Raw genomic sequence first — 72,089 nt, 5'->3', positions numbered from 1 at the left:
CCCAGCTCAGCAGCGATCTGTGTCTACTGTAGTAAGATTAAATAGTTCAGCAGCTTGAGCGCTCGCTGCTGTGATCTGAGCATGATCTGCAGGTCGTAGGTTCGAATCCTGGCCAGGCCATCTCAGCCTTTCATCCTTCCGAGGTCAATAAATGAGTACCAATTTCGGTTGGGTGATATTGTTTGTAAATATGTGCTCTGTTCAGCACTTAGGATTAAGGCGCTATATAAATAACACATCATTATCATCAATCAGGGATTGCTGCAGGCGCAGTGTATGTACAGATAATGGGTAGGGGTAGGGGACGTGTGCCTATAGCCCTAGGAGTGTCCCTTAAGAGGTTGGACTGGTGGGTGTTTGGAAGGGGGGGGGCTGCTTAAATCTGCATGCTGAGGGGGACAATGACCGACTAATGGTGGTCATTTAAATGCATTTTCTTTCCTTGTGTTTTTGTAGGTCTTGGTACTACTGTTGTAAACACAGCACTGTGTGGTGGAGAAAAGGAAGGCATAGTGTTTCAATTGTGGGTGGTTGAAAATGGGGTCCTTGGGGAGCCCAGGGGGAGGGTTGGGGGTGGAGAGCGCGTAGAAGGGGTGGGAAAGGGGGGTCATAGTTGCACTCATTTCTTTTTTACACTTCGACCACTGGTTCTGTGTCTGTTGCACCCCATGTGCCATGGCTCACACACTCCAGAAAACAGCATGTCTGAATGTGCTCTTCTTCCCTCCTGTTTTACGTTGCACTGTGAGTGCTAATGGAAGTAAGGGCCATGAGCCTGGGCCATACCTGCATGGTAATGGGCCACCATCGTCAGTAATAGCACTCACTTCACTTGCCCAAGGGTGCCAGTCGCTAATAGCAGGTATGACTGATTCCAGAAGCTATTGTTGCCATTATCTCTCAAAGCAGCTTTCATGCAAAGTAAGACGGTGTCCTATATGAGACATTTGTGCTGCAGTTACCAATAAGTACTTCAAAAAACCTCACTTGATTGAAATCCCTGCAGCTTCTCCTTTTCCACAAGGCGCCACTGGGGATAAATTGCTGCTTCTGCTTCCTCTCCCAACGCTGCACAGCCATCCAGGAAGTGGCGTGATTACAGCCTCCATGACATAGAGGGGATTATTTGCACACTCAATTGACACTCATGACGGCTCTCTCAAAATAGCAGCAAGCAACGTCTGAGCTGCCAGTCAGCCTTGTGAGGTTTCTTAACTACAGGCGACAAAATAGACATTTCCTGCACTTTATTGCATTGTTGAGGTCAAGTTTGTCATAGAAGAAACAGCACTGCAGGGCAGGACAGTCCCAGGTTCCTGGAGGGTTGCATGCTATTTTCCTGGGAAGGTAGCCCAGCAAGCCAAATTACGGTACTGCAATTAATGGGGGATCACAGCCTAGGGGAGTATGAAAACATGGGCAAATGTATTCAACATCCTAAACATGCATGAAAATACAAGCTGCAAAAGTCACTATGAAAGGACACAAGGCAACAAAGCGAGCAGACCAACTTAGCAAAGGGTTCTTGCATAGACCCAATGGGACACCAGTAGCAATGCTTTAACTAGGCCCTAATACTCCACTTGTAGACAAACACAATCATGTAACGCTAATCAGACACAGCTGCATCTAACATCAATTAGAGAACAATAGGAGTGTTTTTAATGATGAGCACATGATCCCCATTGTTTTATATTAGCTGAACACAATATATGTAGCCTCAAGATTTAGCCAGCCTTTCCTGAAGCCTGAAAAACTCTGCATCACCCCTCAGCAGAGAACAGTAGCCAGACCTTTGCTGAAAGGCACACATATTCCAAATTGCAACACTCACACAGCCAAAGGCTGAATGCTGTGCAGTGATGGGACAAAGCAAGGGGGAAAATGCTTTCCCAAGGATTAGTCTGCAGTAGTGAAGCCATGAAAAGATCAACAGAAAAGATACCAGACCACAAATGTATAGGACACAACACTGTACACTGATTGGCCAATGGACACTGTACACGTTTTTTTGGAGTTGAACTTGTAGTGCACTGGGGCTGCGTCCTGGCACCTCTCCTTTTCTGCTTGTATATGAATGGTCTCTATAAACACCTCCCAAACTCTTCTCCTAATGTACCTAGGATAAGTGGTCAGTCTCTCCCGGTTCTTGTATACGCAGATGACTCTGTGTTGATGGCACATATCTCAAGAGACCTTCAGTCCCTCATCTCTGACTATGCTGTTTTTATGAATGGATTATATTTAGTGGCAAATGCAGCAAAGTCGGCAGTGATGGTCTGTTGGAATGGATGGTGAATGCTCAAATTCAGGGCCATGCATTGTAAAAGTAGTAAGATCCACAGGGTCGATCATTTCGACTACTTTGGGGTCAGATTTCCCTCCAGCTTCTGTGCCTCTGCGCACATAACAAAGCAGGCTGTATGGTTCAAGCAGACTCTAGTTGGGGTGACCAGGGCTATGATCATGTTTAGAGCCAGACCAATTGATTTAGTGCTCAAACTGTATAAAGGCAAAGTGGCTTGGTGGCCAGATTTGGAATGGTGTTGTGGGTGACTCCCTTTCTATCAGGAAGGTTGACAAAGACATGAACAACAACAGTGACTACCTCCAATGGAAACTCTACCTCTCGCATCACTGCACTATTGCACTACATCTCGTCTACCACCCACCAGGACCTATAGGTGACTTCCAGGCAGCCCTCTCCCACCTCGTTTCAGATAACTTAAAGAAACTTTCCAAAGTCATTTTACTTGGTGGCCTCAATCTAGGCTGTCATGACGCCAAGGACCCAGCAGCCAAGGGACCGTAGGGTTCAGCAACACTATCATCGACTCCTCTCATACACCACTAGGCCGAAAACTGGATTGTATAGCCCAACACAACTGTCCTCTCCTCATCACTGGTAACGCTCCCACCCCTTGGTCACACCACCATATTATCACGTTCAGCATTCCCACTGCAAGGGTAAACACTCACTCTTCTCCCCCCTGCCCCCAGCACTCTCCAGAACCTCAAGCCAGCTCACAAACGAAAGGATTCTACCTTACCTAGAGGTACCTGCTTTCAGACCTCCATTCTCCACTGACCCTGAGGCCAAAGCTCTGTCCTATGACATCGCCATCATATCATCAGTCAACTCTATTGCCCCGCTTAAGCCCTGCAAAGCCAAACCCACCAGCCACACTAATGTATGGTACACCTCAGACCTCCCCGAACTCCGTACTAAGAAAAGAACAGCATTATCATGCTGGTAAACCACCCACTCTGACGCATACAAACAGGACTTCCACATTCGCTCAAAAGAGTACAAAAAAGTGATTGTTCACGCCATAGCCAACTCCTTTGAAACCAGAATCTCTGATGCTAAGTCCAACACTAAAGAGATCTTCTCCATCTTCAGAGAACTAGAGACCCCCACCGCCTCTTCCAGAATCTCACTAAAGACAAGGCGTTGTGCGAAAAACACCGTTCCATCCCCAGACACCTCCCCCCTATTCTCATTCAAGGTAATTCAGGAACAAGACATGATCAACCTCATGAAAACCATAAAGCCATCCAATTGTAAAGGTGACACATGCCTGGCCGCAATCATCAAGGACTGTGCCAATACCCTCGTCCCATTCCTGACAGCCTTCGTCAATGCCTCCTTCACCACAGGGAAGGTTCCCTCCTGCCTCAAGGAAGCTTGGGTCCCTCTATTAAAAAAAACACTCTCGACCCTACATCTCCAAACAACTACAGGCCCATCACCAGCATCCCTTTTTTACTGAATATATTGGACAAAGCAGCTTACCTGCAGGTGCAACAATTAATCGAGGAGAACAAACTCCTAGGGCTGCGCCAAACGGGTTTCCGTCCTGGGCATGGGACAGAAGCCGCCCTATTGGACCTTAAAAACCAGATGGATGATGCCAGAGATGTAGGTAAACCTGCCTTACTCCTACTACTTGACCTCTCGTCTACAGTTGACCTTGTTGACCATAATGTCCTATGCCACCACCTCACTTCTACGGCCAAATTCTCGCCCAATTCGACTTCCTGGATCACTTCCTTCTTACAGGGAAGGAGCATGCAAGTATTCTCTGACCTAGCCTCTGCCTCACCAACCATCATGCTATGTGGGGTGTCTCAAGGCTCCTGCCTCTCGCCCACACTCTACAACATTTTCACATGCCCCCTCTTTCTCATCCTTGATGCCCTGGGTATCTCCTACAGCAACTATACAGACGATACCAAGATCCTCTTCACACTAACAGGCAACTATGACACTAGCTCCAAAACCCTTAACAACATCTACAGCACCATCCAGACCTGGATGGCAGCCAACGGACTGTGCCTGAACTCAGACAAGACTGAACTTCTCTTGGTAGGATTCACTGACACACTCAAGAATCTTGACACTCAGTTTAGCTACTGGATAGGTTGGACTCCAACCTATCCATGACTAGACAAGTTAATGCAACCGCCTCCTCTGCAGCATACCATGTTAAGCTCATGAATGCAGCTAGACCATTCCTCTCCAAGGAGAACTGCACCAACATAGCAAGAGCTATCACCGACTCAAAGCTAGACTATTGCAATGTGCTCTTCTTAGGGACATCTGCTAAATACCTTGAAAAATTGCAAGTCATCCAGAACAACGCACTACGTGCAGCTCTAGGCATCCCCAAAAGGGAGCATATCACTTCTGCCAGGGAATAAGCCAACTTGTTCCCACAAAAGCGAACAAGTAATATTCAAAACCTTGGCACTGACCCACAAGAGCATACACCTCACCTGTCCACCGATCACAAAGGATTCACCCCTCTACCTCCTTAAAACCGACTAGAGCGCCATACTCAAACATGCTCACTGTGCCTTTGGTAAAAAGAATTAGAGCAGGTGGCGCTAGCCTCCCTTATCTAGCATCCCTACAATGGAATGCCCTACCACCACTACGAGCGACATGGCATTCCGAAAGGCTATGAAAACCATGATCTTCGCCTGACCAACCCCCGTACTAACAACCCATGTTTGCATATGTTTGTATATATCAAAATGTATATATAACCTGTGCTTAAATTGTATAAATGTATAACATGTACATGTATATCCTACCTGTACTTCCCTGTAACTAAGTTCCCTTCAAGTAACAGTGCCACAATGTCCAAGGGCTGTTTGTGCGCTATACAAATGCAAAAAAGAAAATAAATAAACAGACATAAGAAGCAAGCAGGTACCCAATTAGTATATGCGGTTGCCCTGAAAATGCCCTACGTTCACAACCCTCAGACCCCACTAACTACCTTGAGTGCTACATTGATACCACTTTAGAATGGCCAGAAAGGTATCTGCAATGTACCCCATGGGATCCTATTATATATGGAGGAGACCTGAGAGATGTAGGGAAACTATGGATACCTAGAAGTGTCTATGAGTGGCTAGAAGAGCAGATTATGAAAGAGAGTTTAGAAAAACATTCATCCCTGAAGGGATGAAAGGGGGGAATGTAGGGGAGTATGAACACATGGGCAAATGTATTCAACGTCCTAAATGTGAACAAAAATACAAGCTGCGAAAGTCACTATGAAAAAGCACACTGCAATGAAGCGAGCAGACCCATTTAGCAAAGGCTTCCTGCATAGACCCAAAGGGGCACGAGTAACCATGCTTCAACTAGGCCATAATGCACCTCCTGTAGACAACCATAACCATGTACTCCTAATCAGCCCTAGCTGCATCTAACATCAATCAGAGAAATATAGGAGTGTTAATAATGGTGAGTAAATGAACACCATTGTTTTATATTAGCTGAACACAATACATGTAAGCCTCAAGATTTAGTTAGCATTTCCTGAAGCATGAAAGACTCCCCATCATCACACAGCAGAGAACAGAAGCCAGACCCTGCAAGAAAGGCACACATATTCCAAATTGCAACACTCACACAGCCAAAGGCTGAATGCCTCGCAGTTATTGGACAAAGCAAGGGGGCTCGGGGAGCAAATGCTTTCCTAGAGATTAGTGTGCAGTAGTGAGGTTTTGGAAGAGTAACAGAAAATATACCAGACCCCAGAGTTTAAGGACAAGGCACTGTACACTGATTGGCCAAAACACATCAGGTCTGCCGAGTCCTCACAGCCATGTTTCACTGAGTTAAAACAATTTGTGTCCATAGCCAGAACAACCAAACACAACTTAATGAAGGTCACATGTTGGCAGGAGTTGCGCAGCAAGATATGGAGAGCATGGTTGTAGAGCTAAACTAGCCATAGCACAGCACTGCCCCCTCTAGGGAAAATAGCACTTGCAGATCTCTCCTTGTCAAAGAAACAGTTATGCAAAACACCATAATCCACAGGGTAGCCCCAAATAGGAATTAATGAACAATACAACAGTTCTCACATGACTGACACTGCATGAATGCAACAGTGATAGGCACAATCCATGAAGCCACACCTAATGCGAGCACCATTGCCCATACAATAAAATTAATTAGGAATCAATGCTCAGTACAAAAACCCACACATAATTCACATTGTATGAATGAAATAGTAAATAAAGAAAATGTTATGGTATCAGGTAAAAATATCCCCACACATAATGTCGCTGGGAAAAGTCATTGGCAACATTTTATATATGGTGGCATTATGTATGGGGACGGGTTGCTGGGATGTCCCCTGCTCCCATTAAAAAAATTAAAAAAATTAAAAACTGATGTTACGGGGTTGTCCCCTGCATGTTCAATGCAATAATGTCTATGCAAAAAGCAGCTACTTTTTTGCGGGGACATTATTACATGGAACCAATTTTATGCCAATGTGCACTGCACAAACACATACACATTTGAGCTATTATGAAATAACAAAGTTTACAAGCAATTAAGCACCCAACACATAAGGTCAGAGACTGGACAGATGAAATCATGAGAAGTAAAGAAGGGAATGCAATTTTTCTTTCCAACAATGGAGTTACAAAATGAACTGATGGTAAGCAGCTCATATTGATGAGAACAGTACGATGGTGCCAACTGCTGAGGTAAATAGGAAGAGATTTAAAATGTTATATTTTATGTGTCACACTCTCATATCTCACTTAATGATAGGTCAAGATTTATGTAATTACTCACTCCACATCTACTCCTCCTGGAGCAGCCAATTGTAAACCAGTTTTGACTGATACATGTTTCAATAATCACTGTCTAAAATGAAACGCGTGATAACGGAAATTATTTCACTGCACTTGCTCTTTCTTCACACTCATTCCTTCTAACTCACCACCTAAACCTTACCCTCTTGCTTTACAGATCCACCAGAGTATCACGGGACCACGCAGAGGGTAATAGTGTACGGTATAAAAATATTTTAACATAACATAACATGAGCTAACTAACAAGCATGTCACCTTTATCATGTGGTTAAAATAGGCCGATGAAGTTGTGAAATGTATGCAAGCACCTATATTGTAGATCACACCAGACAATGAATAATGAAGAAGTTTGAAACATTCCAGCCATTTTCTCTGCTTGAATGTGAATGTCTGTTAGATATTTCTCTGCCACGGCAGTTTAATACATTTGTCTTTTTCTCATATCTCGTGCATTGCCTCTTTGACTCTTCAGAATTTTATTGATAAAAAAGGGACTCGCCTTACAATAAGGTCACAGGTTTGATTACAGGCATGACTGACCCAGCCACCCATTTTCCTTTGCAGTAATAACACCAATGTTGGTTGTTTATAATGATTGTATAGAGAGATGTTTTATATTGCTTTGGCAAAAGGGGTATATAAATAATATAATTAAATAATACACTGTGTGGATCAGGAGGGAGGACAACTTAGAGCAGACAGGTTAGAAAGCCTAAAGGTCAATTAAGGAATGGCTCAGAGTGGTAGGACTGCATACGGTTCCTTGAGTATTGCATGATAACTTTCTGGGTAAGGTAGCTCAGCCTGTTGTATTAAATCAGCTCAAATCCAGGGTGGTTTACACAGTCACAGGTTCGAATATGGTCACAGCTGACCTCACCGCCCATTTCCCCAGGTAGATAATAAATGCCAATTTACGTTGTATTAAGTGAGGTGACGTCAGGTGCTTCATGGTGGTTGCCACATCAACGTATACTGTAATACCTGGTTGCATTAGGATATCCACATGGTCCAGGGAAATGTGGAATAATGCGTAGATGGGTGGATTAGCAGCTCTAGGTAAGACATGCATATTCCAAAGAGAAGCTCCGGAAGGACTATCAGTAGGCACATTAGAAAAGGGTTCAGTTCAAGAAGGTATGGTGGCAGCTGGTGACGTGGATCAGATGCTCTGAGACCTCCGGGAGCGTACACTCGTGCAAGAAGCTAGGTCCAGGTACCAGCGTAGCTGTGAAAGAGGGGGCGCTCAGGGGCAGGCTCCCCCATAGCCAGGGGGCAGGAGTACAGGAGTGCGACAAAAAATAAGGAGCGGGTGGTGAGGAATTGATTCACTGGGCGCAGGGACCAGACCATAGTGGTTCAGATACTGGTTTCCACTTGAAAATTTTCTGAAGCTGGGGAGCACCCCCCTTTTGAAAGGTAATTAGCAACAGGACCTTTGCATTGGGATGGAGATTGTGACTGTAATGAATGGCTAAGGGGGGAAGTTTGTCAATGTAATGGCTAAATGGAGAATGTTGTCATTGAGATTGATGTTGTGAATGTAATGTCTAAATTACTAATTTTGTAGGTTATGTTGTCGAAAAAAGGACCGGGGAGAGGTTTGCTTGACAAAGATTAAGTAAGGATACGGCCGAGAAGGAATTGGTGAGAACAAGTGCTGAGTGGCACGGGTATACAGGGCTCGTTCAGACAAAGGGAAAGGAGCCCAGTTGAAAAAAAAGTTTGACACTTAAGGAGGTAATGGGCCAGTCAGTTAAGAAGTGGAAAATGCCACAACAATGTAATGTGGAATGGAGGTTGAAGCAGAATAGCACCATGGCCCAAGTAAATAATGAAGTTTCCAGGTAAAACACACGTATTGCGAGGGTAAGTTCCAGAAGGACAATGCGCCGGGTCAGGGATAAAGGGGAGCAGTTTCAGAGGTATGGTGGTGGCTGGTGATGAGGACCTGATGCTCTGGGACCGCTGCAAGCATATGCTCGTGACAGGGGTAGGCCCAGGTACCCGCATAGATGCATTATGTTCTTGTAGGAAGTGTCTAAAGGTAAATGGCTGGTGGTGACTGGGAAAGGGTCACTCGCTTGGATGAACGCTAATGGCATGGGACCCCAGGGATCCTCAGGATCCCTAGTGTCCCAGGGAGCCACCCGGAAGTAAATATGAGCTAATGAAAGGGCATTTTTTAAAATAAGGGCAGTTGGACTGCTCAACATATGCTAAGTGGCCATGGGCTATGCTCCATACAGGGCATGGGGGTACTTCCAGAGGATGATAAATGGCCACCCAGAAGGAGGTAAGAGCGGAAGAGACAGGTGTCCCCGCCGATTGCATTTAGAGGTTTATGCCCTTCGAGAACTCGGCTTCATTAGAAACAGAATATTGTGCAATAAGAACCCAGTACATTTCGGTAGGGATGGGGTGCACCTGTCCGAATAGGGCACAGATCTTTTTCTGATGGCTTTTTTCAGAGTTATGACAAAGGGAGGATGCACATAAATGGAGATACTGAGTTTTGGTGTCAGCAGAAGGATATGTAAGGGCGCATGAACTAGTGGGGGCGTTGTGGATGGCAGGGGGCCCACCCCCAAAGCATGGCGTAGTGACAAGGCCAGTCCTAAAGAAGAAGCTATGCTGTGGTCCTTCCACAAGCTATACCGGCTGACTGCATGAGCCAGGATGGGGGGCTACGGGCACTGACACCACTAAGGACAGTTGGGACTCCTCAACTGAATGAAGGGGCCTATGTTTCACTCCACATAAAGGATGTGGGAGTGACTGAACTGGCAGTCGGATACGAGGGCGGCCCCTTCTCAGTGCATCCAGCTCGCTTCCCGTCTCATGAGGGGTGCAGAAGGAGCGTGCCTCCAGGGTTCGGCTGAAACCAACTGGCACTGGGAAGGCAGAGAAAATGGCCTGGGCGGCAGGAGTTCACCCTCTTTGCAGTCCGGGTACTAGCAGCCACCCACCCTACCAGCTCAGGTGCAGGAATTTGGTTTGAACGGGAATGTGTTGCATGCGTTAACTACAGTTCCTCTTGACAATTAGATTATTTCTGGCATTGTTTCTAATATGTTTTTCTGTTACAGGTGGCGTTACAAGGGCGGTAGTATTGGTTAGCCACGCTAAGTGTCTGTTGCACCCATGTGACATGGCTCATAGACTCCATAAAACAGCATGTCTGAATGTTTTATTCTTCCCTCCTGTTTTTTGCTGTACTGTGAGTGCTAAAGGAAGTAAGGGCCATGACACTGGGCCACACATGTATGGTAATGGGCCACCATTGTCAAAAATAGCACTCGCTTCGCTTGGCCGGGGATGCCAGCCACCATTAGCAGTACACCTGTGTCCAGAAGTTATTATTGCTATTTTCTCTCCAAACAGCTTTCATGCAAAGTAAGACGGTGTCCTACATGAGACATGTGTGCTGCAGTTGCCAATAAGTGCTTCAAAAAACATCACCTCATTGAAATCCTTGCAGGATTCGAGTACAGCCCTGCAGCCTCCTCTTTTCCAAAACATGTCACTGGATAGATTGCTGCTTCTGCTTCCTCTCAAAAGCTTCACAGCTATCCAGGAAGTGGTGTGATTACAGCCTCCATGACAGAGAGGGTATTATTTGCTCAATCATTGTGCCACTTTTAACATGGCGGCTCTCTCAAAATAGCAGCAAGCAACCTCTGAGCTGCCAGTCACCCTTGTGAAGTTTCTTAACTACAGGCGACCAAATAGACATTTCCTGGACTTTAAAACACGACAGAAGTCTGTTTTCCCCGCTGACTTTGTTAGAACTTTTACCGGAAATGTTGCTATTCTGTTATGGCTACGGAAGAACCAGAAGCGGTGCAGAACAGTTTCTTTTTTCTAAAAAAGCTGCTATTCTGGGTAAAGAGGTCATTAGAAAGCACCATGAAAAACGATGCAGTGCTTTGAAATGAGGTCACCGTAACTAATATCTCAGTAAACTAAGCACTCGCTAGAGATCAACCAGCAGGCCACAGGTGAGAATTACGGCAGAACTGATCCACCCTTTCAGTCTTCCGAGATCTTTAATTTAAGTACCATTAAAATGGGTCAGAAAGCGTGTCCGTTCTCAATAAATAACACGCTTTCAGGTCTGGCTAGTGGGTCGAAAACTGAGGAAATACTTACTCAAAATCTCCAATACTTCTAGGCCTGTTCTTCCTCGTCACAGTACTTTGCTAAGGTAGCCGCTTCTGCTCCCGGGACCCTTCTTTTCTTTTTATCTTTGCTCCTCTCCCTTCCTTTACGTAATGTATATCACTGTGACTCACACAGCACCCTTCAGTTCTGTACCAACTTCTAATATGGCCCCATAAATCCTTCAAAGGGTGTTCGGGGAGGGTCGTCAGTACTGTGATGAAGAAGAAGACTTAATTAATTACCTCCCCATCCTCCTTCCTAGTCCCAGCATCTACTTAATTGCGGTATATCCACACATATTGATAGCTGGGGCAATAACCACATGAACCATAATGTCTTGCAGATACTTCCACTTCCCCTTTCATCAATGTTCAGTGACTGCCCCCAAAACTCCTGCACCAAAAGCTGTGGACTCATGTGCATGAATGTTGAGTTTGTAATATTGTGCCCAAGTGTTCTGCCCCGCCGACGTGGCTGCCTGACAGATGTCCATCACGGAAACACTGCCCGCTTCTGCCCAAGATGCTCCTATACCGCTTGTTGGTTTGCCTTATATTGTACGAGGCACCAGATTTCCAGACACCCTAAATGGTCCCATAATTGCGTTCCTAATCCATCTGCTGATATTTTCCACTGAGGTTCTCTTGCCCACTGAAGCCCCACCAAAGGTAATGAAGAGGCCCTCAGACCTTCTCATACGCTTCGTCCTCTCGAGATAAAGCAGCACTGCCCTTTTCACGTCCAATAGATGCCAGGACTCCTCCTCCGGAGAGCCGAGATGTGGGAACAACTCTGGCAGCACCACCTCCTGAGACTGGTGAAACCTACCTTCACCTTCATAAGGAATTTTGGGTGACACCTCATCACCAGGAAGTATAGTCAAGAACGGGGGGATGCTAACAATGCTCCAAGTCCCCTAGCCTTCTGTCTGATGTTATCTCCAGTAAGAAGACTGCCTTCAGAGGCAGACACTTCAAATCCACTGATTCTAGAGGCTCAGAAGGTGCTCTCTCCAAAGCTTGTAGCATCTACAGTAAATCCCAGGACGGCATTGCTTTAGCTTCATTAGGCCTGCACTGAGTGAAGCTTTTAAAAATTTGGAAACCAACTGTTCACCTTCTGAACCATGACCGCAGGGCTCCCGAACTGCCCTGATGACCACCCATTGAGTCCTGAGGGAAGATACTGGTAGCCCCAAATCAAAACAATGTTTCAAAAATTGAACAGGGTAGAATTTGGACAAAGCAAAGAATCAACATTTTCCTTTTCACACCATGATTAAAAGGATTGCCAATGCCTGTCATGAGCCATCCTAGTCGCCATCCTTTTGGAACACTGCACTAAAATTGACTATTGTTAAAGTTCATCCCTGTCCACACCACCCTTCCATTTCAAAAGCCATGCCCTCCAGCATATGCATGTCGCTGATTCAGGTCTCTTTCCCTTCACCACTGTCTCCAGATTGCTCTCCCAGGGAAGTATGTGTACCACTGCTAACTACTCTAGGAGGGGAACCAGCATCTCATGGTCTATACTAGAGCTATTACAATTACTTGAGAATCCGAATCCCTGATTCTCGTTAACACTTTGAGCAGCAGGGCCAATGGAGGGAAGGCATAAAGGAGGCCATCCGGCCAGTAAGCTGTCATTGCATCTATCCCTGCCATGTCCTGCATGGGAAACCTCGAGAACAAATTGGGGAGTTTGGCATTCTTTGGGAATGAAAACAGGTATTATTGGGACCCCAAACGTCTTGACTATCCATTCTAAAACCCTCTGATACAGATCCCACAAGCTGGATGGGCGGACCCTGCTCAGCTGATCCGCTCTGCTATTATCCACTGCCTTATGTGTGTGGATCTCAAATGTACCAGATTGAGTTTTGTCCAGGTCCCTATCTCCTGTGCCACCTGATTAAGCAATCTTGATCAGGACCACACTGGCAATTGACATATGCCATTGCTGTGCTGCTGTCTGTTCTGACCGAGACTGACCTTCACATGATCAGTGAAAAGAAAATCACATGATGCCATGTATGTTGCCTTTAGCTCCGTCCAATCTGAAGATCTGTCCCTGTCCTTCTCCCCTCACCTGCTCTGAGCCTGAATTCTCCCAACAGTCGCACCCAACCCACTCCACTGACATCTGTGATAAGAGTGACCTCTGGGGGCCAGCTCAGGGGAAACCCCTTTTAACAGGTTTTGCATGCCCAACCACCATCTGAGTTTACCTCGTAAGGTGACAGGAATCCAAATCGTCATGTTGAATTCTTCTGGCTGGATCCCAATGGTTCATCAAGAGCAACACTAGGGACCCCAGTGGTGATGTGACCGGGGACCACAAATATACTGAATGCCATATGTTCCTCTAGCTTCTTCAAGATGTGACGGACTGATACCCACTCTTCTGCCAAGATTGATGCCAGGAAAGTCTGTAACCCGATCGCCGTGTCTTCCGACAGTAGAACTCTGTTCGCTGCTGTCTAGAACCTGGCTCCAATGAACTGGAGCTCCAGTGATGATACCAGGACATATTGTTTCCAGTTCATTGTAAAGCCCAGTGCCTGCAATGTACTGCACAAGTTCCATTATATGCTTCCAGAGAAGCTTTTCCGATGGGGCCCTCACAAAGCCAGTCATCCAGGTAAGGGAAAGCATACATCCCTTTTCTGAGTATATATGCCACCACTGGCCTCATCACATTTGCATGTCCAAGATGTAGGACGGCGAAGGCCTCCAATGCTGCCTTCTATGCTATTGCACCGAAGGCCTGGAATTACCTTCCTCTAGAAATATGCTGCATTGATTCCCTCGACATATTCAAAAGGAAGCTCAAGACTTACTTGTTTGCATAGTTTCTTGCATCAGCAATCTCTCTTTCTTCGCATGTCATTCATGCCTTTCTGTTTCATGTTGTCTCTGTTTTTGTTGCACCCTTAAGCCCAAGGGTCAATGGCTGTGCAATATAAATTTAATAAAGTACAGAAAGTAATGTTGAGTCCGAAATGTAAGACTAGGAACCAATGTTCCCTCAATTATTTTTGTGCTTTGTGCAGCAATACAATGCTTGTGTGCGGGCTGTATTTCAGTCATGTGCGTAACTGAGTAATGCAGTGACCAGTGGACCACGATCCGAGAAAGCACAGCAACGTGAGCTCTACTTCATTGGGGGTTGGATTTAAAACTATCATACCAAGTCTGAAATGATGCCCTTTTAAATCTCAGATCGCCAGAGCGATATCTATATTTGACTTGTTAAAAAAATATTTCAGCGGGAGGATGAGAAGATTGCTCCTTTAAACTGATTTGAACAGGGAGATGAGTCCTTGTGGTGCGCAAAGATTCTGCCTCACAAATGAATATCACAATCTATTTCCTTCTCCCCTTATGTTAAAAGTATGGACATTAAAGCATATGCTGCCCTCTGATGCAATGAGGCAAACAATGCATGATTGACTATGATGACTGAAGAGGGAATTACTTAAATTAGTATACAACTACGTAACATATCAAACTGTGCCACCTGGGAGGTGAAACCAAAAGTCTTAAAACATTTCTAAGGTTGGCTGTATCGTGCAACAACCAACTTGCAAAGACTCTAATGCAGGTACATGTGCCGATCATATATGTATTCTTCAATGGGTTACAGCCAGTGACATTTTTCATGGTAATGTTTATATAAAATACTAGTTTAGAAGCCTGAGTACACGGGCCAAAGAGCAGGTTTACATTAACCCAGCAGGACTAATATATATCCCAAGGCAACAGCTCCCTCTAGCGGTGACAACAGGCAAAGCTATGTGTATTGGCATTGTTATGTTATTTGATATATTTGGCATTTAATATAGCACTCTATATATCATTGCTATGACCTCAAAGCGCTTGTGGGTTGAACGCTCTCGTAGTCCAGGTTAGTCAATTGAGTAGGGTATCATAGGGTGCTTGGGTTCACTCAATATGTGTGCAGCTGATGCGATTGCCTGATGGTAGCTGCATCCTAACATTAGGTGTGGTGGTATTGAGATCAGTAGAATGTGTGCAGTCTGGAGGTTGGTCTCCAAGACTGGATTCTGGCTGTGTTAGGCCGGTGTAGCACACAAATGTGTGAAGCTAGGCTGATTTTTCGTGGGGTATAGCTGTGGTCTAGCAGGATGTTGAGGTGTTCATGGAATATTGTTCGTATGTGAGCAGCTAGGCCGAAATTGATCGAGGGATGTAGCTGTGCTCTATTGTGTGCTGGTGTAGAGTAGAGCGTGAGCATAGTGATAGCAGAGGTGAGTGTCTGGATTGGAGGTTTTATCCTTACAAGCCACTGTTCCGGATTTCATTTACACTTTGCGATTGCTGCGTTCAGAGTGACATTAGTGACTTATTAGTCACTTTTAGTGGTGTCATTGCTTGGTATCTTCTTGAACATTTGTCCGCAGGTTGCAGAGTGTCAGCAGCCTTAGATGGTCTTAATCGGCTTTATGGAAAGATCCAGGTTTTTAGAACTTCGCGGAAGGCCATGTAGTCTTGGGTGTGTCGAATGTGTGGGGGGAGTGAGTTCCACAGAGTTGGAGCCAAGGTTGAGAAGGCGGATCCTCCAATCATGGCTGAATTAGAGGTTGGAATCATTAGTAAGAGGGCAGTGCTTGATCTTAGGGTGTGTGATAGGAGGTAGGGTTTCATCTTCTCTTGTAGGTACGTTGGACCGGTTTTGTGCACTGCTTGGTGGGTAATGCATAGGGTGTTGAAGGTGGCCCTTCATTCGACAGGAAGCCAGTGGAGGGTGTGGAGAGCGGGGGAGATGTGATCTTTGTGTCCCAAGGCGAGGAGGAGATTGGTGGCAGTGTTTTGGGCTCTTTGGAGTTTGTTAAATTGGTGTGCCGTTGCTCCCAGGTACAAGGAGTTGGCATAGTCCAGTCTTGACATAACAATAAACATAATAGCAGCCGGTTTGTTGGGATAGGTGAGCTAAGGGAAATGCGTCTAAAGAGTTTGAGGTGGTAGTGACAGGATTATGATACATTATTGATCTGACGGGAGAGGGTTAGGCCTGAGTCCATAGTGCAGCCAAGGTTTTTGACTATTTTGGAAATGGGGGGGGCAAAGGATGAGGGACATGGGATTGGTTGCAGGAGAAGGGCAGTATTGTCGCACACCATGATACGGTTTTATCAGGGTTCAAAAGGAGGTGGTTTCTTGCCATCCATCAGTCAATATCACTGAGAATTGCTTCAAGGTCGAGACGTGGGTTGGTGCTAGTTTTGGGAATTCTTAGAATAATTTGGGTATCGTCGGCGTAGTTGTGACAGGAGGAGTAGCGCGCGGATGATTCCTGGTACAGTGGTCAGATAGAGGTTGAAAAGGAGAGCAGAGAGGCAGGTGCCTTGGGGTGCTCTGCAGTACAGACAAAGGGGGTGAGGAAGGCGATTTGTTTCATGATGCTGAGGAAGGAGGCAATCCATTTGAGTGCCGAGCCACAGATTCCTAGAGAGTGGAGGCAGTCAAGGAGGATTGAATGGTTATCAGTGTCCAAGGCTGCTGTTAGATCAAGGAGAATCAGCGCAGCACAACCCTCAGAGTCTTCCACGACCTTGAGATCATCCCAGATCGCGATCAGAGTGGTTTCTGTTCCATGGTGTGGTCTGAAGCCTGATTGCGCAGGGTTAAGTAGTTTATTTAATTCTACGAAGCAGTTGAGCTGGGAGTATGCAGCCTGGACAATGAGTGTTGCGAGAAATCTGGTGTTGGAGATCGGCCTGTAATTCTTAGGGTCAAAGGGGTCGAGGGATGCCTTTTTTAGAAGCGGTTTGACATGCGCTATTTTGAAGGCTTATGGAAAGGTGCCAGAGGTGAGGGAGTCGTTTAGTGTGGATCTTGCATTTTCTGCTGAGCAAGTAGAGGAGAATATTTATTTAAGAAGAGAGGCGGGGCAGGGGTTGAGGGGGGAGCCAGAGGGTCTGCTGCCGGATAGTAGATATAGGAACTCGTCTCTCGAGATGGGATGGAAAGAGTCGAAGTTTGGCATAGTGGTCGTCGGGGCAACAGGATCGGGAGCGGTAGATGTAGGGCAGGGGGTGAGGGTGGAAAGTTTGGTGTTAAGGGTTGCCATCCTGTCAAGTGCTGAGTTGTAGAAATGTAGCGAGAGGGAGCCGCAGAGTGTTTGCATGGGACTGGTTTGGACAGAGGTGCAAGTGGGTTTCACAAATACGGAGATGATCTTGTGGAGTTCTTTGCTGCTGCTGCCACAGTTCAGAATTTGTTCATTATAATAGGCCTTTTTGGCTCAATTTGTCTCTATATGTCCTGAGGCAACAGCTCCCTCTAGGGGTGACAACAGGTAAACCTACTGCACTGGACAAAAATACAGGGACAAACATACATCTGTCCTTTTATTATATTGTTAGATACCATTTACAAACAGGACGGAGGCAAGACCACAAGATTCGCTGAATCCATAGATGGAACATCAGACGTTCCTAAACGTGCACATGATGTAGAAACAAAGGCTAGTTACGACTGCACCGTTTAAAACACCTCTACAGACATACATGTTGCGAAGGAAATCACTGGGAAAGCAAGGGTGTGGTAAAGATAGCAGAATTCCCGAAGGGCGCAAATTCAATTCGCCCAAATGGAAACAAGGTCAAGTATTAACCCTTGGGCTCATTATCATGATGAGAGTAGGGTAGCTGAATGACTAAATGTTGTATTCATTTCTCCCCACTCATGTGTATATGTCTTGTAAATACATACATTTGTCATGTTGGATTGAAACCTGTATAATCTTCAAGCATTGTCCCAAGCAGCTTCCACTAGGTCACCTTTAATTGGATGATGGCTTCATGCCCAGAAGCCTTTGCATCATTTTCCGATCAGCATTCACATGGCACACATCTTTATTGATATTATGTTCAAAAAGTGTGTTTACTAAATTACAATTGCCATGCCGAGCACCTTGTTGCTGGGGCAATAGCCTCAGTGGCAAACTGCGGTTAGATTTTCTCCACTGGCCTAAGCACAGTCAGAGAAGGGTACAAAAAAAGTAGTGAAACTGTTACTCCAGCGGGGGACAGAGTAGGAAGGAAGGGAGCAACCACATTGTTCAAGGTTTGCAGCCATGATGCTTGACAGCCAATTGAGTTGAAACGGATTTCAGTTTAGCCGTAACTGATATCCTGTGGTAAAATGGATAAGTGTGCTTTACCTTCACAAAGAACAGTTCCCGAATCGTGAAAATGGTTGCAAAAAAGCAGTGGAGCTGTTAACAGTAAAAAATAAAAGTAGCGGCACACTGCTCCCGGCCGTTCCCGCTCACTTCGACCACTGCCTAAGTCGGTCAAGGAACACAGCTTAAACACTGTCTAGACGTAGTTTAACGATGGAATGGTCTTTTTCCCCTGCAAGTGTTAGAGTGCTCCAATCCCAGTTGATCGATACGCTTTGACAAAGAATTGGCGGAACAACGTTGCGACATTGCCTTGAAAACTGCTCTTAACGCTATGGTCAGGTCTTGTTCAATATGATGTTTATTGCAGAACACGTATGTATCCAAAAATCGCTGATGTGTCCTCTGTCTGCCCACTTAGTGCACACTGGATAATTCTCTCACACTTGTGTCAGGGGGTCCACGCACCCGTGTGCTACACAAGCAGTGGCCTGACTATAATAAGGTGTGGGCGCAGAGTGCATTTTAAGGCGGGTTTTTCCTTGCTGTAACAGGGGTGTCCGTGCCCCCGCCCCCCACCCTGCCATTCGTTTTATCGTGTTTCCAGTGTGACTGGGCAGAAGCGGGAGGCCGGCGGGGGGTGGGGGGGGTCGGGATGAGGGGTGGGGGGCGCACTGGTTCACCAGGCGGTCCAGTCAATGCTCTAGTAAAAAAGGTGCTCGCTATCACGCTGTGGCAGTTGTCACTTAGTAAACACACTCTTTAAATATAATAGCACTAAGGATGTGTGCTAGGGGCACGCTATTCTGCAAGTAATGCCAACGCTTTTGGACAGAAAGCCACCATCCCACAAGGGTGACATATTGCAAGCTGCTTAGGACAATGCTGTTATGACTATACAGTTTCCAATTCAACTGACGAATATATGTTTTAAATGGCGTCACATTTTTTAACTTTCCGACTCTCAGGATGATAATAAGCCCAAGTATTAAATCGTTCAACCTATTGCCGGTTGAATAGCTAGCAGTCGTTGGTGGACGAAGCATTTTTTGAATGATTTCAGGGAAGTCCTTCCAGTGATTCCCTTGCTTGAAGAACCTTCACCCAGCAGCAAACTCACCCCTTCGCTAGATCTCTTAAAATTCCGATCAACCAAACCTTTGCGTGACATCCAAGGCATCAGACATGGGAACGTGATTTGCTTTAATGCCTTTCACTGTTGGGGAATAGTACATTTACACAGCATTTCTGCTTTCCAAGACACACTCGTTTTGTTCTCAGTAAACCGAACTGAAAAGGCTTGCACTTGCTAATTGTTCTAGTACTTTTGAGGCAGGATCGGTTATTCAGCCCCAGAAACACTTCTTAGCATTATTTATTTATTTACTTATAGCGCGCCGGTAGCCCGCAGGCATCGGGGCGCACATTAACGCAGTGGACATGACAGAGAAGAACAGCACAGCTGTAATCTGAGAGAAGTGGAGAAAGGAAGGAAACTCTGCAGAAATAAGAATGTTTTAGGGACTGCCGAAAGGCAGAAGGGTTTTTGCTCTTGTCTAATACTCAATGGCAACAAGCTCTCGGATTTTGCCGCACAGAGAGGGAAGGAACGGCCAAGTCCATTCTTGCATTTGAACCCTCCACATTTCACCAGAGCTAGGTCGGAGGGGCGGAGGGTTCTGGCCGGGGTATAGCTGAATACTAGAGATTTAAGCTAGGCACGGGGCCTGGCTGTGAAGGCACCTGTGGACTAGCATAGCCACCTTGAAAAGAATGTGTGCGCGGAGCGGGAGCCAGTGCAGATTCTTCCTGTGTTTGGAAATGTGCTCTGTCCTCCTGCCCTCAATATTCCCTTAATAATTTGCACTGTGTCATTCTGGATGACCTGACATTTATGAAGGCTTGACTTATTGGCTCCGATCAACAGGGCATTACAATAGTCAAGGAGGGATATAATATTACCTCCCGCTATAGTAGTACAGTTTTTCTCAGAGAGAAAGGGGCAGATGTTGCATAGAAGCCTGAGATGATAAGCTCAAGTCTTGGCCATTTTTCTTACTTGAGTCTCAGCACTTAGTGCGGGTTCTAAATAGACTCCAAGTGTTTTGACTTTGTTGAGGACAGGGATCTCATTGTTCTGAATTTGTAAACTTTGATAATCTGGATCTTGCTTAGATTTTGTTTGTCTGAATCTGAAATCAAGACCTCTGTTTTATTCCCATTCAGGCAGAGGCAGTTATCTGTCATCTATCGCTCGACCAGGTGATATATATCTTCAACATTGGACCTGTCAGACTAAAGGTTACCACTGAGCCTGACAACGATTTGTGTGTTGTCGACGTAGTGAGTAAAGAAAATCAATTTTTCCTCTAAAAGTGTACAGAAAGGTTTGATGCAGATATTGGAGATGGTCGGAGACAAGCAAGCTCCCTGGCGGACACCGCAACTGATGGTTTCTGCTAGAGACAAAGTGTCCCCCCAGTGAATGCTCGATTGGCGATGGGACAGAAAGGATTCTAACCTGAGCATTGTGTCATCACTGCAGTTGCCCAGACCTCCCAAGGTGTTAATCAGGCGTTTGTGATCTAAGAGCTCAAACGCTGCTGAAAGGTCGAGCAGAATGAGGAGGCCAGTCTTCCCTTTGTCGAGGATGCTTAGCATGTGAGTTTGTAAGTCAATAAGAGCAGTTTCAGTACTATGTACTGGTCTAAACCCTGACTGACAGCTATGAAGGAGCATGTTTAACTCTATAAAGAGTTGGAACTGAGAGGTGGCCACTTTACCTAGAACATTCAGAAGAAAGTTGGAGATAGTGATAGGTCATAGATTAGAGGCCGTCTCCGGGTCTAGGCCTGGTTTTTTAATCAGGGGGATGACTGAAGGTTTTTTGATGGCTACAGGTACATGGTTATCTCGAAAAGATGAATTAACTAGGCAGGTGACGAACAGGGCAACAACTTTTTTATTCTCCAGAATAGGTTTAGGAAAAAGAATGTTTCCGGGACAGGAAGCTGGGTGCAAACACCCAAGAGTTCTTTCCATGTCAGCCAAAGACTGAGCTTTGATGATCATTTCAGCAGTGTCTGGGCCTGTAAAAGACAGGCTCAGCTACCAGCCAAGAGAGAATCATACTAAGCAATCACAGATCCCTTCATTCACACCAAAGTGGACAGCCCTAGTACCACACCTTACGGACAAGGACCGGATGATGAACCTGTGTTTCATTGGCAGAAGCAACAAAGGATGTGCAGTGGAGCATTGTTGCAACAAATTATATTAAAAGTATTCTGTGCACAGCTCCTGATTTGCTCAACGCATACAGATAACGGGAGGGCAAGGCAGGCAAAACCATGCACAGTGATACATGAACATTGCTAGGAACTGAAAAGGGCACTTTTCCACCACAAACCTGAGGTATTGTTGTTGGCACTACCGAATCGGGGTATGGTAAAACACGTCTTGCAGGTCTAGAGATGCTAAAAAATTTGATCCATTGCGGACAGAATATTCTTCTGGAGGATCTCCATCTTGAAGCGCAGCGGGGGCAAGAAACGACCAGATTTGCAGCCCAACAAAGTTGCTTTGTGTTGGACAGGAGGAGAAGCCACACGAGCTAACAGCGTTCATCAGATTTAATCCCCTGTTCCCTGAAGCACAGCGGAGGCAAGCAGCGGGTGTTATGTGTTGCATTAGCATACACCGTGACGTAGCATGTCACAGCACGATAAAATAAATACAGCCCTACGCCCAACACGTTCGCGGGCATTGTTGGGTGCAGCTCTCCCTGGAAAGTGCTTGTGCCCATGCGCTCTACTTGCCACATCTGAACATCTCCCACAACCTACCTAACGTGGAAGGCTTGTGGCTCCCCAGAGAGCTCATGCGCCCTACCAATACAGTGTGGGGACGAAGACAGTCTGTGACCTGGTGCAGGCTCACACACAGCTATCATGTCAGTGGAGGATGATGGTGCACCAGTGCTGCCCAGGGGTCGAACATGATGCCAGTAGGGCTCCTTCATCCCAATCAGTGAATTCGATGTCGACGGATCCCCAGCCATGCTAGGCCCTCGGTAGGAGCTCTGGTGTGAATACCTGGAAATGTATTTGGAGGAAACTGGAGAGCAGGGCACCAAGCAAAAAGGTCCACACTCTTTTACTCGGCTGGCCCAACTGTCCACACAATATTCCATAGGCTGCGCCCCTCAGATGGGCCACATGGTGCTGCCTTTGCTGCTATAACAGAATATTTTGCTCCTATGGTCAACAATGACTGTGAAAAATGCGTAATGAGGTCTGAACTACAGAAAAGTGAGGAAAGTCTTGATGCATTCCACGGGCGTTTAAGGCAGCTTGCGGCCAAATGTACATGGACAAACGAGGAGAAGGAAGTGAGGCTACAAATAATCTTTGGGTGTTTCTCATTCAAGCTACAGCGACAAATCCTCCATGAACCAGGGATCACGTTAACAAGGGCCCTAGAAATGGGGCGCTCCCATGGGTTAGCTAACTTCCGAGCGTCCAGGATGGAGTCCGCATTAAAGTCTGTAAAGCTAGAATAAGTCTGCACAGTAGAAAAACGCCCGCAAAGGAGATCTGGTGGCAGAACTAACTGGCAAAAGAAAGAACCGTGGAGCAACCTGGGACTGGTTCCCAGCCAGCAATGTGGCTACAACCTCCCTCACATGAAGGAGTGCCCAGCAAAGGGACATACGTATAGCAGGTGCAATGCACAAAACCATTTTTCACGTGTCTGCAGGGCCCCAGTGGTGACCATAGTGCCTCAAGGGTAAGATCACCACAGGGCGCCAACCCAACCCAAGCCACCACAAGTCGCAACCACAGCACCAGCAGAAGATGCATAAGCAACACAGATCACTGGCGAAGAAGATGAAGATGTGAAGATGTCATTTCTGCAATACTGAGCACCTACGGGGAAGAAGAAATATCAACCAAGATGCTCTGTGACCATATTGAACAACGTCATCCCTCTGCTCATAGACACAGGGCCATCTGTCAATGTAATGGTAGAATCACATTACCAGAAACTGAGAGACCCCCCCACTACTTCAAAACACAAGTGTCCAGGTCTTCATATTTGGGAGTAACTCTCGGTTACCTCTATAAGGGGTGTTCAGAACAGAAGTGCAACAGGAGACCATGACCTTCAAAACACTATTTTTCATGTCAGTGGGTGAACAGATCCTGTTAGGGTGCCCTTAAGTTGGCAAGTTGGTCCAGTTCGTACGCAGAGTATTCATGGAGGACTTAAGTGCCCTAGTGGAACGTTTCCAGGATGCCTTTGTGGGCATCACTGTCATGTCCCCTACTTACCGTCGGTGTCGTGGGCTTAACTGTGGTGGGCTCACTGGTGCTTGCAGGATCACTGCCCTCGGTGACCGCTGCAGCAGACTTCACTTCCTCCGGGACTTCAGCAGCATTCCCCGTTGTTGAGACCCCAGCCTATGGGTGACCCCATGTTGACGGGATTGTGCATGCATGCTGGGCCAACTTCTGCCTTCTGCGCAGTGTGCATTGCTTAGTCTGTTACCCACACCGACACATCTTCTGATGCTGGGCACTGGATATGTAAACAGTGGTCTGACTGCAACTTCTCGCATCGCAACCTTACCTGAAGGTTAGTATCTTTCTGAGGAACCTTTTTTGAGTGGGTTTCCCTGCAATAGGACCTCAGCGACCTTCCTTGTAGCTAATGATTAACTTTTCACGGTCGCATGAGATAATAACAACAGAGTTTGTCTGGCTCCTCTACTCCGTTTTGACTTTGAACACAAATGTTTGCAGTTACTTTGAATTATTCTCATGCACCCACATTTTCTGAGAAAAAGAAGACAATGACCCTTCTTCTCTGTATTTTTGTGAGAATTTTACTTTTAATTGCACATATTTTGTACTTTTAACAGTGCCCTTTGTGATAACACGCGTTTCGACAATTTCATCGCCTTTTTCAAATCAGGGCTCATGATGCTAGTTCAGATTTCCTACTCCTTAAGTTTTTCAAGGTCTCGGGTTGGGGTTCAACCCCAGTGCTGCTATTGTAGACTTTGCAACTTCTCGCATCGCACCCTTTAACAACAGAGGCACGGCGCAAAGCGAACAAGGACAATTTGGTATGAGACACGCTGATAAAGGGATTTAACCCATGACTTAAAAGATAATATTGCTAATGTGCCTCGTCTATCACCAAACTCCTTTTAAGATCAAGAAGCTATGAGTAACAAAGTCACACATTGGATCCGACATATCGGATGGTGTCTTTCATTAATTAGAGAAGATTTAGTTAGGTGCATTAGGGTAACCAATCCGAACAATATTTTGAACTACATACAGCTGTTCGAAAGATATTGGGAGTTGGTTGATGGGTATTGGGCATTGAAATTCGGTCCTACCCCCGAAAAAAATGTTAATATAACACACAATCCATTTGCCCCTTTCTTAACATGGCATAGAAACTGAGAGAAGGGAACCACTGAACATAACACCAGGGTAGCAATAAGAAAGTGCACAGTCAAAGGACCTAGAGGGGTGATGGAAGCACAAAAGCAGCGCAGCATCCGTAATGGCCTAGATGAAGTGGACCACTGAGTTGAATAGTGGAGCACAGGCTAATGATCTTAGACTTGTATCTTGGAATATTGCCGGGCTAACAAGGTGCCTTGAAGACCCAGATAGGTTTACATTTATAAGAGGTTTTCAAACAATACTTCTGCAAGAAACCTGGTCATTAGCAACAACTGATATACAAGGGTATCAATCTACTGTGTACTGTTTAACAAAGGCCTCAAAGGTAGGCCAAGTGGCAGACTACTAATATGGATTGACTCAACATTAAAATGGGGGATTACAGTCCACGAGAGTGGTGTACCTGACCTCCAACATCTGATTATTCTAACTAATAATGGGGTGGAATTGTCACTGTTTAATGTTTACAACAGGCCAGCAGGACCCAGGGGGATGGAAATATTAGCGAGACTCTCTGCCCGGCAAAAAGAGAGGAATAACACAAAGGTGCATAATGTGGTCACTCTGGTAGCGGTATACATAAATCTACAGATTGAACCAAATGGGGAATTAGAGGGAATCTGGGAAAACCAGGATATGGCGTGGGCTATACCTCTATTGGAGGCTACATTTGCTAGGAGATCCCACCGCCAGGCATTAGAAATCGCCTGATTATTCTATGACCTGAACCTAAGGGCCTGTAATGGCCATTGTGACAAGGATCAGCCTGCAAAAAATACTTTAGAAGGTTGTAACGGCCAATCAATCATTGACTATATTTTAATTACAGGCAAAGAATGGGACAAGGTGCAAGACTTTGGGGTATTGGAAAGATCTGAAAGCGACCACAGGTAACTTTTTTTTAAGGGTACTCATGGAAAAAATAAAGAGGGTAGAGATCATATGGCACTTAACTCACAGGAAATAGTCATTACTGGGCACGCATGTAAAGTTACAAAATGGCCAAGGATAATGGAAACAGTGTCAAAATTAAGTTTGTGTGGGGTCATTTAGGACAATCTTGGGATCATCTGTAGCACTGACAGTCATGCCAGTGAAGTTTTGTCCAAATTCGTTGCACTCTCTTTAGGTGCCAAATTAAGAAGAAAACCCTAGATAAAGGTGGTTGGTGTGATGACGATTGCCGAAGGGCAAATAAGAAGATTATAGAAAGTGTTAAAGAGGGTGCTATATTGGTTAAAAGTCAAATAAAACTATATAGAAGAGAATATAAAAATATAGTCACCCAGAAAAAGAAAGATTATGTTATGAATCAATGGAATGACCTACTCATTGCAAGTGAAGAGAGGGACAATGTCCTGTTTTGGAATTTGGTAACTGGGAAGGACCTGGAACTCAATTGCTGTATTACTACAGAGGTATTGTGGTCTCATTTCAGTGGTTTATATAGCAAGCAGGAACAGCGGTGTCTCACAGTCACCCAATACGAGGATCTAGGACTATATGGGGTGAAGAATTTTACCGTTATTGTGAGGGACATTGAGATGGCACTAAAATCTCAAGAAATGGCAAGGCAACAGGACCAGATTTTGTCCCAGTTATTTTTATTTGGACAAAATCATGATCTGGGCCCTGGTCCTGTGTACAATTTTTAATGCCATTACCAGATTAAGAAAGGCGATCATCCCCATGTACAAGAAAGGAGGAAGAGACTTGCCGGCTAATTACCGTCCAAATTCCTTGTTGTATAGTTCAGGAAATATATTCGGGAATATACTATTAAGTCACCTCTAAGAGTTTGCAGAATCAAACCATAAAATTACCAACCTACAAACGGGGTTCCAGGCGAACAAAAGGACTGCAGATGAGTGTTTTAGTCTGTTGCTTTTAATACAAAAGTACACAATGTCATTGAAAGTCAAACTATATGCAGTATTCTTAGATTTAAGGACTGCTTTTGACGGTGTCTCAAGAAAGATGATGTGGCAGATTATGCACTCAAGGAAATCCCCGACACATCTGATGACTCTAATACAGCAGCTCTATTCTGAGAACGCACTCAGAGGTGAACTAACCGCCCCCTTTAATGTAGAGAAAGGTGTAAGGCAGGTATGTATCATTGCCCCGCTTATGTTCTCTGTGTACATACAAGAGGTAATTGGTGCATTATTAGAGGGCTGTTTGGACTGTCCCAAGATGGGTATAGAAAAATATCCAATTCTTTTTTACGCTGACAACGCTGTTATTTTGGCGATTTCAACGCAAGGTCTGAGGATCACCCTGAACATCTTCAAGAGAAAATACAAAGAACTCCAGATGGAGATAAATATAGGAAAGACGAAGGTAATGGTTTTCAGACTGGAACATACAGAACACTGCCCCCCTAACATTGGAAATCAATGGTATTAAACTGGAGCAAGTAGGATACTTTGATTATTTAGGAGTCCGGTTCCAGGAAAACGGGGTGTGGACAGTGCAGATAGAAAAGTCTAGTACAAAACTTCATACACACAGGAGGGCTACCAAATCCTTTTTTAATAAACATGGAAGCGGTGCAGCTACTCCCACGCTGAATCCAGGCTGCATTGTGGTATCCTTTGTTGGTGTCCTGTGTTGCTTTGTCCTGCGTTGCCTGCCCGCCTCTGTCAGGTAAATGCTTACCAGCCTCCCCTGCGCCCCTCTCCCTCTGTGCCCCCACATTAGAGGGCATGGGGGAGAGGAGGCGAGCGGGGGACCGAAACTGCTTAGTTTGCCAGTTTTCTATTCCTAACGTGGCTCCCCCGCGGCAGATTGCTGGGCTATCATTGGCTTATGCCCCATCAACTTGGGCAATAAGGAAGCCGGCGGGCAAGCGCCGGCCCCCGTCACCAAGGCCCCACTCTAGGCTATGTGAACAGTGCGAGCGCGCTGCTGCTTTATTCTTTTTTGCATCATTGGGCTATACTACATTGTTAAATTTCGACCCTCAAAAACAACTGCCGGAAAAATTGGCAGTTCAGGCCTACCTGAAACAGTCCGATGCTGCTTTGATGGGCTTGTGCCCCATCAAATTTGCCAATCAGGAAGCCAGCAGGTGAACGCCATCCCCCCTCACCAAGGCGCTACTCCTAGGCTCCTGTCTGTGCGTGTCTGGGCCGAGGAGGGCTAAGAGGGCCCCCACCTTCTCACCCCTCTCATGAACTATGAAGCAGCCTCCAGATGTAGCCGGCACTGCATGAACTTGAGCCCCTGCACCTACTTTCTCTTTGCAGAGCGACAAGTGAGTGATAGCTGATCTTACCACTGCCTCCTCCACTAACAAACTCTGATCCAGAACTAAAACTGTGTCTATCTCACACTACCTTCCTGGACTCACCTTTTCTAGCTATTCTGCATTGCATTCTGTGGCCCTTGTTTGAATTGGAATCTAGGTGTGTGTGTCTTTAACATCTTACACCGCATTCTGCACTGCATTTTGTGCCCCTTCATTTTCGATTCTTGGTGTGTGTGTTTTTAACATCTTGCACCCCATTTTTGCATTGCATTTTGTGTGATTGGTGTCCCTCTTGTAACTACTTGGCCGCCTGGTGAGTTTGGGCTAGGACTGTGGTGTCCAGCCACTCCTCTATCCTCAAATATCCTCTGCCACCCTGATGGCACTCACCATCTCTCCTATCTTCTCCAACTGCAATACTATCTTCTAGCCTCCCTCTCTCACGAAGTTCGGAAGAAAAAAGCTCAAATTAGACATCCTTACAGCCAACCCTGGCCTACCCATTGCATACACCTATGTCAGTGCAAACTCCAGACAGGTCTTCATCGATATCCACTTCTCTGTACCCTCACCATATCTATAAGTCTCTCTCCTTTCACATCCTCTCCCATTAATGGTGGCACCAAGTGGGAAGTCCTCTTGGTGCGCTTCTCATCATCTCGGTGTATCATTAATGTCTACCACAATGGCACTATCTTGGTTCAGAATCCCCAACCCAACCACCTTCTCTTTGACCGGCACCTACTGGCCCTCATTAACTTCCTTCCCACAGCTGCTTCTCCCACACCCAATCACTCTGTCCCTCCCCCTCCGACTGGTGTACCACGCCCCTGTATCCCTCGTCAGAAAACATTAAAAGGTGCAGTACTCCTTCATCTATCCAGACTTAATGCTCGCTCAGCAAACAAACGCTCTGCCGACATCTGCCTCCTTCTTGAAGACATTGACCTCGACATCCTCGCTCTTACCGAAACGTGGTTCAATGCCAGCTCAGTCAATGCTTTTAACTCCTTTCTCCCCGATGGCTACAAGATCATGTCCAAGCCCTGCCCTAACCGTGCTGGCTGTGGGGTTGACTTGATTTTCCATAAGTGGGTCCCTTCCTCCCTCATACCCACCCAGCCTTACACTTCCTATGGGAGGTTGGTATGCATGTTGGTCATCTCTCCCTCCTCCACTCCAACCATTGCCACTATCTACAGGCCTCCTGGCTCTACCACCCTGTTCCTCTCTGAATGGGCCGATTTCTGCACCTCTCTCCTCGCAACCTCCTGTAAACACCTTTTCTTGGGTGATTTCAACATCCATCTGGACTTCTCTATCATGGTATCCACTCTCTTCCACGACCTATGTACTTCGCTATCCCTCTCCATTCTCCCTTCTGGTCCAACCCACTCGGCTGGACACACTATGGATGCCCTCATCCACTCTGTTCTTTCACTCTCCTCACCACTGATCACCCCTCTCTCCTGGTCAGACCACACTTTCCTCTCCTCACACATGGGTCCCCTCGGCCCTCTGACTGCACCTCCTTCAACCCTGCCAACCTCGTTCACAAACATCCGTCCGATAAAATAATTGGCAGTTACTGCCTTAGCATACATCTTCATCCGCCCCTCCCCAGACTCTACCGCTGACTCTGCTCTAATTTTTGCCTCAGTCATGTGGATCCACCTGAAACCTGCCTCTAAGCATAAAACCTGGTACGACTCTGAAGTTGCAGCCCTGAAACGCAATTGCAGAGCTGCAGAACAGAAGTGGCAGACCTCTGGTTCACCCTCTGACAAACTGACCTGACGCCTGCTCCAAAGACAATACAGACTTTCCATCTGCGGCAAGAAAAGGGCCCACATCCAGATGCAGGTCTCTGTTGCATCCAACAACACGGCTGAACTCTTAAAAATTTGCAGGGAACTAGCCAGCCCTTCTGCAGTCTCCTCCTCACTCCTCCCTTCCCAAGCCCTCTGTAACACATTGGCCACACACTTTACTACCAAAACTCCGGACATCCAGAACACCATTGCATCCCTCTCCTCCCACTGCCTTGGCTACTATGGCCTCCCACACTCCATCTTCCTCGCTCTCCTCCTTCTCCCCTGTCACACCCTCTGAGGTCACCAGAGTATTCCGCTCCATGAAGGTCTCCTCCAAACAGGTTTCCCCTTGCTCATCCAGAACCATTAAGGACAACATTGGCTCTCTTGCCCATGCACTCTTTTGTGCATCCCCTCCTGAAAAAACCTTCTGCAGGCCCTACTACTCCAACCAAATACCACCCTATTGCTATCACCTCCTTCCTCTGGAAAATCCTGGAGAAGCTGACTTTGCCCCAACTAACTTCACACACTGAACTTGTTGGCGGTCTCCACGACCATCAATCTGGAATCCGAGTATTTAGAGGCACGGAAACTGCTCTTCTGAACACCTGTGAAGAATTGCTCGTATCTCTGGATTCCAACTCTACAGCTGTCCTCATTCTACTTGATCTCTCCTCTGCCTTTGACACAGTCAACCACTCCATCCTCATAAAACAGCTCCATGATACCCTGGGTATCTCAGAGCGGGCACTGGACTGGCTGACCTCCTTCCTAAGTGACCGTCAGTCCATTAGTCCTAGGTTATTCTGGGCACCTTCTCCTCCCCCTACCTCTTTCTCGACCTGTGGTGTCCCGCAGGGCTCCAACCTCTCCCCCTGGCTCTTTAACACATATCTTGCTCCACTGACACTCAGCATTTCCACCTTCTCCCCTAACTTCCAGTGCTACACGGAAGACACACAAATCTTCTTCAGCCTACCCGCCAACCCTCTTCTTCCATCATCCCAGTCCTATAGCACTTCCAACAATCTCTGCCTCAATGAGAGCAAGAATGAGATCCTTCCTATTGGGACCTCTGCTCTCGCCTCTCCCCTCACACTAGCCATCTGAAGCCAGAAATCTGTGCGTCATCCTTGACTCCTCTCTCTCCTTCCTCCCCCACATTCAGGACATTGTCAAGAAATCCCACTTTCAAATCTTCCTTCTCAAAGGAATTCTCCCTTTTTAACTTTCCACCAGAGGCTCAATGTTACTAGAGCCATGGTTCTCTTTGTGCTAAACTACTGTAATAGCCTTTTCTTGAATCCACCCTCTTCCTCCCTGCGACCCCTCCAGCTAAACCAGAATAGGGCAGCAAGAGTTTGGTCTCAAGCCCAGGGACCACACCCTTCCTGCCCTAAAAACTCGTCATTTGATCCTGGTTGCTGCAAGGATCAAATTCAAATCCCTGTGCAATCCATAAGGCTGTCTGGGGCTGGGGACAATGCTATCTGCAACTTGCTCTTACTACATACTCTCCCTCTAGACCTCTGCATTCCTTTGGTACCAACTCTCTGTGTGTCAAGCTAAACAGAGGGCCAGTGGCAGATCTCTTTCCTCAGTTGACTCCCTTTTATGGAACAGCCTCCCCCTTCTTCTATATCTTCAGCCGGACCTCCTCAAAATCCAGAAGCTCCTCAAGACTTTCCTTTTCACCTCCTCCTTCCCTTCGTCCGTTCTCTGATAACCCCACATTTGCTGAGATTGATTACCACAGCCCTTATGCGTCCTTCGTGGCCCTGGCCTACCACACCCAATTGCCTTTAGCCTCCGGATGCCCAGAACACCTGCCTTGGCACCCACCGGCCTATACCACTGTAGGCCTGCACTTACCCTTTTATTGCAACTTAAACGCTCCCTAGCACTTCCTACAGTGGGCACTTACTTCTGCTGCTCACGCACGGGCTCTGCCCGACTCCTTCTTCCCCTCTCCTCTCCCTGCACTTGCACGCTTTGAATGCTCACAAGGCCTAGAAGGTCCGTCTTTATCTTCCAGTGTATTAATTGTTTTCAATTGCATGTTTCCTCCGTGTTGCCCTGTGGGCACTTTGAAACACAATTTACTTGCTGTATATGCGCCTAACAAATACACAAAAAATAAATAAATATGCTTATCTGTCTCAGCCCATTACTTCAAGATGTCCTCCTTGATTTCTGGCAACAAGAGAGGGCCTTTTATCGCTGTCTTTTTAATTGCTTCAGTGGCGTTCTTTTCCCAGAATTGGTCAATTGGAGTTGGGTTTTCTGGAAATCGCATATGTACGGCCATTTGTGCTAACACACCAGTAGTATCTTCTTTATCTAGGGATTTGTCTGTTTCCTCCTTTTCCTGGCCCAGCCTACAGGAGGATGTGGATGAGGAAGACTCTTAGCTAGAGAAGGATACGGAGGAGAAGGAGGGAGAGCGTCTTCTTTTCCTTTCTTTTAAAGCTTTTCTCAGCAGCTGCACCAGCTCCTTCTCATCCATTGTCTTCCTTTTCCTTCCATGCTTATGCTCGGAGGAAGGTGAATAACTGGAAGAGTCTGCCTCCAGATGCCTCGTTTTCCTAACTGCCTTCCCCATTTCAGAGACGCACCAATCATGCAGGCACTGCAGTCCCCAAGGGCAGCTTGGAAGGATCAGGGAAAAAAAAAACACTGTGTCCCAGTCAGCCTACAGTGCTCATGGTAGCACCTGCTACCCTGCTGCTGTTTTCACCCCTGGGCAGCTGCCTTGATTTGTCTTCCTGTTCCATGGCCCCTGTGTCTGCTGAAGGACTCTGTCCTTATCACAGATGATCTGGAGCAGACAGCTAAAAGGCCAGAATTGGGAGCTGAAAAGTGTATTACCTATGTTCCAAAAAGCATTTGTACAGTCTAGGACTCGGTTAATTTATGATTCTAACTCCAGTCCTAGAATATTTGGAGAAAGTGCTGGATAGTGCTCAGGATGTATTTTGGAATAAATACTGTTTGAAAAAGGTTTTTTATTCCAGTGCCATTTGTACTGGGTATCCTTCTTCCTACATTGCATTACACGTCCCACCCCAACAACACTAAACAAAAAGAATTTGTGCCAGTTTTGTGAAATCGGGAAATGTCATCCCATAATGCAGTACTGCTGGTCTAACAGCATCAAGCACATGTTTCCACTCCTCGCCATATCATACAGACAGTCATCCGATAAGGAACAGTCACATCATCAAACAGTGGTATTTTTAATAATTACAATATCAGACAGAGTCACACCAAAAAGGCGACAGAAAAGGGTAAAGAAAGAAACAAATCAAAAGGGATGAAGAATGGGTTATAACGAAAATGATATTAGGATGAAGAAGGAAAATAAAAAACGAGTTTTTTAATTTATTTATGAAGGCGTTTGTCCAGTTATAGAAGGTATGCTCAACCATTTCAGAACACTAAGAAAGGAGGCAGTGAAGAAGAAAAGGAAAAAGAATGAAAAGAGAGATTTAAGGTTCTGTCAAGGTGAAATATAAATACTTCCAGAGTAGTCAGTAGTCCTTAAGGAAAAAAACTTTAGTTGTAGAGATGTTAAGGTGATGTTAAGGTGAGAACTTAATGCAGAGAAAACCCTGGAAATTCAGTTGAAGCCACCTTAACTTCGCGCCCCCTGTTGCGCAGACTATGACCACAATGATGAAATCACAGATCACTGATGACATCACTAATTACATTACAACTGTAACTGGCATTAAGCATGGCCTTCAGCCATGGCCAGTGTGCATGGCCAAATATATTTTAACACATGAATGGGTACTAGTCATGGCCATCAGTTATGGACAGTGGTCACAACTTTCCCCCATGTGTACTGAATATTTTATACACTAACACGCTACCAACCATAGATTGTGGCCTTTACCAGTGGATGCAGCTTCCAACAGTGTTCACAGTATATTATATATACTGAACAGGCAATAGCCATGGACTTTAGCACAATACTGGCCAGTGGCCACAATCTTTGACTGCACAAACATATCATATATATTCTAACATATAAATGAGCCACTAGCCATGGCCGTTGACCTTGATCAGCTTGTACATCTTTTGCCCATATCCACTGTTCATTTTAAAATAATAAAATATAATACGCGATGACCTTCGGCCGAGCCCACTGTGTGTTACACAACACTAACCAGCCACTAGCTAGGGCTTTGAACCTGGCCACTGTATATCATATACACTAACCAGCCGATAGCCATGGTTTTCAACACAATACTAGCCAGTGGCCACTGCCTTTGGATGTGCCAACTGTATATTCTGATATGTTAATGGGCACTAGCTATGGCCTTTAGCCCTGGCCCCTGACTGCAACTTTAAACGTTGCCCACTGTATAATTAGAACAGTGAAGGTCCGACTAGGCATGGCTTTTAACCATGCACATTGTTATTTCTTAACACTAACCGATCACTAGCTATGGCCTTTGGTGCTGGCCTGTGACCCCAGCCTTTGTCATGGCCAAGTCCACAGCCTACATTGTTATTAAGGTAATCAAAGTTTTCATGAGCTAACTTATAAATGATATGTCTAATCCAATTATTAATGTAATCAGTTATATACAATTAAATTAGTGTTGTCACCAGTGATGGCATCAGTGATGTGATTTGTAATGTCACCAGTGTTCCCATACAACATGTAATTAGTGATGTCATCACTGATGTGATCTGTGATGTCATCATTGTGGTCAAAGTCTGCACAAGAGGGGGTGCAAAGGTAAGGTGGCTTTAGCTGGATTTCCAGGGTTTTGTTGCTGTAAGTTCTCAACTTAACGTCCCTGCAACTAATGTTTTTTCCTTGAATTTCAAAGGTCTTGTTCCAATGCATTGCCCACTTTAACGTCCCTGCAACTGTTTTTTCCTTGAATTTCACAGGTTTTGTTACAAAGTATTGCTCACCTTAACGCCCCTGCAACTAAAGTTTTTTCCTTGAATTTCAAAGGTTTTATTACAAAGTATTGCTCAGCTTAACGTCTCTGCCACTAAAGTTTTTTCCTTGAATTTCAAAGGTTTTGTTACAAAGTATTGCTCACCTTAACGTCCCTGAAACTAACGTTTTTTCATTGAATTTCTAGGGTTTTGTTATTGGATAGTTTTTTAGAATGCTTCCAGACCACTAGCTTGGTCTTTGGCCAGAGTTCGAGGCCCAACATTTAACCACTAGGCTACAATGGCTTGGCGCTTTATGAGGCATACATTTCATACTTACCCTATCATTTAATATGTTCAGTGATGAAAGGCTAGGTATGAAATGTATGAAAATCCAAACAATAACATAATTGTAGGTATGAAACTTGTGAAAATCCAAACAATAACATCTTTGTAGCATAATGGTTAAGTGCTGCATCTCAAGCTCCTCAATGCCAGGGTTCTCTGATACCAGCATTCAGCATGAATGTGATTTATTTTATTTCAGTTTTCTGTTTTATAATGTTGCCCAGAGATGATGTAGTCGTCTTTGTGAATATATGTGCAGTGTAAGGGGTAATGTGTGGTGTGAGGGTGTGCATGTCATCTCAGAGGTTTTGCATGCAATGTGTGTGTGTGTTGGATGTGAATGTGTGTACATGGTACAAAGTTGTTTGTGAGGGATAGTGGCATGCAGTTTATAATGTTGCAGTAAATAAATGTGTTTCATGCTTAATATGTGTTCAATTCTGCAATGATGGTGTAATACATGTCCCATCCTGTTTTATAATGTTGCAGTAAATAAATCTTTTTCACGTTTAGTCCATATTAGTCCATATTACAAAATGCAAAGTGCATGCAGGTTCATGACAATTGTGTGCCGAGAGGTACAAAATGCAAAGTTCCAGCAGGTTCATGCCGCACCAATTGCTACCTCTCATGCCAAAACATCCTTGCACCGAGAAGTCCCTGCCCCAACTGCCTGCCTCTATCTGGCCATGCCCAAACAGAACCTCTGGCAAAACGGTCACACCATAACGGCATGCACCTAACTGGCCATGCCGAAATGTCCAGTCCCGTGCTCCAAGCCCCTTGTTTTATGGCCGGTCTCTTGGTGACTGTTGTGATACATCACACGACCCCAACTAACCACATTTAAGGAGCACAGAAAAGGGTAAAAAAATTATCGGCTGCAAGAATAACATATGCCCTTGGATTTTTGCCCCCCATAGAGAAAATCAAAAGCTGGCACCCATGACTATGCGCACAGTAAGTGGCCACATATTTTAAAGTGAAATATACAAATGTAGTTCAAATGACCTTCTCATTAGAAGAAAGTACGCAAGACAAAATAGCATTGGACGTTTTAAAAAAGTAATGCACACCAGAAAAATAACCTGAGAGCGGAAATCTTTCATACCTGAGAGCGGTAATCTTTCAATAAATATGCTGGCAAAGTCTAAAAGGTGCTCACCTTTTAAACCCAGAAATCTGTAGTGAAATATTCCATGGAAAACAAAATCCCAATATGAAACAAGTGGTTGTGGTCTTGTGGGTAAGCGTCTGCACTGGGAACATGACCACCTGAGTAAAATCCTGGTATCCAAATACTTAAGCAAGCTTACCAACCTAAAAAAAACCCAAGGGGTTGCATCCGCCCTCTGAAAAAAAGTTACGCTGTACACCCACATGTGTCCTTTACTGGTGCCCTGAAAAGCAACCACATTCAGGCGAAAATAGCTGCACCACTAGCCAGGATTGCAAACTCTCTTGCCACATCGTGAGCAAATACTCATGACTTACTTGCACTCTCATCGTTTCCCCTCCTCAACCCATGTCTGTCTTTCAACAATACTCTGCTTTATAAAGTTAACTTCAAAAGTACACATACCATAGTGTCACTCAAATGTATGAATCGTTATAGAACTATGTTAGGCAAAAGTGTACAATTGTGGCCTTATTACCCCAATCTTGATTGTGAGACTACAAATACCAGAATGCAATCAGCAAAAGGAAATAAAAATGTCTCTTAGGGAAAAACTTTAATGGACTGACAGTAGTACAGTTTAAAAAAGAAATAATGTGCATGTCGTGTGTTGTGAGATATTTAAAACTTTGAAAAATCACAATGTTTTTAGTCAATTCGCAGTGGGATTAAATTATTTGCCATGGAGCACACACTTTGGTTAAGCAGCTTTTTCCAAGCGGTACATCCCTTTTTGGTGCCATCATTTTGGTGCGGGCTGATTTGGCACGGCCATTCTGCTGCAGCTCCCATTTCAGCACTCCCTTTTCAGCACGAAAGCCATACTGGCACTGTTATTTTGGCACAAGGGATGTTTGGACGTGGCTGACATTGCAGCCATGTCTGAAAGGTCCTCATGCTTAATAAGATCAGAGGACTGCACTGTAACAAATCTCGCCACCTACCACTTGCGTTGCTTTTCTTTTTATTAAATAAAATGAGTTAAATAGAACAAAAACATACAGTTTTGAACCCTTGTCTGGTAGAGTTTGAGGTTCAGCAATTAACTACTAAGCCACAATGGCTTGGTGCTTTATGGGGAATACATTTCATACTTACCCTATTCTTCAATATGTTCAATGATAAAAGGCTGGGTATGAAACTTGTGAGCATCCAAACAATAACATCATTGTAGCATAATGGTTAAGTACTGCGTCTCAAGCTCCTTAAGTTCAGGGTTCTCTGATAGCCGTGCTCAGCATAAATGGGATTTTTGTTTTGTTTTATAAAAATGTGGATGCCGTGTGTTATGAGATATTTAAAATTAAGAAAACACACAGCATTCAGGACTATGGACTGACTGCCACCCATGCAATAACCCAGACCGACCCTGCTTAGTTTCAAAGCGAGAAAGGATCCATACACCTTAGGCCATGTTTCTCTAAGTGTTCTTCTAAGGAGGGCACATATATATGGCAACATGGCATTAGTGGCCTGACCCCTTCCTCGCTTTGAAGCTAAGCACAGTTTGCCAGTTACAGCAGTGATAAAAAACCCACTATTGCTGTAAACATAACTATTATTTTATTTTCTATTATTGACTGGGAGACTACAAATACCAGAATGCAATTCAGCAAAAGGCAAAACATTGTCTCTGAGTGTAAAACCTTCAAGGACTGAAAGTAGCACAGTTTAAAAAAGTTAATAATTCAGATGTCCATTCGGTCGCCAATCCACGCAGTAACAGGACTGACCCTGCTTAGTTTCAAAGCAGGGCTCACTCTGCTTAGCTTCAAAGCAAGAAAAGGGCCGACCCATTCCTCCAAGTGTTCTTGTAGGTTGAGGGTATTTATCAGGCAGCATGGCCTGAGGAGGCTGGCCACTTCCTCACTTAGAAGCTAAGCAGAGTCTGTCTTGGTTATTGCATGAATGGGCGACCTGGATGGCAATTGAGTTGCTGCTGTGCCATAGCCTGTGATTTTTCACCCCCAACATCACTATTGTTATAAAAAGATATAACCTGCAGTTACGGAACTACACATACCTGCAGTTATCTGTAGTCCTTTGTAACCTCGGATATAGCTGTGGCAAAACATCCCAAAAAAAAAATGGTTCCCTACCCACCAGGGCGATCACCAAGTGCCCCCTCTTCTGTGCCAATTCCCCCCACTCAGCCTCCTCACCGCCTGCCCTCTCCATTTCACCCCAGAGCACACGCTTCTTCTCTGATGCAGTTTGCTTCCAGATGTTGGCATTTCAATACTACAGAAAGCTTTGTGTTGCAAACTCGATCCATGGACCCCCTCTAACTCCCAAATTTCACTCAGTGCTGTCTAGCCACCCCCACCTCTATCCTGATAGCTTTTGTATGTTTTTTAACCTGCAAAATAGCTTTTTAGTGCATTTCATTTTCCAATAACCTCAGTTATAGCCTTGAATATTTCTTGCATCAAGAGAAAAACAAGATGGCAGTCATTTCATTTCTGAAAAACTTGATTCTGCAATGCACCATCAGAGATATATCTTTTGGGGAAGAGGCACCCCCTTCTCCTTCAAATTTAAAAATAACTACAGCACAGAATAACCCCAAACCATGCATGGATCGCAAGTCAACGCTTTGTGCCCAAGTTGTTTTAGACCTGGTCCAAATTCATCCAGCGGTTTAGGCTGTGCGCTTTGCCAAAAATTGACCTTTTTTGTCTATGGGAAAATGAATGGGAAGTAAGCTGCACTTTTGGAAAATAATGTTTTTTGGGACGCTTCCTAACTTTATTTTTTAACAACTCTTTACGAAACTTTGCAGTCTGGAGGGGCACGCAGACTTTTAATCACTTTCGGAATTTCGGCCAAAACCATTACTCAAATATAAAGTTAGTAACAATAGAATGTTGATGGGTTCTTATGTGTCTCCGAGTCACCTTAAATATAATGCAGCGACCCCCGCCCTATAATATATTTATATTTATTCATATTTATTCTAGGGCGGCAGTCCTCACCGTATATTTAAGGTAAGTCATGAGATCCATAGGAAATTAAAAAAAAGGTTAATAACTTTTTAACCATGTGACGGATATAGCTGAACCTTTGCAGACAATTATGAATGCCCCCACCTGAAAACATAAAACTTGAAATTTTGGAAAAATTTGATAAAAAATAAGAACTTTATTAAAAAATCAATTAAAAGCACTTTCGGCATACTCCCCATTAATTTTCCCATCGAAAACAAAGGTCAATTGAAGATCCATCGCATAGCGAAAAACCGCTGGACGGATTTGGACTAGCAGAACAATTTCATTTGGAGGTGGAAAAACAGTGAAATGGCATCAGGCTAGAGGTGGGGGTAGGGGGAGCGCACCATGAAACATTTTGGAGTTCGAGGTCGGAGAGGGATTGAGTTTACAGCGCAAACGTCCCATAGTCCCAGTTATTACGTACAATAATCGCAGCTACCAAAGAAAACGAGCTCAGGCAATGAAGGTGCATCACACGGAATAACACGTGTTTGAGGGGGCATGGGAAAGGGCTAGGGAGGCAAATAGGAGTTTGTGGGAGTGAGGGGACATTGCCATGAAGAGAGGGGTACTTGTTGAATGAGTGACGGTCCAAGGGAGCATTTGTGTTCTTTGCCGTTTTCCCGATAATTGCGATTATCCGAAGCGGCAGATAATCACAGCTCTATTTAGTACATTGGTATCATAGCTGCAGTTATGAGGAAAAAGTTTTAAAAAAAGGATATTGATAAAGCTACAGTGAGGTCACGGTTGAAAAATCACTGCCCATGGATTGGTAGTGTTTTAAACGGCTGAAGGCCTGGCAGTGTTGTAAAATATACAGTGGGCACAGCCGTGGCCTATTGGTGTAAAATAAATAGAAACTGGCCACTGCCTTTGCCCCAAGGCCAGGGTTAGCGGCCACAGAGTCATTTAAAAATCAGAGTGGGCATGTGGACATGGCTGGAGGCCATGGCCAGTGGGCAGCTAGTGTTTTAAAAAATACAGTGGGCATGGCCAAAGAACGTGGCTACCGGTCATGGCTGAAGGCCACGGCTACTGGCCTGTTACTGATTTAAAATATACAGTGGGCACGGGTGAAGGCCAAGGCCAGTGGCCAGTATATAGTACATATATAGCAGAGGCTGAGAAATCTCTGTTATACATCTAACAATTGAATAAGAATGTATTCATATTGGTTGTTATTGCATTTTGAGGAGGGTATGAAATGTTGCACTTGCACTTTAGTAGATTATGAAATGTGTAACCAATATGTGTTTGCACCAATACTAGATCGTGTGTCTTGGAGAATTGGTTAATACATTGTTTGATTAAACTCTGTTGGAAATGTACAGGCACTTGCCTAAGAACAGCATTGTATTAGGTGTATGGCAGATTCTCTTGCGGCTGCTTTGCGTTATTGCACTCACTAATACACTCATATCTGTTGTAAGCAACAGCTTGGTTCTGGATCAATAGATCCAGATTAGTTAAGCCAGTTTAAATTGAAAATGCACTTGCACTTTAGGTTTCAAATTGCATATTATTGTATTGTTGAATGGGCAGTGTGTGTACGTATTTAGCACATGCTGTTAGAATACTTTTAGACTTGAAAATAGCTGGTACCAAGACATGCTTATCTTTAATTGCATAGATGTGGACACTAGTCCAAGATGGCAGTACCATATTACGCTCAGTGGCTTAGCTACTAGAAAACCCCCATTGCACTTAATGAACAGGAAGTGCCTTCATTCAAAACTTCATTTAGAGAAGCACTACATTTTATTATGTTTAAACTTGCCTGAGGAAGCCCTAGTCACGGACCGAACCTGTGGCAATTTAACCGTGCAGGTACTTGTTAGTCATCCGCCATGATTGTTATATAAAGATTACAGAAACATTGTATCACGCTTTAATGATTAAACTTTAATAAATGACAGCAATGGATGAACTTGTATCACCTTACCCAACGAGTGCCCGGGTTTTCGTTTAATGCATTTGGAAGTGCTGCTTTTTTACAGCCTGCTGGGGGTAGAGAGAGAGAGAGAAAGAGAGGTAAACAGATTCATTAGGGCTGGAATCCCAAAATAGTGTGGAAGTCAGCAGGACCAGGGATTGAGAGAACCAGGGTAATGAAGGATAGGCCAACATGTATTCTGAGAAGAGGGGGGAACTCGAGGACGTGGAGGGTAGACGTATTTAGCAGAATTCTGTCTGAGAAGAAGATGACTCCAAAGTGACAGCACAAACCAGGGCAGCAGTACGACGAGGCACATTGAGATGACACTGAAGCAACAGAATACCTTTTAGACAAAGCAAAGATGGATGGGGAGAAGGTTTTGGAAGTAGGGGAAACTAGCAGGCAGTCAGAAATGGAAATGATGACTGCATCCTGGGAGAGAGAAAGAACTGTGGATTCACAGAAGGGGCAGGGGCAGTGCTTTATGTGACATGCACAATCGACAGGGGTCTCTTCTAGGGTGCCTGGCCTAAATGGGGCGTGGCCTATCAGGTGGCAGGAGTCCTAAGTAAGTGCCGCCTCCCCTGTCTCCTTTTGCACCTTAATTGCACAGCCGACCCCTACCAGGCGTCCCTTGGCAAGCATCATACTCTCTCCCTCAGTGGGAGGGTGATGATCCTTGCATCTCAGGGATGCCTGGCAGTGGTCAGTGGTCAAATTAAGAAAGGAAAGGCAAGGCTGCTAGAAGCCAAGCTTTTTTTAATCTAAAGCACAAATTGGCTTCTAGCGACCTCACCTTTTCTTCTTTAATTGTGCAGCTGACCCCTCTCAGGCCTCCCTTTGCAGCGACCATCACCCTCTTACTCAGGGTGTAAGGCTGATGATCCCTGCATCTCACGGATGACTGGCGGAGGTTGTTGCCACAATTAAGGAATAACATATCTTTTTTTCTAAACCCGGAAACCCTTGTTTATGCGTGAGAGTTTCAGGCATTAGGAAAAAAAGGCCTTAGTTTCTAGTGGCCTGATGGGCTTGGGCTACTTGGGCACTTTAGGGAGCCGTGGCAGGGCCCACCTTCAGAAAAACTTTTCTAAGACTGGCGGGGCTCCACCCCAGGTAGCCCCGGCCCACTTAAAGCATTGGGTGTTGGGGTGAAAGAACAGGAGAGAGCGAGAGAGAGAGAGAGGTGTGGAAGAATCCAGGAGGGGGAGAGAGAGAGAGAGAGAGAGAGAAAGAGACAGTGAGAGGGACAGGGATGGACGAAAGACAGCACTTGAGAAAGAGAGAGCGGTGCAGTGTCCTATCTTAGTTTGCATCACGTCGCATGCTTGTCTTTAGAGCTCAGTGTGCTGCACCCCATAATTTTATATCAGCCTTTCTTCTCTTCTGGTCACCACAAGTTCTTGACATCTTTAAGCAGTGGTGCTGTGATGCCACTTCAACATGATAACATGAATGAAGTTGAGAAGGCCAGTCTTCAGAGACGGCTTTCAACATCCCATATCATTGATGAGCAGATGCACAAACAGGCTATGCTCGGATTTGCCAGCAACATACTTGTGCAGTACCAATTTACATACATTCTCATGAACTGGGCTCTATGCAGTAATCCACCGATGATGGCTGCATTCTTATTCTGGTAGACTTAGAATATGGAACAGCAGGTTACTACAGAGCAGCCATTCGATGGTGCAGTCATTCAAAGGTCTTCATTCATACCATTCCTTACTTATGTCAGATTGCAAACACTGATAACTGCATGCCATAATGCATGCTGCGTGTCACTCGTAATGTTATGGATGTATCATGGTGTTGCAATTGTATGTTCTATGTAAAGCTGCTGTAATAAAGAAATTGAATTAAATTGAATAAAAACTATAGGCATCATCTTATTCATTCCAAGAAAAGGTGACTGGTGAGAAGCATGCACCCTGCACTGCGTGCAGCACATGCAAAAGATATGTGAAATGGATTCAAACTCCACATCTCACTATCTGACCTGTCATAGGGATTCATGACGCATTTATCTCACTGCCTGAGAAGTATTGCATCACTTGAGAAGGAATTACCATTGACGGAGCGCAGCACACTTCACAGATGAGTGGGCCTTAAAAGCAGACATATATGCAGACGTGTAACTCAATCATTGATAAAGACATCCATTGCCTGAGGGAGTATTTTGTAATGGAGAAGTTGCCAGCGACTTCTCTGTATCACCAGCAAATACGCTCCTTCATTATGTCTACCAGGAATAACCACATTTCCTGCTTTATTGCTTTGAAATGAGACTCCCAGGGATATCTATGGTCACAGCATAGCATCCGCCCCTCTCCTGTACTGGAAGACCAGAGCCAACTATTATATGAAGCTCAGGAAGACAAACTGCAGAAAATGTGCATTTGTATTTGTATTTCTACGGCGAACAAGAGATGTCAATTATGTTAAAAAACGACTTACACTTACTGATTTCCAGATGGTGGTATCATTCCCATGAAGGGTTTCTGCACAATAGCATAAAGATGACAAGTAGTGAGCTAGTTTATGACAGAGTAAAATAATTAAGACATATACCAGGGACAAAACAAATAGAAACAAAATATATATAAGCAAACAGGTGACTTACACAGGTAACATTAACCTAAGGGGGCAAGTGTTTCAAACTAAAAGAGGAGTACTTATTAAATATACAAAATTACATTATTAAGCGTCAATGGAGGCAGTGGTGGGGCAGGCAGGGAGGATGGGGGAGAGAGCAGCGGACTCCCTGTTTAGCAAGTAAGTAAAGTTTAAGCTGAATTTTGAAGGGATGCACAGTTGGACTGACTTTGATTGTTATGGGGAGCGGGTTCCAGTGGAGCGTGGTGAGTAGGGAGCAAGAGCCAAAGTAAGAGGAGGCACATGGAGTGTATGGGATGTGAGGATGAGTGCAGAGGAGGATCGGAGGGAACTAGATGGTGAGTTGGTGGGGCCGGGATGATAGCTCAGGGTCAACATGCTCGCCTTGGAAGCAAGACAATGCAAAGCAACACACGTTTGATCCTTGGGTCTGTCCTTAGAAACCTCTGGATATTGAGTGTGTTATAAATAACCAATAAAATAGAAGAAATGAGATGTAATCAGATTGGTCCTGAAGAGCAAGACCATTGATAGTTTTGTAGACTAGGGGCAGGAACTTGAAAAGAGGGTGATTCTGCATGGCAAGCCAACCAGCATGTTGTTGGTAGGTGGAAGTGGGGGAGGATCAGGGTACCTTGTAGAGGGAGTGGGTGGCAAAGTTGAGGACTTTGTCTAGTGGGGGTAAGCAATTCAGAAGGCGGCCCAGGAGTAGTACAGTTTGCTGAATACAGGAGTGGAGATAAACGTTTTTGTAGAGTGGTTAGTAAGAAAAGTAGCACTGTTTAGAATGCTGAGCAGCAGAGGCAGTAGTAGTGATGAATTATCGAAGTCGTAGTTTGCTACCAAAGAAGACCCCAAGATTGGGAGCCTTGTGTGAGGAAGCAAGATGGTCAGGAATGAAGGAGATAGCAGAGGGTATGTTAGGGGGGGCATTGGACGCTGGGAGAAAGATGACTTTCCATATTTTAAGAGTTCAGCATGAGGCAGCGCAGAGCCATCTATTGACAAACTGCAGTGAGACAGTTTGTAATCTGTCCTGATGAGATGCCTGGAGTGAAGGGGTGAAAGGAGAATGAGTGCAGTCTCAGTTGGAGTGTTTACTACAGAAGCCAGATTGAAGTGGATCTCCAAGGACATTATCCTGAAGGTGCTTAGTGATCCAGTCTATCACCACCTGCACAAAAATGATGTGGCAATTGTATTTCTATAGAGGCAGGGTCCTTTTTTGCAGGATACTGAATTTTGGTCCATACCTGGTAGAAACAACTTTTGTGATTTAAGTTGATGGCATATCATTCTACCAGGGACATTACTGCAATAGTCTGATGGCCCCCTTAGGCCCTGCAAAGACGTGGACATCAACTTGCTCTGCATTACATATGCACTGTTGATGAATTCATCCAAAGATAAACACAGGCAGGGATGTTCTATGGATATGTGGGGAGCTGGGCAGAGTAGGAAGTGGTAGCCTGTCTTTAGAAGAAAAGTAAAACATTTTATTTTAGCTGCATATTGTATTTTAACACAATGTCATAACGTTGATAACATAATTCAAATATGCCCATAAATGCGCTATCCTTTGTTTTGCTTCAATTGTGTCACGATAATCTAATAATTAGTCATTTTTTATTTGTTATTTTTTTTGTTGCTTTTAATCAAAATAATTGATTTTTACAACTTGGTCATCCGGGTCAAGTCTATGTAAGTAGTTTCACTGTCAACTTTAGTTCTCTTGGGCTGGTCGACTCGTAGATGATATTTCAGGCCAGTTGAGACTATGTGCCTTATAAAGGTGCTATTCAGAGCGTTGACAGGATTGCCATTACATGTTGTAAAATGTATAAAGTTGTTGTCTGCCAAGAAACTTTGTCTCCACTAATCATTCTAGACCACCAGGTTTCTTTGTCCGCCAGGACAGAGGGTAGGAAGAAGTACTTAATGTATTGGGACCTCACCCACTCAGTACCTGGACATGACAGGAGGAGATGGCAAATTGTCTCTTTCTCATTAGTGTCTTCACATATTCTGCAATTGTTGGACGCAGAGAGACCTCTGATTGCTCGAATTTCATTTGTGTCCAAAAGGTTAAGGCAGTATAAAGTTTCTCGCCGGGCTGCTTGGAAATTTCTTGAGCTAACCCTGAAGTTCATTTAACTTTTTCAAGTTTGGAGGGAGGTGGGATGTAAGTGTGTTACTTTCTGCCAGAGTTAGGGTCTCAATCCGGTCCAGTTCCTTTAATTTTTTTAATACTTTAGAAGGATTGTTGATTAGTTCCTCCTCTCCACTCACTATTGTTTCTAGAAGTGCTATATTGTCGTTTCTCCAAACTTTTAGCATTTCTGAATTTGAGTCTCTCATTGCTCTGTTGATCAGGCTGTGTAGAAAGGTACTATTTGGCATCACACATTTCCTGAAGAGCATCAGTGAGTTGCAGTTTAGGGTTCCTTTTAATGAAAGTAAGCTAAGTTCACGTCTGATTAGAACCGCTGGTGTAGATTTTGGCAGGCCCAACACTGTCCTCCAGTAGTATGCTTCTAATCTGGCCCATATGGTTCTGGGTATAGATGGCATTGCCTTAGCTCCATAGGTAATTGTGGGAACTACCTTCATTTTGTAAAAGTTTAGAGTTGGAATGGTGGAAAATCTTCCAAATTTCCTATCTATGGCCTTGCCATGTGTGGCCAATTTTCTGATTTTTAGTAGAAGGCTTTCTTGCATTGCAATTTCTTTTTTCGTGCTGTTCAAGATTACGCTGAGGTACTTAAAATGTTTTACTTTGCCCATGTTGCTTTTGTCGAGGATCCACTTTAGTTTTTCAGACTACTTGACTGATCTTTCGAGTACCATGATTTTCGTCTTTTCGGAGTTAATGGCGAGGTTGTTTATTGTTACATAATTGAATAAGTTGTCGAGTTGATGTTGGAGTCCGATAGAGGTCTGGTCAAGAAGAATTAAATCGTCAGCGTATAAAAGTCTGATAATTTTTGTCTGGTCCAAATTCGGTGGCAATGATCTGACGGATTCCTCTGTGTACTTGTAGTTCTCTATGTAGGCTGAGACCAAGGCCGGGGCCAAGGGGCACCCTTGCTTCACTCCTCGTTGCGTTGGTATGGCTGAGGAGAGTACCTTGTTGGCTTAATCGGACTCTCATGGTGCTGTTAGAATACAATGGTTTTATAATTAGTAATATCACCTGTTGGGAGAATTGATAGTCCCCCTGTTACTTCCTGGCAATGCAAAACATTTTACAAACATGTTTCATACTCACAGCTGGACTAAGGATAAGTCTATTGAGAAATATGCAAACATATGTGGTAAACGTGTTAAAATATGTGTAAAAAGAAAGGTGAGACGCTCATACTCTCTGAAACCAATTGTGACTATAAAGTGAAATATGTGTGGCATCTGCCAAGAAATCTATTCAAAATGTGATGAAAAGAGAGGTGCATGTAAGAGTGAGCTGGAGGAAATTATCCAGATAATAATATTGAAGTAAAAACGAGGAGGGGAAAAGATAACATATTTATAATTAAAGTTGATGTAATAAAATGCTCAATATATTGAAGACAAAAATTAAGATAGGGGTCATCTCAAACACACCTCTCACTGAGACCTTTTGCCCATATACTCTGCTCAATTGCCTTACAGATTTATTGACACTCCATGGAATAACACCGCTACAAACACTTCTTAAAATAATTGCTGAAATATGTTTCACTTTTTACTGCAGTTCTTTAAAAAAACACATATTTAGTTTTATGATTCTTGTTTAAATTGCAAGCAATTTACAGTGCATTTAGTATTTTTTTATATCAAATTGTGTTTTTATTAAAAAATGTGCCAATGTAATTTAATATTGCTTCTATTATGCAGTTAGTTTTAGAAAATAGTATTTTAACTATTCATTTTCTTGGGATAGTTATTTCCGCGTTGTTCCTACTGTGTACGAAAAAGACATTCACATGCTCCTCAATATATATCTGTAAGATAAATTGGAGACCTTTAAAGTGACTGTAAATAATTTGTTGTGCTTTAATGTGCCAATACAATTGCAAAATGAAGTATTTGTATATATTTCTGTTTCCCAATTGAATGCTAATATTTTGTTATTGTAGAAAACAGGAATCATTCTCTAAATTAGGCCGACACCTGCTTCACTCAAATTTGAGCTTCGGCAGGTCCATTGATACTCAATATTGTAATAAAGTCCTCAAATATCTAAATAACTTGATTCTGCAACAAATTCCTGTATCACATGCAATGATCAATCTAATGTGTGCTTGAAACAGCATCCTGTTTCTAAATTTGTGGGCTGTGTTGTATGTCATCATAACATATTTATTTTGCTAAAGAAGCCATAAAAGTACATATTATAGATGACAAACACATATGATAAAATAGCTAATTGGTCAGTACAATTTGATCAGACAAGAAAAAATGGTCGGTCAGGAAAAAGAAATTGGTTAAGTGGGCCAAAATAAGAATACATTGATTTTAGTTATACTATATATATATATATATATATATATATATATATATATATATATATATATATATATATATATATAATAAACAAATCAAGGTAAAATCAAAGCATGTTTGTGAAACAATAATCTAATAGAATCTACTGATATGTTATAAAACGTAAACCCATTAAAATCCACAGGGCTGCTTCACATAAATGACATGTTTGTGTAATGTGGACGAGGAGAGAAAATCTTGCAGCCTCGTCCAGATCAGTCTACTTCAATACTACCTTCCGTCAGCCCCAAACATATCATTCTTTGTAGCCAAGCCATATATATATATGTCAAGCGATCACAAGAAGGGAAGGGATATTTGTTAAGCGGCCCTATTTAAAAGTGCATTCATTTTAGTTACACAATGTACATGTAATAACATTGAAGGCAACATCTGAGCATGTTTATGACACAGTGGTCCAGTACAATCTACTAATGGATTAAATAAAAAACATAGACCCATCTAAAATCCTCAGGGCTGCCTCACATACACAATGAAGTATGGTAATGGAGGGCAAGGAGAGAAAGATTAGCCCGCATAAATCCACTGCAGTGATACCTCCACACAGCCCCAAACACTTCCTTCTTAGTAGTGTTGTATGTTCAATAGTCACTTTTGTCAGGAGAAATGAAAATAATATTGAACTTCTGGTTGCACTTCTTAAAGTGCAGATTTGCGAACCACTTCCCCTTTCAACTTAATAATATACTAATATCTGAAGATAACGTCCAGTGTGCTCCACGGGACAATGTTCAGCCAGTCTAACATTTTAGGGTAGTCCAACATACTCCTTTCATGTGTCTGGGCTTCCTGCCATGGCCTTGGTGTTTGGCCTGACACTTGTCTTTCTCTTGGATGGGTGCTGTGTGGCATTGGCTTGTTGATGTCTTGGTCCTGCCAGGACGATGAGTTTATGTCAGTTCAGCTTTCTGAGCAAGACCTAAAGGGTACCCCTCTTACCCTTTGGTTATTCAGGTACCAATACTGGAAGGCAACCCCCCATCTCAGTGCTAACAGGTAAGGTGTATGGCCGCTAACTGTGTCTCGAGCCCTAGGGAGTCTTATACATTTGATCTGGCGGCCTCACCACTCCCACCAGCTTTCAAAGCTGTCATCAAGGTTTCTTAGTTGGGCTGGAAGCCCTGTATTCTCACGAGGACCTGCAGATCCCAGCTAGCTTGAATTCTGAACACTTTAGGGATATCATGCATTTTACAATCCCTGATCCCAGGTCATCATGTATCTCCAGGTATCCTGCTCTCTAACCCTGGCTTCTCTCAAGGTTAGATACCGCTGGCTTAGCCAAGCACCCTTATCTTTCCCTCTCTTTGTTTGATCCCCTGGGCTTAGTCACGGCATGTTTCCCTCCCCTCATGTTGTTAACTCAACTCTCCTAAATATGACAACACTCCCTCTCAGCAACCATTCTGTCACTGACACAATCAGGAGGTCCCTGCCTGTTCTTATGTACATGTTGATATCATGATTGAAAAAGTGAGGTCTCTAATTTGTGGGTCCACTTTGCTAGTGGCATTATATCTCGTGATTGGCTGTTACTCAATAGATTCACATTCTCACCATCCCCATGGGCTATCACAGTAATTCCCTGCCGGTGATTTGTACATTGTTTTAATTTGGGTGAGCCTGTGCCCGACCCCACTTTGCCTGAAGCATTAAATACAATGCCATATCAGAATCAGATGACATAATCATGGTGCCTAGTGGACCTGAAGGGCAAGCCTCTTTGGAATCCTTATTGTGTTTGTTACTTTCCAAAAGCACTGTGTGGAGCCCTAACATTCATCCCAGGGATGCTCAATTCCTGCAGAAGGAGTTCTGTGGAGTTCCAATCTACAGTCCATGCTGGAGCTCACTAATCCACTTTGTGAAAGGACTCATGGACAAGTTAAACAAAAATCACTTCTTTCCACCCAGGTATCCTTCCTCTTGATAAGTATTATCTGAAACCCTGCTTTACATAAAGAGGGGGTGGGGGAAATGTGGAGTTTCTCTGTTTTACACCTCCAGGTGCATCCTGCGGTCAGTGGCTTCAGTCAGTGGCTTCCCTTGCTCCCAGATTTCCATAACCTTTTGTTCAGGGCAGATGACCTCATCACACACCTCCTCCCATTCTGCCTTGCCTACTTTAACTTTAATGCTTTCTGGCTCGTACATTGGGTACCTATGCCACCATTTTGAACGTTGCCATCTCAATGGTCAACAGATACCAAATATGTTTGAAGGCTTAGAACCTTACAGACAATTCTGGAATGGCTGACCTTGTTGTGGGACAAACACTCTAAAGTGCATAATGTGAATTATACATCCCTGTGAGATAATATTTGATGGTTTCAATAACACACTTAGGGGCAAGGCATGCCAAATCATAATGGCACATTTTTGCTCACAAGGGAAAATGGCGTTCAGGAAAGATTGGCTGTTCTAATCTTTGCTCCTTCTGGGGCAGTACTGTACTAACATCTGGCTGCAATACAAATGCACAGGTGGAGTCTGGAGGGATTTTACATACGGTGTTCTGCAAATTATGGAAGGTTGCCAGATCAGTGGATGCCATTGACAGTTGGATAGAATGATATGCAATCATCATGTCAATAAGGGGCTCCAGCTATGATGACAAATTGAGCAACAAACTAGTGAAAATAGCCTGTCAGGTCTGGAGAGTCCCGTGGTTTCTCTTCTGTGGTTATACATGGCACATTCTGAATAGTGTCTACTTTCTTAGCCTGTGCCTGTACTATGCAATTCTCTATGCACAAGCCTAGGTATTTAATTGAGGACCGCAAAGATGACACTTTACAGAGCCTGGTCTACCAATCATACATGACTCATATGCTCTTCCCATATTAGGATATAAATAATGATGCCATTTATATATATATATATATATATACATATATATAAGCTCTTCCGAAAGACGATACAGCCATATATATATATTTATATATAAGCTCTTCCGAAAGACGATACAGCCTCAAGATGGAGGGCAGGGGCTCCATATAGTACAAAACATAAGGCTGCTAACTGAAACAATGCATCTGCATGGGAAACGTCACCCTCCTTTCCCTCTGGGGCTAAGAGGACCTGTAAATACCCTTTTGTTATGTCTGAAGCAGACATTATAATAGCTATCCCAATCTACTTGTCGCCGTATATACCCTGGGAATAGGGTACACATCGAACTGTGGCAATTGGTTAACTGCATACAAGTCAATGTAGAATCATCACTACCACTATGTTTTCCCACTTGGACTGGTGGGAGACCATTGGCTGTTTGAATATTCTTTGGCTCTTAGGTTTAGCATCTTCTGCATGTTTTCCTTGACACTTTTGTAGTCTTTACGGTCTGGGCTGAACAGACTTTCCAGGAGGGGTATGGAAATTATATAATAATTTCTGATCCCCTGGTGCAACTCCAATAACACATCATAAATATGATGTAGGAAGTCCATTAAGTTATGCTCTTGGATTCTGGGTTAGGTGGTCAAGTATAATGGTGGACATGAGGTTGACAGGATTTGGGTTAAACTTGGTAACCTTTGTGAAAGCCTTGAGCATTGGGCTATCATTTTCTTTTCACATATTGATGAAGTTGAAATGATAAATCTGTCCCTTTTTCCATCTATCTTGCTGTTCTACCCTGTTGAGGTATTTGATCTGCCACTCTTTTCACTAAGTGACAATCCCTGATCTAACATTATCTGGTACACAATCCGGACACACAATTCTGGGATAAGAATCAGTCAGTGTTCATAATTAAATCACACATGTATTTAACTAAAAGAAAATTGAAGATGGTTGCATTACTTTATGCAGGGGAAGACATCACAATCAAATACATAAGTGATATACACAATTATATACGCAACTAGTGGAAAGCCAGTGTACATGGGCTAATATGCATAAAGCAAGACATTTTCAGAGTGCAAATATATTATGTGTTGTATTTTAACTACATTTTTTGTTAATTGAAAACACATATTGTAAAGGCTCTTGTTCCTTTTACGTGGAGGAGTGGTAACCTCAAAGAAAATCTCACAGAATCTGTGAAAGTTCAACATAGTACATACAGCCAATTGTTGTATCTGCTCCTAATTGTATTTTATTAGATGTACAGGTTTTGAACTCAAATATACGATGTTGAGGGATGTCAGAGTAATACAATTCACATGCAGCATGATTCGACGTCGTAGACATAAGATCATATAATAAAGTAAATTGAAGTCAAATAAAGTTAAATACATCCGTGAAGAATATTATTGGTATAATAATACATACCAAGAAATATTACAATGAATAATGACATAACACATAAGTACATTGGAAAAAAATGTAATTTATTTTTTTAGAGAAATAATGCTTCATCAAATGAATCCCTGCCTTTTCTGGAGCTAATTGTATGTTATCATTGATGAAATACACATTTTGTTCACCTGGAAGATGAACTTGAAATCGTATTGTTGTATACATGAGGCAACAGATCCCTCTAGCAGTGATATTGTTGAAATACACATTTTGTTCCCCTGCAAGATGAACTTGAAGTCTTATTGTTGTATGCGTAAGGCAATAGCTCCCTCTAGCGGTGATAACAGGCGAAGCGGGCAGGGCGGCTTCAGACAAACGTACATCTGGCCTTCTATTATAGTATGGTTATATACACAATTAGAGTATATACACAATTAGAGTTGAACTGCCTGCGACAGTCTTCCTAAATGTAATACACACATCCAGTCATCATGATATCAAGTGAATACATTCTAACATTTACAGTCCTTAATATTAGAGTGCCATCTCTAAGCAGAACAGTTTATTCTATGACCATAATGACACTTACTGGGTAATGGCATTAAAATTCTATTCATTTAACATTTACATAAAACTAGTTTCTGTTTAAAAATAGCAGAGAAATGTTGCATAGAAAAATGACAGTTATGTAAGCATATTTACATGCATTTACCCCCATGCATGAAAGCGGAGTTGTGGATTTCCAGCACATGCATGGAAGAACAGTATAAACTATTATATGTTTTATTAGGATCAACAGGCATGTGTTTCAATTTAGAATGCACAGGATTGATTTATCTAATCTCTGTGTCCACCCCAGATTCCGATCTTCTGAAAGGACAACAACCATTTCCCCAAGTAAATTACTTAGGTATATTTAGTAAAGGGTCCTCTCCCTCCAGCTCTGTCATGAACCATCGAACTCGCCCCTTCTGGGCTTCCTGGTCCCTGTCACGTCGGGCCTTACACTCCATAATACTACCAACATGGCGGCAAGCTCAGCACGCTGCTCGCCAGTCTTCACGTCCTACGCAGCGTCCTCTATGAAGAAGCCACACCCCCGCGGCCCTGCGCGTCTCAACACTGCTACTAGCTGTGATCGGACGTGTGTTCCGAACCTTCTCTAGTGCTACTTGCTATCCCCTGGCCCCTCGATTCCCTTCTTCCGACTTCTTCCCTCTTTTCTACTTCCCGGAACCTCTGTGCCACTTCCGCGCACCCCCAACACCTTCTTGAATACTCCTGGAGTTTCCCGTGATCCTGGACATCGAAGCTGAACATAATCTGGAAGCCGAGGATGGCCGAGCGGGCATATTTAAGTCCCGAACCATACAAAAGAAGACTCCACCAAAGGAGGACATCAGGCAACACAGACAGGTGAGAAGGGGGGAAACCTGTGACAGATTGAGACGACACCTTACCGAAGTCGATACAGACATGGAGGCGGCCATCGAGGATCTTATGCGTGGCAAGCAAGAACTATCGACCGAAGTACAGAACTTGAAAGCGGAGAACGCCGCGCTGAAACAATTGGTAGTCTCATGCGACTCTGCCTCAAAGGACAGCGTGCTATTGGGCGGCATTGTTGACAAATATGACGGCTGGGCAAAAACCCTCCGAGGATTCCTGGATTCTTGTTTGGTCCACTTTACCTTTAAACCTTATTATTTTTCCACCCCCAGGGCTAAAGTGGGCTTTATAATTTCTCACCTCTCCGGGAATGCCTTAGCCTGGGCCACACCATTAGTTAACACCAGAGATTCTCTTTTGGATGATTATGATGGATTCATTCAAGCACTAAAAACTATGTTTGACCGCCCAGAACAGGTCGTTAGTGCTCAAGAACGTTTACTCGATTTCCAGCAAGGCTCTCAGGACATGCTCACCTACGTAACTCGATTCAAGCAATTGGCTAAAGAAGCGGGTTGGCCTACTGAAGCTTGCTTCACCCTCTTTCGAAGAGGGCTAAATGAAGATGTTAAGGATGAATTAGCCAGGGTAGCACGTCCTAGTTCTTACCAGGCACATATGGATCTTGCTCTACAAATTGATTTCCGAATCCAGGAAAGAAAGGCAGAGTAAAGGAAGACCAAGTCAACCATCCAAAAAAATCCTCTTGCGAGCCCTTCAAAATCCGAAGATTCTCCTGCTCCTACAAATGAACCCGAACCCATGCAGCTAGGGGCCTTCCGTGGACCCATATCCCCCCAAAAAAGGCTGAGAAGGATCCATACTGGCTTATGCATGTACTGTGCCTAGGACAAGCATTTAGTCAGGGAATGTCTCTTAGCCCCTCCACAGCGTTCGGGAAACACCAGCTCCTGATCCTAGATGGAGCTCAGTTTCGGGAGAGAGATGCAGGCTCCACATCTATACCATCCTTGAACTCTCCTGGACAAAACTCCCTGGTAGTCTTACAGGCTTTTCTATCGTCATCTGAGAAGGAATCCTACCCCATTCTGGCACTAGTGGACTCTGGGGCCATGGGAATATTCATAGATCAGGAATGGGTCCTTAAATACCATATTCCTTACAAATCCCGGAACGTCCAGCAACCTGTAGAAGCAATTGATGGAAGACCTCTTTCTTCTGGACCCATAACCGTTTAAGGAAATTGAGCTTGCTATAAACCATCACCGAGAAAGGATAAAGTTTGACATCATAAAATCTGCCCATTACCCAATGGTTTTGGGAATGCCCTGGCTACAAAACCACAACCCACACATCAATTGGACAGCTGGTTCCCTGTTCTTAGGTTCCGAATTTTGTATGTCCCATTGTCTGCTCCAGGATCCTTCACCGACAACATCAGAAGAACATTCAACAACTCAGCAAGATCCTCTTATGGTCTCCAACATCATCCAGGTTCCTAAAACCTACCAGGAATACGCCAATGTGTTCTCTTCTGCTATTGTCCAAGCCCTGCCATCCCATAGGCCTGAGGGCTGTGCTATTGAGACTGAACCTTCAGCCGTGATTCCCTTTGGAAGGATGTTCATCCTGTCTGAACCAGAGAAAAAGGCCCTTCGTGAATACCTAGATACTAACCTAAAAAATGGCACCATACGCCCATCCAAGTCTCCGGCTGGAGCTTCATTATTCTTTGTTCCTAAAAAAGACACCAAGGAACTCAGACCTTGTCTTGATTATCGAGGTCTTAATCAGTGCACCCTTAAGGATCGTTATCCATTACCCTTGATCTCGGAAATCCTGGAAGCCGTAAGAGGAGCTGTAATATTCACCAAATTGGATCTTAGGGGTGCTTATCACTTGATTCGTATTAGAGAAGGTGACTAATGGAAGACAGCCTTCAGAACACCCTTCGGTCATTACAAATACTTGGTCATGCCCTTTGGACTCTCTAATGCTCCAGCAATCTTCCAACGTTTCATGGACCGGGTGTTTTCGGATATGCTATTTCTTTTTCATCATCGTCTACTTGGACAATATTTTGATATTCTCTAAGGATCCTCTCAAGCATGAAGAACATGTTAAATCAGTGTTAAAACGGCTATGCGAACACAAGCTTCTAGCAAAACCTGAGAAATGCCTTTTTCATGTTTCCACTGTTCACTATCTAGGATTTGTCCTTAGCCCAGATGGCATAGGCATGGATGAATCCAAGGTTAAAGCCATACTATCCTGGCCAACTCCGACCTCCGTAAAACAGATCCAATCTTTCCTGGGCTTGGCCATTTTCTATCAGAAGTTTATACATCCTTCTCCGAGATTGTTCAACCGATCATCTCCTTGTTGAAAAAAGATACTCCCTATCGATGGAACCCAGCCCAGGAGAAGGCTTTCCAACGCCTAAAAACAGAATTTACACAAGCCCCCATCCTGGTTCAACCTGATATAAATCGACCATTCTTAATGGAAACAGATGCCTCTAACTATGACATCGGAGCAGTTCTGAAACAGGAACTAGATGACGGGCTGGAACATCCTATTGCCTATCTTTCACGGACATTGACCTCCAGTGAAACTCATTACTCAGTCTTAGAAAAGGAACTTCTAGCCATCCGCCAAGACTTCACCGAGTGGCGTCATTTACTTCTAGGAGCTAAACATCCTGTCCAGGTTCGGACGGACCATCGAAATCTCCAAGTGTTACAGGCCCTGGCATGCAGGAACAGCCGTCAGGCCCGTTGGGCGTTCTTCTTTGCTCAATACCAGTTCCAAATTCACCATGTTCCGGGAACACAAAACGTAATTGCTGACGCCTTGTCTCGACGCCCTGACTATGAACCTCCTGATGAGCCCAGGCGACCAGCCTCCTAGATGAAGTCCGCAGTCAGACTCAATCCTCGGAACTCTGGAAAGGTATCTCTGACAGGAACCAGTGGAAACTGAAGACCAAAGATGGATACTTGTTCAAAGACAATGCCTTGGTCATCCCAACACAAAAACTACAGCAAAGGATAATAAATCTCTGTCACGATACTCTTTACTCCGGGAACCATGGTATTACCAATACCCTCCGATTAATACAAAGGCAATTTTGGTGGCCTGGAGTGAAAACTGATGTACAAAGGTATATCCAGGCATGCTCTGTCTGTAATCAAAACAAACATGACAACAAGAGACCAGCGGGTTTATTACAGCAACCTCCACTTCCAGCAAGGCCTTGGGAATTCATAGCAACAGACTTCATTGTGGAGTTACCACCTTCCAGGGGATACACAACCATCATGGTCACCATTGATTTGTTCACCCATGTGGCCCATTTTACACCTCTGTTTAAACTACCATCCTCGTCAGAACTTGCTGGAATTTTCCTGGAACACATATTCCGACTGCATGGACTCCCTTCCAAGATCATATCAGACAGAGGGCCCCAATACATTTCTCAGTTTTGGAAACATCTTTGCCAGATACTAGGAATCCAACGCGCTCTTTCCTCAGGATATTATCCCCAAACCAACGGAGCCACAGAGCGTGTAAACCAAACCTTGGAACAATACCTCCGTTGCTTCGCTACCAAGGTCCAGGACGATTGGTCCCTCTTAATACCAGTGGCAGAATTTGCCTATAATAATTCGGACCACTCTGCTATTAAGACCAGTCCTTTTTTCTGTAGCCAAGGATTCCACCCTTCGGTTCTACCCTCCATTCTTCCTCATCCAACACCAGTTCCAACAGTCGATTCCTGGATTGAAATGCTCATTAATGTTCAAAGAGAAGCCAAAGAACAATTAGAAAAGGCCAGGACCCAGACCAAACTGTATGCGGATTCCAAACGAAGACCAAGCCCCTCCTACACAATAGGGGATAAGGTTTGGCTGTCCTTGAAACTACTACCACGGCATTTGCGACCAAATAAATTGGCTCCTCTATATTATGGGCCATTCCTTATAAAGGAAATCATCAACCCAGTGGCCTACCGACTCAAGCTTCCAGACTCCTGGAAGAAAATCCACCCAGTCTTTCACACGTCCTTAATAAAGCCATATGTTCAGACCTCTCGAACTAACCTTCGGCCCAAACCAGTAATCATCAATGACCAACTGGAGTATGAGGTCTCCAGGATTTGTGATTCTAGATATAGACGTGGCAAACTCCAATACCTAGTGGAGTGGAAAGGATATCCCCCTAGTGAACGGACTTGGGAACCTATCTCAAATCTAAATACCCCCAGGCTACTCAGAAGGTTCCATCTCAAACACCCGGGCAAACCCGGTGGAACGAGTTTCCGGAGGAGGCATGCTGTCATGAACCATCGAACTCGCCCCTTCTGGTCTTCCTGGTCCCTGTCACGTCGGGCCTTACACTCCATAATACTACCAACATGGCGGCAAGCTCAGCACGCTGCTCGCCAGTCTTCACGTTTTACGCAGCGTCCTCTATAAAGAAGCCACACCCCCGCGGCCTGCGCGTCTCAACGCTGCTACTAGCTGTGATCAGACGTGTGTTCCGAACCTTCTCTAATGCTACTTGCTATCCCCTAGCCCCTGGATTCCCTTCTTCCGACTTCTTCCCTCTTTTCTACTTCCCGGAATCTCTGTGCCGCTTTCGCGCGCGCCCCAACACCTTCTTGAATGCTCCTGGAGTTTCCCGTGATCCTGGACATCGAAGCTGAACGTAATCTGGAAGCCGAGGATGGCCGAGCTGGCTTATTTAAGTCCCAAACCATACGAAAGAAGACTCCACCAAAGGAGAACATCAGGCAACACAGACAGGTGAGAAGGGGGGAAACCTGTGACAAACTCCAAATCATTGGTGAAATAATATAAGCGTTTATTTGGAATTGCGTATTTTTCAAAGGGATAAAATGCTAAACATCCTTCCATTCCAATCTGTCTATTTAAATATCTATGGCTTCCATAGGGTTTATTTATTTATTTATTTTGTTGAATTTGTTTATTAGGTTTTTAACAAGAGCATCCAGAGAATACCCCATGTGCACGCCCGTAAAAGACTTAAGTGGGCATCATGTTAGTCACATCCCGGCAAAGGAGAAACAAATGAATAAGTAAATAAACAAGAAGAGTGGCATCAATGTACCCCATCAGGGGTTGAGTCTGGGTTTGACATCAGAAATTGGATGTACGGTCACCACATATCTGGGGGCTGGGCATGTAAAGGCATAGTCTGCATAAATGCCACTTCATGATCATAGCAGTAAGCAACATCCTGCAGCCACATCACGACCCGGGTGCCCTCCACCATGCCATAGCTACCCGCCTGTGTTATGTAGGAGAGGTTGCAGACAATGATCAACCTATTGACGAGTCCAAGTTAGATATTTTGGTGTTTTGCAGTTGTCAGCAAAGTGAATGCCCCAATATTGTGGCTGCCCAATATTAATGTCAAATTATATCACTTAGATGGGTCTTCCAGTATGCGCTAATTCTGCGGTTCTTTTAAGAAAGGACACTTCCAATCTTTGGGGTGGCTTCAAATCAATTTTATTTAAGATTACTCAAATTAGTCTTGTGTTTCAATTATGATTTACTCAATCTTTGTAGGTATCAGCTTCAATGTGTCACCTAATATCAATTTACAGTGAAGTATGTTTCTTCACTAATTTTTCAGTGGATCATCAGGAGGATTTACTTTAGTTGTAAGTTTTATCTAAAGAAAAATTCCACAAAAAGTTGCCATAAATTCCACAAAAGTTGCCATAAATCTAAATTAAGGTTTGATCCATTATAGCTGTAGCAGCTCAAGAGTGTTCTAATACAGATTGCCCATGCGACAAGCGCAGGAAGTATTGATTCTAGTAAAGACACAGAGGCGAGCATTATGTTTTTACTTCTTTAATTACTGCTCAACAGCAATTCAAAACTTATCCTTCAAACTGTTTTTTTTTTTAAGAACATTTGCCCAAATGGCTTAAAAAACAAACATGAACAAAAAACATGAGGACATGCAACTATCCTTTCCAAGATTCCTAGAGGCTCTGTAGTCCTAGCCTCTTCTCTGTCCACCAATGGTAGCCCTTTGACTGGTATAAACTCCTATGATTCTAGGTCCTTTCCTCTTCTTTTTTCTTCCTGTCTCGCTGTCTAGTCTTTGTAACTGCTAAACAGATCCAATTTTAACCACTGGAAAAACTCTGCTGCGCTTCGCAGTGTAGACCTCTTTCCTTCCATCAGTCCCTGTTATTTTTCTGCTCTTCCCCTAAAACAAAGAGAAGGTCATCATTTTCCGGGCCGGGAAATCTTTCTACATAGTTTAAATACAATGCGGTAAAACATTATTTCAACTTCAGATGGGTGGGATAATGCTCGCCTCCGTGCCTTTAATAGAATCAATACTTCCTGCGCTTGTCGCATGGGCAATCTGTATTCTATTACAAGACCGGAGGCGGGCATTATGCTTGTTCAAAGCTTTGAATCACAGCAGCTGTAATATTAGTGACTGGCTTAAAGTAGAATGTCCTAAATATTGAATCACTGGCCCAGTCTGCGGCTTTCATGATCTCCTGCAGTGGAACTCCGGCTGCAAAAGCTCCTGAAGCCATGGCTCCCCTAGCTGAGTGAGCCCCGAATCTAGATATGTCTATTCCTGCTAATTGCATGACCTCTTTCACCCATCTCGCTATGGTCGCTACTGCTACTGCTTTAAATGGCTTCCTCCGCGCAATAAGCAGCTGAGTCACTCCTGCGGGTCTCACAGCAGCTGTCACTGTCTCATATCTCTTTAAGCATTGCGCTACGCAGAGCTTAGTATTACCTGGAAAATACGGATAAGTAATTGTCTTAGAATTAGTCTTGGTACGCTGCGCTATGTTGAACGCCACTCCTTCCGGATAGAAAATCTTCTGGTCTATCTCGAGAGCCTTAACGTCAGAAGTACGCCTGCACGACACTAAACATAATAACATAGCTAACTTTCCCGACAACTGCTTCTCCGACAGTAGCTCGTTTCTTGGCCACTGCTCTAGCATGCTCATTACCTCTATAACGTCCCACAGGACTGAATATCTAGGCAGCGGAGGCTTGCTCACCTTAATGCCCTTGAGGACCCTTATCACCGCTGGATGCTCTCCCGCGGGCACTCCTTCCACTAGATCATGACCCGCCGAAATGGCCGACCTATATACCCCTATCGTTCTGAAAGCTTTCCCATCCGCGCTTAGCGCCGCCAGAAAATTTATGACCTGAGATATAGGAGCCGAAATGGGAGGAATACTCTCTCCCTGCACCACAATTCCCAGGCTTGCCAAGCGGAATTACAGCTCCTAACTGTCGAGGGGGCCCATGATACATCGATGAGCTCCGCAGCTTCCTCTGAAAGCCCCGGCAAGTGCCATCTCCGCCTGAAATTCTGCAAGCCAACAGCTTCAGAGTCTTATCCCTGATCAAAGGGTGAGGCGTTCCTGCTAGATCTAGTAGGAGATCCTCTCGGTGTGAGATCCTCTGAGAGAAATCCGTGGAAAGTTCCATCAGAATCAGAAACCAGGCCTGAGAACTCCATTCCGGAGTTACTATCACTAATTCGGCCTTGTCTCTGCGCACCTTTGCTAGAGTTCTGGCTATCATCGCGAAGGGGGGAAAAGCGTAATGGACGTTCTGTCCCCAAAACTGAAGGAAGGCGTCTGTCCCCAATGCTTCTGGGTCTAGCCTCCAGCTGAAGTAATTCTGCAGGTGCGCGTTTAGTCTGGAGGTGAACAGATCCGTATGCAGCGGCCCCCATTTGCGCCGCAATTTGTCGAACACCGATTCGTTCAGCCTCCAGTCGCTGGGGTCTACTAGATAGTGAGAATTCCAATCGGCAACAAAATTCTTTGCACCCGGAAGATATTCCACTTTGACTGCTATGTTCCTGCTTAGGCAGAAGTGCCAGAAGTCCTTGGCTATCTCCACTAGCATCTTGGACTTTGTTCCGCCGAGCTTGTTGATATATCTCACCGCCGAGATATTGTCCATGCGCAGCAGAATGCAGCATTAAGCCTTGTCTCTGGAGAACACCTTCACTGCGAAGAACCCTGGCAGTAGCTCCAAACAATTGATATGCAGTTGCAGCTCTCCTGGGGGCCACTTTACACCTGTTTCTGTGCTTCTGCACCTGGCTCCCCAGCCCGACCTGCTGGCGCCTGATTCTATTATGAGCTCTGGTCTGTCCCCGAAAATGGCTCTGCCGTTACATGCTTCCATATTGCGCAGCACCAACGAAGCTCTAACCTGCTGTCCTCGTCCAAGGGGACCTGATGATGGTATCTCCATCCTTTCTGCAGGTACTTGATCTTGAGGCTCTGAAGGGCTCGATAGTGTAAAGGTCCGAGAAAGATAGCCTGGATAGAGGCCGCCAGAAGACCCACTATCCTGGCTAGATTCCGAAGCGAAATAAGCTGTTTCCCCAGAGCTGATCTCAGCTCCTTCTTGATGGCTTTTATTTTGGCGGGCGGGAGCGCTAGCGTGGCTTTTCTTGTATCTATCAAAGCTTAGGAACTCTAGGTTCCTGCTCGGGACGAGCACCGACTTCTCCTCGCTGATCAAGAAACCTAATCTGGAGATAAAGGCGGTCGACCACTGCACCTGCCTCTGCAGTCTTTCCTTGCTCTCTGCCATAAGAAGGATGTCGTCCAAATATATAATCATCCTTATGCCCTGCTCTCGCATTGCGGTGGCTATCGGCCTCATCAGTTTCGTGAAAGCCCAAGGTGCTGACGCCAGCCCAAACGGTAAGGTCTTGAACTGCCAAATCTCCTCTTTCCACCTGAAACGCAGAAAACGCCTGAATAGAGGGGCGACTGGAATTGTCAGGTATGCGTCCTTCAAATCTAAACAGGCTAGCCAATCGTCTTTCCTTAGGAGGCCCACCAATAAGTGCATCCCCTCCATCTTGAAGTGCCTGTACACTAGCCATCCGTTCAGTTCCTTCAGATTGATAACCGGTCTCACCTTCCCTTTGCGGTGAACCAAGAACATGTTGCTCAGAAAACCTTGCGCCTGAGTCTGTGCTCTCTCTATTGCTTGCTTTTGCGCTAGCGCTTCTAACTCTGCATCTAAGAGAACTATCTCCTCTGCCGAGGAATGCATGCACTGGGGAGTCCGGGTTTTCCATGTCTCTTCCATAAAATCTAGTTGGAAACCCTGGACTGTCTGAATCACCAATGCGTCTGCTGATCCTGCATGCCAGTTGTTTATAAAAAGCAGCGTTCTCCCTCCCACCGGGGATAACCTGCGGCTCCCATTCTCACCGGTGGGGCTATTCTGGTGCCTGAAGTATCCTCGTCCTCTGCGCCCTCTGAAATCTCTTCTCCGGCTCGGGAAGAATGCATCCTGTTGGCGTGATTCCCAGTATTGGGCCCTGGGCCCTTGAGGTCTTCTGTTGAAGTTGAGGCGGCTGGACGAATGACCTCTGCTGCGGCAGGCCCCTTCAAAAACACGGGTGGGGAAGACCTTTTTGATTGATGCTTGAGCTCTCTCTCGAGAGCGGTGTAGATCCCTACAAATCTGTTCATTTCCTTGAGGAACGTGTCGCCAAATAGGAGACCCTGCACTCCTTTTACCGCCTTGTAGTCTCCTAATTTGTTGTCTATTTTCAACAGTGCAAACCTACACCTCTCCGTCAAATTCGCAGTGTTTGCGTTTCCTAAGAGGCAAACAGCCCTTTGAGCCTATCTGGCCAACGTGTACGGGTCTACTGGCTCCCCAATGTCCTTGGCCCTCTCAGCGAGGTCCATGATTTTTGCTATTGGGCCTGTCAGGTCCAACACTTTATCCTGACAGGACCGCCATGCGCGATCCATTCCTCTGCGCGTGTCCTTAGCGGCCTTTGTTATGAAGGTCAACATTTTGGGGTCAAGCTCCGGGGTCTACGCCACCTTCCCCGTGAGCTCTGGCCTGGGACACTCTGATTTTAACCTGAACCTGATCTCCTTCTCCAGAGGCTTCCTTAGTTTCTGGGACATGTATAGCGCCACTCTTGAGGATGGCGCCCATTCAGTGGACCTCGGATGCCTGATGGCCTCAGGCTCAAACATAGCAGACATGTCCTCCTCGGGGGTTCCTTCCACCACGCTGGCATCTTTTCCTGTTTGTCTCTCTTTTTCTACGATGCTCTCAGACAGACTTCTCACCTCTTCCTCCTGTTCCTCATATTCATCTGAGGAAGACGGCGTGACCCCTATGTTTTTCGCCCCTGGGGTAGGGGGTACGAGGCTGGGCACTGCTGACCTGGAGAGGAACGCGTCCTTGAGCCTGTCAAAGACGTCAGCAGCCTCTTGGGACTTCTCTCTCTTCCCCATCTCTAAGCCCGGGGGGGTAGAAGAGTGCTTTCTCTTCTGGGCTGCTTTACACCCCCTTTGTTCTTTCTGTGGAGGCTTAGTGGTGGAGGTCCCCTCACCTGGGTTTTCAACTCTGTCAGCTTTTGTTCCCAAAATATCTTCAAGGACCTGTAATCTGTCCTGAATAGGCTGGACCCCTTAAGCTACTGCTCTAACTAAGGAATCCCCTAATACCTTTTTAAAGCTCTGAGAGAGGTTGAATTCTTCCTCGGGTAACTCCTGCTCATGGTCTGAGTACTCCTCCCAGTACTCCTCTCCTCTGTCACAGGCCATCCCTGTATGACAGGAGGTCTTGTCAAGAGCTGCTTACAGATAGCTTAAGCTGCCTTTGTGACAGGGCAGCTCACGAGCGTGTAATTGAAAAGTCTTTTCTTTTTTTTTTTTTTCGATTTCTTTTGCCTCTCCAAACGCTCGTAGCAGAAGACCAAAATGCTCTGTGTATTTGTTCGTCCTACTGCCGCTCAACCCACGTAACGTTTGGGTAAGGAACGTTACCAGAGACGCGGTATCCTTGCGCGCATCCGCGGAATCCCCAATGGGCCCGCTTTCAATTCCGCGGCCGCGAACCTACGCGCTTTGCGCGCCTTTGTTGTCACAGAGGGAACGGGCTCCCCCAGGCGAGCAAGATCACTCGCTGGATGCCCGTTCCCTCAATGCGCCCTGCCTCCAACGAAAGCGGGTGCTGATGCGTGACGCACACAGACGTGCTCGTATTAATACGCTGCGCTCGCGGTAGCAATAAACACCCTACGCGCTACTCAATAACGTCAGCCGTTAACTCTTAAGCATTAATAAAATACCTCACAATATCATGATATGAAACGCTCAGCTAAATAAATGGAACACTTAACTATCGAGCCAGCAAAAAAAGAAGAGGAAAGGACCTAGAATCATAGGAGTTTATACCAGTCAAAGGGCTACCATTAGTGGACAGAGAATAGGCTAAGACTACAGAGCCTCTAGGAATCTTGGGAAGGATAATTCCATGTCCTCATGTTTTTTGTTTATGTTTGTTTTTAAGCCATTTGGGCATATGTTCTTAAAAAAAAAAAAGTTTGAAGGATAAGTTTTTAATTGCTGTTGAGCAATAATTAAAGAAGTAAAAGCTTAATGCTCGTCTCCGGTCTTGTAATAGAATTTAGGCTCTCAGATAGTGTCTAATATTGTGACACAAAAGTTGGAGATAACTCACCCTTTGTAGGTTCCTTTGTAATTTTATAATGGATTTGCCTTGAAGTTAGGATGTCAGTCAAGGTTTCTTACAATTATTAGGCACCACTGCAATTAAATAGATTTGTTACATTTAGCAATATTCTATGTAGGCTAGGGGATGCATTGCAGTAATTCTATGCAGCTCTCTGTGTATTTCTAATTCAGTAGGGACGTATCTTACCTGTTTCTGGTGCTTTGGGGCATTCAATTGTCCCGTGGAGTTCAAAGAAGTCAATCTGCTCTTCGGATCAGCAATTTCAAAATGGCCACCTATACATGCTTGCACGAGTTGACATCACGGTGTTATATGCAATGATGTCATACACTGAGCTGCAAAATGGCCATCTTGAATTGGGCTAATGGTTAGCCTTTTTGTATATAGCTTTAGCGATATATACGCTAAATCTACACATTTTAAAGCAGCTGGTACAATCTTGTAAGTATTTGATTGGATTGTGCAATATATTTGAGCCATAAACTAAGACTAATAACAACCTAGAGTTCGGATGCACAGAATATATGGAAAATTCTGAACAGATACTGGTACATACATAAGATATGCTAGCACTGCCCAGTAAAACCATGGTGCTGTGTCCAACAGTAAATACCACCATTGTCGAAGTAAAACAGTTTCATGGTGCTTGTGCCCACACATATATGCCAGCATTGTTACTGCAAACACTTGATTTAAAGGTTCCTGCCCTGCCTGCACACATTCACATACATATATGCCTGCATATACACTCACACAAACACACACATGCACACGCACAAATAAACAATCACACCTATCCAAATAGACACATTTACACAACACTCGGGCATGCACACCACCACCTATTTGTAAGCATTTCCCCCTTTTTTTTTACTGCCAGGCCCATGGTTCCACTCTGGCTCATCCTCTACAAGTGCGAAAACAGGAAGCAGGCATTGAATTTGTGTGACAACTTCCCTACCCGAGTTCTTCCTCCACGTAGAAGGTCATGAGGAAAGCATTTTAATAGATACCCTCGGGGCATGGCTTCCTATGGGCCATGTTAGCTTACACAGCCACGTATCCTGCAGGTACATAGGCCTTGCAGACCCCATGTGGGGAGGCACACACATCAAAGGGGCTTCTGCCACTGCATGCATGAGGTGAATCATTTGCCATGCACAGCGCTCAATTGGAGCGTCCCGGTCAGTGTATCTGTAGCGGCCTTTGCATGAAGGGAAGGATAGTGCCTCGATGGCCATTATTCACTGGTGGCCACTGTACAATTTAATTCACAAAACTGTTTAACTAACTACCATATACTATCTGCAGCATTATGCAGTTCCAAGACTGTTGCAAATACACCACACAAAAAATAAGCCACTGATATATGACACAGCATTTGGCAATGCAAATTAATGAGTAATTTCATCACCTTGTAGAGTAAATTATTCTTTTTTTTCTAGACTATCAATGTAAAGTCATTTGGAATCTAAATTCAGTTATTTGCGATTTCATTTACTGGAAAGTTAATATTCCTGACAAACCCCCTCCCTCCCATATAACAATGTTTTAAATCATGGTTGTACACCTGGCAAAAAGGGACCCGGGGGCAGGGCATTCAAAAGAAGGCTCGTGCACCAGAGAACATCTTTAGCCGACCACTGAATCAGCACTAGAGGTGGGTGAGTGGTGAGAGCTCAGGCACTGAGTTCTGGAAAGCTGTAGTTCTATTTAGCTGCTCAGCTATCTTTTGGCAAAGCGTTCACACTCCAGCAAAATAAGTTCCATGGAAAAGAGTTACCGAAACCTCTGTTATCCAGGAATGCACATACAGATAAATTATCTAAAGAGAAAAGCATGATATTCACGAGAAAACAAAACAGGGAAATGCTGAGATGCTTTTGGAATCAAAAGAAAACGACACAATGGGAACACGTGGTCACACAGGAGACTGGGAAAATAAAAGGCAACACATAAACAGAACGAACGAAAGCCGCCGGCTATTCCGACAGCCGGCCTCCCCGACTTCCTGCCAAGGCTCCAGCTCGTTGATCCAGCTGATTGGCGCGCCTTGTTATTGATGTTAGCTCTGGTGACATGTCAGGGCTGGCCAAGTCTGTAGGGGTCGCGAGTTTGCAGACATTGCAACACGTTCCATTCGGAGCAGATGTGCATCTATTTCCGTCCGTTTACAATGAACACGGCGCACAAAATACAAACGCGACAAAGGACAATGCGAATTTGAAAGCGCTTATGGGTCAGCAAGCCTTCCAGCAAGGCTTGGGAAACACAGATTTTTAAGTTCGTATGTCTTGCCTTTTCAGAGTATAGCTGTGAGTGTTTTGCTCTGTTATAATTGATCTTTTATAACGCGCTTGATACCAACCAGGGTTGTACCCAAGCCACCCAATCTCTGCATACCCACACCTGGTGGGTACGTTATTAATCTCCTGAAGGGAAGACCCTAAATCAGAAACATACTGATTAAACAGGAGGCGGGCTAGGATACAGTCTTGTCTAGGTGACCAGATTTTTTTTTTAAACCCGGAAGGGCCATCGAAATAGAAGTAGGACTAAGGTAAATACATACAACTTTAGTCCTACTTCTATGTCAGTGCCCTGTTGCCGGGTGTGGGGGGCGGGCAGAAAATGGGTGCGCTCCTCTCATTGGAGAGCATCAGGGAGGGGAAGGGGGTGGAAATGGGGGCGTGAAAAGCATTTCACGCCCCCATTCGTGCAAAAAGATTTGCGCCGGGACCGATTTTGGGATTTTGAAATCGGGTCCCGGCAAAAAAAGGGACCATATCCGAAACCCCTGACTGAGTTTATAAAAGAATAAAACTCCCGGGACCCCCGGACGTCGGGTGATTTCCCCGGTCTGTCCCGGGAAAACCCAGATGTCTGGTCAACCTAACCTTGTCTCCCCCACCACCCTCCTTTCTGGAACAGGAGCAGAGAACACCCAAGCCTTTCAATCTTACACAGGCTTGGTTGTCATGGTATAGAAGTTGACAGGCATAAAGAAGATTTACAGGCATACCACAATTTTGCAGCTTTTTCCACAGTTTCACTCTATCCACAGCATCAAAGGCTGCTGTGAAGTCTACCTACAGTGCATATAAAGGTAAGGCATCCTTTTCTTTAGACTGTTCAATTAGGGTATTTACCAAGAACATGGATTGCCCAAGCACACTGATAGCACCCACTAGGACCCCCCCTACACTGACAAGCTTACAGTTCCCAAAGTGAAAAGATGCAAAGCCGGAGGTTCCAGCTTCCCTTACCTTGCTGCCAAGCTCTGGGGCGACCTCTCACCCTCCATGAGGACTGGGAAATCCTACTGGATATTCCGCAAAGCATTACAAACTCCGCATTTCACCAACATCTAAACTCCCTACCTCAGGCCAGTCAATCACATTTTATGTTACTTGGATAACTGCCACCATACTACACAGGTTTTACCTGTATCTGCTTGTAACTATGCCGTTCAACACTAGCCTAAGATCCTATGCTGTAGGAGTATTGCCAGTGTTGATAGTTCTGTATGTTTACATTATAACGGCCACTAGGCCATGCCTATTGTCCTATGTATCTTTATGTGAATATGGCTGCTCCACACTAGCTTGTCTCGTACTTTGTACCGACAACAGCACCTCAATTCCTACGGGTTGTATGTGCGCTTTACAAATGAAATAAATAAATAAATAAATAAATAAAATCTTCATATTGGTAGAGAGACCTTGTCTAAAACCTGTTAGGAAACTGCTCAAAATTGAAAATGCTTCTATTTACCTCTTTCAACAGGCATGTTGCTATACTTTTACTGGTGCTATCAGTCAAAGCCAGAAGCACATAGCTCTGGCAGTCCTCTCTCTTTCCCCTTGTATATTCTGGGATAAGATGAGACCTACACCATGAATCCAGCGATTTCCCCACTCGCAGCTATCTTACAAAACAGTAGCCGCAGGATCTCGGACCAAATAATAGAATTTGCCTTCAAAACCAAGTTGCACACCCCATCGGGGCCTAGTGCCTGTCACTGTTTAAGACTTTTTATAATATCAACCAAATCACTTTGGGCGAATTTCAGGCCGATATCAAATGAGATTGCCTATCAGCATCACATTTAGTTTGTAGGAAACTACCCCAAATGTCTTCAATTACAACACAGGCCAACTCAAGCGGAGCCTTTTGTGTATTCTTCTTAAAAGTTGACCAGAGTCTCTTGCTATCACCCGATTTTAGCATCATATACAGAGATTGCCATGCCGCATTATGCAACAAGGCTTTGTGTCTCTTAACCCAGTATCGAAATCTATTTTTTAAGGTCAGCATATTCACCCGCTATCTCCTCCAACTGTCAAGAGAGTCTAATGGATCGCAGTTCTTGCTGCAACTTCATTTTCTTATGGCAAATCTCTTTATCAAACCAATGTCCATGATGCCCCCCCTCTTTCAGAAACCTGCAACTTCCCATGGGTAAGAACCTAAAGGTAATAAAGCTTATCCAAATGACTAACTCATAAGGTGTATCAAGCTGTCTGTTATCGTCAATCACTGTTATCATGAAGTTATTGAACAATTCCAAATTCTTATTTGACCATCCCAGTCTACTTCCCCTCCCCAAATTTATGGCCACAGTACCTACTTTATCATACATTCTCTGTGTGCCAAAGGCCATATCGATATTGACTGTTACAATAGCATGATGACTGAACTCAGTGAAAGAGCATTCATATCCACGGCCCCCGCTGTAATCTTTCACAGAGAAAAGAAAGAATCAACAATTGACGATTTCAGACCACACCTCTACGTACTTGATGCTGGGACATCCCCTCTTGTAGCTCCATTAAGAATATATAGCTCCAAGTCTTCAAAGAACTCACCCCATGCTCAGGCAGACTTACCCTGTTGTTTGTTATGGGCTTTCCTACACCCATCCTTTCAGTAGTTATCTTTCACATTTAAATACTTTAGGCAATAGTCATTACAATCACCACCAAAAAGCAGCCAGTCTCTTTTTGCCCTGTACAGCTTTTGCACACATAATTTTGTATACATAGTGTTGGATGTTCTCGTGTGCAATCCCCCTGCATGGTCATATATATTCACCACAACATTATGACATTCAGCTTCCAGGGATATTTCCACCATTAATACATTCCCATGTTATGGATGGGCAAAAATTTCACAAGTTCTTCGATCACTAGAAATTAGAGTAACCAAGTCCCCAGAAGATCAGCCCCTCAATCCCTTAACAGTTTTCCTATCATAGCTCATATAACCATCATATATGGCCTCTATCAACAGCCATTTTTCTTCAAGCAATATGACATCAGCAGGTAACAACAGCTGTACATATCCCTTATCCCTAAACAAATGGGAGTGCCCACACATATTCCATCTTTTAAATTGCAAGGCGGGTCTAGCGATGGCCACTCCAGGGGGCATAAGAGATAGCTACCATTCCCAAAGTGCTTTGGTTAATGGATCTACTTTACACCTAGCAACCCCCACACTGTCTCCCCCTATCTGCACCTTTTTCGTCAATACACACTTCGGAGTAGCTACAAGTTTCTCCCTACCCTTTCCAAACAGCTTGCTAGCATTGGTACAGCCTGGTGTGGGTCATAACGCCATTTCAAAATGGTTTCTCCATTAGACATTTGAAGAAAGGGTCCCTGGAATGGCCCTCCTGTCCCCCATATGCATGACAGCCCGAAGAATGAGAAATAAGATATGCCAGTTCTGTTTGGCCAGCCCCCAGGAGGGCCAGTACATTCTACATGTGTGATCAGATATTCTCTTAGACAACCGTTCAAACCCTATCCAGCTGACGTCTTCGCATATACAGGTGCCATATTACTGAACCCGTTTGACTAATGATAAATATCCAGCATGTTGACGTAATTGGTGACACCACGACATAGTAACGTTAGCCACGAAATAAACTTGCATCCCTGCACAAAGTTACACAGAGACACACGTGCATACACGAAGAACATGCATACACAGTTCTGTAGACAGAGGATAGAACATGTACATACTGTCAGAAGCCTTTTTTCCTTTCACAAACCAAACACAGAAACACAAGAAAGCCACCGCTTATTGCAACTAACCATATGGAACTTCAGAGATGTATAAGTAACCTGAAAGAGCCGAATACTACTAACCTCTAGAGAAAGCAATACAATATATACATATAGAGAGAAAAATCATAGAATGATTCCAGTGAAATTGCACTAAGCCACAGGCTTCAGAATAAGGAATGAAGAGATGCAGATTCTGAAGCACAAAGCAAAGGGCCAATGCTCGCATCCAAGGACAAGGGTGGGCGGAACATTCCTGACTCCCGTGGCAGGGAGCCAC

The sequence above is a fragment of the Ambystoma mexicanum genome, chromosome 10, assembly GCF_040938575.1.
Source record: "Ambystoma mexicanum isolate Mex_15411 chromosome 10, UKY_AmexF1_1, whole genome shotgun sequence".
NCBI classification, from domain to species: Eukaryota; Metazoa; Chordata; class Amphibia; order Caudata; family Ambystomatidae; genus Ambystoma; species Ambystoma mexicanum.
This window is presented reverse-complemented; position numbering follows the sequence as displayed.